Source organism: Cupressus sempervirens, chromosome 5 (genome assembly GCF_028749045.1).
Source record: "Cupressus sempervirens isolate cs-2001-9-10 chromosome 5, ASM2874904v1, whole genome shotgun sequence".
Taxonomy (NCBI): Eukaryota; Viridiplantae; Streptophyta; class Pinopsida; order Cupressales; family Cupressaceae; genus Cupressus; species Cupressus sempervirens.
In genome coordinates, this window is record NC_143122.1 from 267906877 (window position 1) to 267978965 (window position 72089).

At 36.3% G+C, this 72089-nt stretch overlaps 1 protein-coding gene and 1 pseudogene across 2 annotated transcripts; both read right to left on the reverse strand.

Moving 5' to 3' along the window:
* Positions 1-23716: 23716 nt before the first annotated feature.
* LOC149555586 (uncharacterized) lies at positions 23717-24784 on the reverse strand. The gene is made up of 2 exons (XM_089829700.1): positions 24269-24784; positions 23717-24166 (listed from the first exon to the last, which is right to left on the reverse strand). Exons 1-2 carry the CDS (start codon positions 24470-24472, stop codon positions 23768-23770), a joined length of 603 nt encoding a protein of 200 aa, XP_089685826.1. The 5' UTR covers positions 24473-24784; the 3' UTR covers positions 23717-23767.
* Positions 24785-35389: 10605 nt separating this feature from the next.
* Positions 35390-58263, reverse strand: LOC149555587 (disease resistance protein L6-like; annotated as a pseudogene). The gene is made up of 2 exons (XR_016364520.1): positions 57521-58263; positions 35390-38272 (listed from the first exon to the last, which is right to left on the reverse strand). The product of XR_016364520.1 is annotated as a disease resistance protein L6-like (transcript).
* Positions 58264-72089: the final 13826 nt, after the last annotated feature.

A 72089-nucleotide genomic window follows, 5' to 3' on the forward strand; every position in this document is an offset into this window, starting at 1 on the left:
TTTATTCTAGGTACAACTCCCTTTTATAGATATTTAATGAATTCCCTTTTCTAAACTAAACACTTACAAATGCTTTTGACCTGAAAGAAAATAAGGCTCAATACATTCACAAATCAATATGTGTTTTGAATAGTTTTATTTAATTAATTTAGATTAATAGTTAATTTAGATTAGCAGTATTCTATTTGTAGTTGAAACTTGTAGCTTTTAAATAGATAATGAATAAACTATGTAACCATATATATAAGACAAATATATTTCTATCAAGAAATGAATATTAAATAGATTAAGGATTGATGGCATACCTCTAAATTCCATCATCATCATCCTCGTCATCGTCATCATCATCATCATCATCATCATCCTCGTCATCATCCTCATCGTCATCATCATCATCATCCTCGCCATTGTTGTCGTCATCGTCATCGTCGTTGTCGTCATCATCATCGTCATCAACATCATCATCATCAACATCAACATCATCTTCATCTTCATCATCATCATCAGTAGCAACATCATCGTCATCATCTCCTTCTTCTTCTTCATGAAAATTTGTGTTAGGAACATCATCCAATAACTGTCGATCGTGATCACCATCTACATCATCTTCTACTTCTTCGGTATCTTCTTCTTCCATCCCATTATACTTAATTGGTCTTCCTCTCGGTTCATGTCTAACAACAAATGACCAACCCGATTTATGTGGAACCTCTGAGTAAAATACCTGCTCACATTGGCTTGGAAGAACATAAGGCTCATCCCCGACTAGCTCAAACGACCTTGTATTAACCATTGTAAATCCATTATCATGTTCAATAACAGTTCTATCAAGATCATTTGGATTAAGTCGTAGCCTGTACCATTTGACAACGAAGAGTACTAATTTGAAGGAACTAAAGTCACACTCAAGTATATCATCCAAAATGCCATAGTATCAATTTTTAGACTCTCGAGGATGTAAGTCATTTCTAGATGAAATATTAGTCACTTGAAAGACTGCAGTTATTCCTGAATCACAAATTTTCTTCGTGTCATCCAACACTTTGACGCGAAATTTCTAACCATTACAAAACATAGCCTTATGGTGTTTAACCTGCAATAATATGTGAAACATGTCAAAATTATTGTATCATGAGTTGATAAACATACAAGTGATTAATAAATTTGTACGTACCTAGAAATCTCCTAAACCACGTGCTAAATCTATTTCCCTTTGCATAACATTGGAATCTCCATTATGATGAGCTTCTTTAACCAATGAAGATACACCTTCCCATGTGGGCATATGCACCGAGTTGTGGTGCCAAAAAGATGACAAGGTTTTTTTTTTCTAATTTTCAATAGCACGTACATGCTATTTTGATATGAAAAAGGTTATATGATGGGCCGCAGACCCGCAGCCCATCATTTTCATTTTGCTTTTTGGCTCTCCAACAACGCATACGCGGGTTTGATAGCAAAAATTCACCACCATTTGCCAAAATGCCTCCTCACCGACGAAATCCAAGACAACGAGCACACCGACGACGACAAGGTAAGTGATATAAACTTAACTTTGCATTGTTTAATATGTTTTCCATATTGTTTTATTGGTTTTTGATATTCTTTTGTAGGGTTTTTACAAATTTCATTTAGATTTGTTTATTTAGTTGGATTTCAATTGATTTTTTATCAGGAAATGTCCATAATCAACCGAAAAATCCACAAAAGCCTCAAGAACCTCAAAATCAAAACCCTCCTCAAGAAGAACAACAAATTCCACAACCCGAACCAATTGCAAGACCTCCGTCAGGCACACAAGAAAATATAAGAAATGAAATACAGAGAGGCAAAACTGAATTAGAAAGACTCATTGCTCGGTTGAAAGAATTCGGACAAACCAATCCAATGAGGGCTCAATTGGCATCATCCCTCGAATCCATTAACACTCAGATAGCCTCAGTTAGTGGTCAGTTAGATATTTGGCGGGCTAAGAGGGATGAACAAAAAAGATTTTATGCAAATAAATTGTCATATGAAGATGTTAAAAAAAAAGAAATATCAAAAGGTAGTATATGTGCATTATTTAGAAAACCCAGTGAGCCAAATACTGTTAGAGAGGGTACTAAATGGTTCCCCATCCATTGGTGTATACACGATGCTATTAGAAATAATTTTTGGGATAGATGGTGGATGGTTTTTGATGCCCCTCCTTGCAACAATCACGAGGTCCCCATGTATTTTTTGAAGAAATTATATTGTGAGTTTGTCCTTGGGGAGATCCCCAATTATTTTGATATGTTAGACTCTCAGGGTAGAGGTGGGGGGTCATCATTTGAGAGGCTAGGAGCACATCATGACCCTAATGTAGTTAGGGCACCTGTGGTCCATCCACAACACGAGCATGTGATTATTCCTTCAGTTGTGAAGGAACATGTAGAGGCCAGCACTCTAGGGACCATTAATTCTTTGACGTAGACCCTCATCCATTCCACGAGCCCATTAGTTGAGGGGGAGCCTTCTATGCGTCGTGGTCACATGTGCACTTCATGCGGATCCCTATGCACATTTGGCACTCATGCCGAAGATGTTGTGAATGATGGGCTTGTCACCGATGAGTTCCTGAACGAGACATTTGGCATTGACACACAGGTAAATTACTAATTTTATCACATTTCATATGTATAGTGAATGATTAATTAATTAGCATTTATTGACATTGTTCAAAATTTAGGGTCAAACTGTTGTTGGGCCTAGCAGCGATCCTCCAAGCCCATTTTTTGTCCCTTCGACGAGTCCTAAGGTATGTATCAATTTAATCATTTTAATTAATACATATATTTATTATGTAATCATATTAAGGATTGACAAAAAAAATTATGCATGTGCATCAGTTCTCCACAGGACCCTCAACCTTTACCACAGACACAGAGCAGAGACATCATACGAGCTTCACACAGGTACAGTTGTTTCATGTTAATTTAATTCATTTGATTATATTTATTCCATGTTTCATGTTAGATATAACGTGTATTGTATGACATGCAACTCATGATGTCGGACACATCTCCTCATCTGCGACAGTCTGTTGATAGTGGAGTGGCCGCAGCTGTGGCTAGCTCACAGCCATTGACGGAGGTATGAAAGAATTTTATTCATTTTAGTTGTTGTTTATAATAGTTAATCTCAAAATTTCTAATTTTATTTATAAGTGATTATATTTATTGAATTGTTGTAGGGTCTTGTCACGCCTGATCGTCCACGAGCATTTGAGGTGGACTTACAGAGTGACTATTTGTTGGTGGTAAGAAAATAATTGATTCTGTGTGTACATATATTTGATTTCAATGTATAATAAATATTGATTCATATCTACTTTCTTTGTATCAGTTGGACTTGGAGAAGAGCCTCAACAAGAGGTCAAGTGAGCGTGTCAAGAGGGCCCCGTCATCTCCACTGTCTCCCTCCACACGATGGCAGAGGATGTCGAGAGACTTGTTTCCTTCCCCTTGTGAGAAGGAAAAGATGTAGTTGATATATTCGATACATACATACATATATATATATATATATATATATATATATAGAGAGAGAGAGAGAGAGAGAGAGAGAGAGAGAGACTTGTTTCCTTCCCCATGTATATATATAGGCATCAGAGAGACATATTTGACATACATTTGATGTACATATGGCATTCTATATTTGATGTATGACATTATTGGTTAATATATGATATGTTTGTTCATATACGACATTATTGGTTATCATAATATATTATGTGTTTGTTAATGTATATTACATTATTTTTTATCATTTTATATTATATGTTTGTTCATGTATGACATTAAATTAGATATGTTCGTGTATGGCATTAAATTAGATATGTGCATGTATGAAATTAAATTCAATTGGTAGAGAGTTGCCATTATGTCTACGAACTAGTAGATGTTATTTTTTGCTTTATTAGTATTTCTCAAAAATTGCAAAGAAGTTGTTTCTGGTGAATAGTTGTAAACAATTGTGATCATCGACTTCATGTACTCATGGCTTTGGTTGCGAACACTTGTAACTTTGGCTATAAGCATCCATGGCTTTGGCTATGTGCACTAGTGGCTTTGGCTGTGAGCATGTATGGCTTTGGTTGTAGGCACACAATAGCCTTGGTTGTAGGTTGTCTTTCTTGCTGCATGTCAAAGTTACCTTCAAGCATATCATTAGTCTAAGATCATTACAATTAAAATACTATGACATAATACCTTGGAAATAATAGTCTTTAACCCATTACTTTATTTGTTAAAACATCATGTAGTATCTACTATAGTGCTTCTACTCAAATATGTTTTCAAAAATACTTAGTATGGCAAAGAAATGTCTATGGAAAGCTTGTCAAATAGGATATTGAAGAACTAAATGTGGACAATCATTAGTACCCATCAATAAGAACACGGACATCTTTCTCAAGCAAGCCATATGACATTAGCTTAATTTATAAATTTCTTTTGCAAATAACTAGAAGATGCTATGAATCTTAATACAGAGTTAATCACGAACTCATTATTCCATCCAAGAAGCATATATCACCCTAAGCCAATTAACCGACAAGATAAAAATTAATTCAATTTCAACAAAATTTTGAGTATAACAAGCATCTTAGGGATTCTTACAAGAATTAACACGATGTTCACAAGAGCATTACAAGTTCTCATAATGCTATTTCACATATTGTAATCATATTCAATTTTGAATGGCCATTTGTGTTACAAGCATAAAATTTCTTTAAGGTCTTTTAATTCTAGACATGAATTTTATTCTGAAGCTTTTCTATGACAACCCACTCAATGCATATATTGTTGTTCCACATTATGCTGATTTGACTTTCATTGGTTGATTTGGGTCTAGACATGATGTTATTCACTACCTTTTTTATATATATATTTTTTGTAGTGAGGTTCTAGCCTGAATGAATGTATTAATCATCGAAGTTGTGAACCTTGGTCAAGATCCTTACAAATATATTTTCAAATTGGACCTCAAATAGTTTTCTCAATCACCCCCTATACACAGATACTGAAATTGTAGTTAATTACAAAATTAATACTGAATTAACACAAGTTTAATTGAGAAGTATTATGTACCTCAATAGGCTAGATTATTATTGACCGAGAAGCTTTATCTTAGAGCAGTTGGTTTCTTAAATCTTTAACACAATGACACTCTTATGGAATGTGGAATTAGGTATGCTAGCTAAGGAACGTTCTTTAAAAGGCAGAGGAAACTCAAGACTCACATGTTTCCAATCAATATAAATGTTTAAATCGCTTCTCTAATTTTTCGTATTTATGATCTTCTTAAAACTTAACTTTCTAAATGCATTGATAGGGAAATAAAGATCTTCTAGGAACTAAAGGCTAATCATGTTTAATACTTACAATTCTTTGTTTTTATCTAATAATTTAAAAAAGATTGTACAAGTGTTTTCAAAGAGAAACACTTGTCACTAACATCATAAGAAGGAATATCCAAGGAGAATTACCACTAATCCCCCACCACCAAATTCAAGAGAAAACAAAAATACACTACTAAAGAGATAGTAACAATGATCATCCCTAGTCTCTCCCTTATCAGAAAATGATTACCATCAAAATTTGCATTTCCAATTGTGTCATGTGCGTTGAAGCAATAGTAACATTTTCACTCTCTTACCTAATGTCTCCCATTTCTGAAACTCCTGGGGAAGGGCAAGGCCATCTTCTCAGTACCTCAAAATACAACGAGTTCTATTTTTTCCCATATTAATAATCGTTGACTTAAAGTATAGTCAAAGTATTGACGGCCCATAGGAACTCAACCTTTGAACATCCCATCTGTAAATGACCTCATAAAGAAAGTTCAATAAACCCGCATGAAATAGTGAAACAAAATTTGCATACTTGTGAAGATGATCAGACTGCAGGTGATCAATATGCCTCAAATCTATATTCAGTTCTTTTACTATGCATATAAATGGTTTGTTATATAAAAGACTTATATCCACCAGATAAATAATCATTTTCTTACTATGCTATCCTTATCCTTGGCTGATCTCTAGTCTCTGCAACACGGTCTTATAGGAACTGGAATCTCATCCATATCTCGCACGAGCTCCGAGATATGCCCTGTCAAAGATTGTAGCCCTATGGGATTTAGTGACCCTTAGGGACATTCTGGTTCAACGTGCCTGAGAATGTTCGAGCACTAAAGGGGACAAGACGAGGTTGGGGATAGGGTTTACCCGGCCACTTGGAGCTAATGGAGCAGACAGTTTGATCCCACGACGAAAGATGATAGAGATTTGGCAGTTGGCAACTTTGTACTAGCCAACACTGCAAGTTTCAACATCACCCGAGATGGCATTGTAGAATGAAAACGGAATGCGATCTTCAAAAAGCGAGAGAGGTTATTGAAGGTCTCTGCAACACGGTCCTGTAGGAACTGGAATGTCATCCATATCTCACATGAGCTCCAAGATATGCCCCGTCAAAGATTGCAGCCCTGTGGGATTTAGTGACCCTTAGGGACATTCCAGGTCAGCATGCCTGAGAATGTTCGAGCACTGAAGGGGACAAGATGAGGTTGGGGATAGGGTTTACTTGGCCACCCAGAGCTAATGGAGCAGACAGTTTGATCCCACGACGAAAGATGAGAGAGATTTGGCAGTTGGCAACTTTGTACTGGCCAACACTACAAGTTTCAACATCACCCGAGATGGCGTTGTAGAATGAAAACGAAATGCGATCTCCAAAAAGTGAGAGAGGTTATTGTAGGTCTCTACAACACGGTCCTATAGGAACTGGAATCTCATCTGTATCTCGCACGAGCTCCGAGATATGCCCCGTCAAAGATTGCAGCCCTGTGGGATTTAGTGACCCTTAGGGATATTCCGGTTCAGCGTGCCTGAGAACGTTTGAGCACTGAAGGGGACAAGATGAGGTTGGGGATAGGGTTTACCCGGCCACCTGGAGCTAATGGAGCAGACAGTCTGATCCCATGACGAAAGATGAGATAGATTTGGCAGTTGGCAACTTTGTACTGGCCAACACTGCAAGTTTCAACATCACCCGAGATGGCATTGTAGAATGAAAATGAAATGCGATCTTCAAAAAGCGAGAGAGGTTATTGTAGGTCTCTGTAACACGGTCCTGTAGGAATTGGAATCTCATCCATATCTCGCACGAGCTCCGAGATATGCCCCGTCAAAGATTGCAACCCTATGGCATTTAGTGACCCTTAGGGACATTCCGGTTCAATGTACCTGAGAACGTTTGAGCACTGAAGGGGACAAGACGAGGTTGGGGATAGGGTTTACCTAGCCACCCGGAGCTAATGGAGCAGACAGTTTGATCCCACGATGAAAGATGAGAGAGATTTGGCAGTTGGCAACTTTGTACTAGCCAACACTGCAAGTTTCAACATCACTCGAGATGGCGTTGTAGAATGAAAACGGAATGCGATCTCCAAAAAGCGAGAGAGGTTATTGTAGGTCTCTGCAACACGGTCCTGTAGGAACTGGAATCTCATCCATATCTCGCACGAGCTCCGAGATATGCCCCGTCAAAGATTGCAGGCCTGTGGGATTTAGTGACCCTTAGGGACATTCCGGTTTAGCGTGCCTGAGAACGTTCAAGCACTGAAGGGGACAAGACGAGGTTGGGGATAGGGTTTACCCGGCCACCTGGAGCTAATGGAGTAGACAGTTTGATCCCACGACGAAAGATGAGAGAGATTTGGCAGTTGGCAACTTTGTACTAGCCAACACTGCAAGTTTCAACATCACCCGAGATGGCATTGTAGAATGAAAACGAAATGTGATCTTCAAAAAGCGAGAGAGGTTATTGTAGGTCTCTACAACACGGTCCTGTAGGAATTGGAATCTCATCCACATCTTGCACGAGCTCCGAGATATGCCCCATCAAAGATTGCAGCCCTGTGGCATTTAGTGACCCTTAGGGACATTCTGGTTCAGTGTGCCCGAGAACGTTCGAGCACTGAAGGGGACAAGACGAGGTTGGGGATAGGGTTTACCAGGCCACCCGGAGCTAATGGAGCAGACAGTTTGATCCCACGACGAAAGATGAGAGAGATTTGGCAGTTGGCAACTTTGTACTGGCCAACACTGCAAGTTTCAACATCACCCGAGATGGCGTTGTAGAATGAAAACAGAATGCGATCTCCAAAAAGTGAGAGAGGTTATTGTAGGTCTCTGTAACACGATCGTGTAGGAACTGGAATCTCATCCATATCTTGTACAAGCTCCGAGATATGCCCCGCCAAAGATTTCATCCCTGTGGCATTTAGTGAACCTAGGGACATTCTGGTTCAGTGTGCCTGAGAACGTTCGAGCACTGAAGGGGACAAGACAAGGTTGGGGATAGAGTTTACCCGGCCACCCGGAGCTAATGGAGTAGATAGTTTGATCCCACGATGAAAGATGAGAGAGATTTGGCAGTTGGCAACTTTGTACTGGCCAACACTGCAAGTTTCAACATCACCTGAGATGGCGTTGTAGAATGAAAACGGAATGCGATCTCCAAAAAGTGAGAGAGGTTATTGTAGGTCTCTGTAACACAGTCCTATAAGAATTGGAATCTCATCTATATCTCGCACGAGCTCCGAGATATGCCCCGTCAAAGATTGCAGCCCTGTGGGATTTAGTGACCCTTAGGGACATTCTGGTTTAGCGTGCCTGAGAACGTTCGAGCACTGAAGGGGACAAGACAAGGTTGGGGATAGGGTTTACCCGGCCACCCAGAGCTAATGGAGCAGACAGTTTGATCCCACGACAAAAGATGAGAGAGATTAGGCAGTTGGCAACTTTGTACTAGCCAACACTGCAAGTTTCAACATCACCTGAGATGGCATTGTAGAATGAAAACGGAATGCGATCTCCAAAAAGCGAGAGGTTATTGTAGGTCTCTGCAATACGGTCCTGTAGGAACTGGAACCTCATCCATATCTTGCACGAGCTCCGAGATATGCTCCGCCAAAGATATTTGAATTCATAGTGTTTAATGAGAATATAGTTGAGGCTTGCTTTACTTTTCTATGTTAAGTTTGGCTTTCAATTTTGGTTTCCCTACTTATCTATGTGAAAGTTCCACTTTCATAAGTAACATGGATGCAATAATACTAAATTAAGTATAGGTCCATGGTTCTAGAAGCTTCACATAGCTTCTCTTCAACTATGGATCTTGTAAGCATTGTACCGTGACTATTGGTGTTGTGAGAATATACAAAGCATATATATTGTTTGACCAAATGTCTTCAATGAACATGAACTATATGGAAGAAGAGAAGACATGTTGCAAAGTCTTTGAAAATTTTCTTCAAGAAATGTAAGGAGCCATGGGTGATTCATCCAAATTATTTGGTAAAATAAGAGGAGGAATGAATCAACCTTGATGATAGAGGTAAATGTTGAATAATATTTATTTAATCACATTGTTTGAAAAAACTTTAATGACCTTTAAATACAATTGAAAGAAATGGAATTGATCTCCCTTACTCATGTAGATGAATAAAATTGGAATTTAAAAAAGAGAGAGACATCCACCATAAAACCATGCAATCATGCACTCCTTGATGGGAGTATCATAAGTTCATTGTTAGATGGATATGCCAAATGTGGAAGAATTAAAAGGAAAATATGTTGATTGATTGAATACAAGCATCAAACCAATGTGATAACAAAAAGTCAAAGTTGATTCCATAAGGTCTTTCAACCTAGCCAAGTCTCGCTTTCTCTCCTTATCTAAACCTCCCCTCAGTCCTTTTGTCCCTAGTGTGTCCCTTCCTTTCATCAGGGGCATTTCCCACAAAATCTCTAAGATTCTTCTAAAAAGAGGCATTCGTTGCTCTTTCAAGCTTGGTCAAATTTCGAGAAATCATTACCCCCCTCTCAAGGACCGGAGAGACATCTTTCTAGACTCGGGGGTCTATAAGATCACTTGCTCTTGCGGTGCCCCCTACATAGGGGAAACTGGTCACTCATTTATTACTAGAATCAAAGAGCACGGCGCTGACATTAACCATGAGCGAACCCTTAAATCTGCCCTCGCGGAGCACTCCCTCACAACTAAACATCATATTTGTCTTGAGAACACTCAGGTGCTCTCTAGAGAAGATGATTTTTTCAAAAGAAAGCTCAGGGAGGCAATAGAAATACACAATCACCCTTCCAACCTTAATCGTGATGACGGTTGGCGCATCAGTGCTTCTTGGCATCCTCTTCTTGCTAAACTTCAATAGGCTTCCCCCCCTTCTCCCGACCGTGGTGCCTCTTCCTTTTTGTGTTTTCCATTTTCCTCTTTGGCTTTGGGGTTTTTGCTCTTTCGCTTGTTTCCTTTTTCGCTTTTGTTTGGGTTTAGTGGCAAACCCTCCCCCTCCTTCTTTCCCTCTTTGTTTTATTTTCTTATCTACAACCTACGTCTCATTTACTGCCATTTCTTCGTTCCCCTCCCACACACTTGCACTTATCTTCTATTCCACTTCCCTCTTTTATTCTTTCGTTCTTTTGTTATTCCTCCCTTTTTTTTCTTTTTTCTTTTTTTCTTTTTTTTTTTCTTTTTCTTGTTTTTTGGCCTTTGTCTTTTCTGTTCCTCTTGATATATATATAATAATAATAACAATTTTTTATTTTTATTTTAAATTTATTTATTTATTTATTTATTTTATTTTTATTTTTTATTTTTTTTATAATTTTTTATTTTTTATTTAAGTCTTTTTGATATTGCCTTCCCTTTTATTATTTTTTCTCCTTTTTTCATTTCCTCTTTAGATTATTTATTTTAAACACATTACTTATACATTTAATATAGCAAAATTTTACATTAAAAATTGTTATGACCTTGTCTCTTTGTTCTCCGTGTCCATCTCCTCCTCCCACCTAGGCTCTCCCTCTTATATTCTACTGTGGTCTGCAACTCATCATTTTTTCTCCTCTAGCTATTCATATCCTGATGATGAATCACAGAGTGTGATTCGAAACGTTGATGCAAAAAAAATGGCACACAATCGAATCCAGAATGCGCATCTTCATACTTTATCTGATTGTGGAAATCTATTCTTGAATATCATATAATTCATTTATCAATAATTTGAAACATCATAAGCATATGTCTAATAATGTCATACATGAAATATATGTAAAAAATGACATACATAGAAAAAATTATACAAAACATATGCCCAATAATGCCATATAGGTGTAAAATGTACATCATTAGATATATACTCTTTCCAACTAGGGGAACAAAATAAATCCCTAATTGTCTTTAATTGCCAACAAGTGGGAGATGACCAGTGTATATAACGAGGTCTTCTTAACATGCTCACTAGTCCATTAGTCTAGAATCTTCTATAACTCGACATGTTACAATCAAAATTATATATGAATAAATAACTATTTTATATAAAAAAATAAAATATATTTACACATAAAACTTAATATTTTCTTACAGCTAGCTGATAATTCCTCTGTATATACACCTCAAGGATACACTGATGGTCATGAATAATAAGACCCTACAAAAACTATCAAAGTTACCACTCGATTGTGCCTATGAATTTTATATTGAATTTTAGTACTAATGAAATTTTAATGTAAACTCTTTCATACCTTAGTCATTGGCTTAGAACTAGTGAGTGCAATAAGGACTCGTTGATCAATACAGTGATGAAGATGTAAAGGTATCTCTAATTTCAATAGCTGAAAATGATAATACATGAGACTCAAATGCAGTTATGAAGAATACACATTTTCTTTTGTCTCCATATCAAATAAAATATTTTGGTACCTCTGTGAATGTAGTATGACATCCTTCATTTTATAGTGTTGGTCCCAAAGCTACAACACTTATTATTTATTACACATGTATGTAAATCTGTTAAGCATCAAATTCAACACCTTTCTCTACAAAATAATGTACTATATGTTAGAGTAATAAATTCATTTCCTTAGTAATTAAATTATATTGATATAATTACTAAGTTACTTATTATATTGATATAGTTTACTTATAATTCCTTTCAATTTACAACTAATTGAAATGATTTCCCCAATTTTCCATCTAGTCACTAGAAAATTGGATTTGTTGTCTCTTTCTCTTAAAGAACCGGATCTACTAGTTCCTTTGGTCTAGAAGCCTTCCATTGAGATTGGGGTTTTGAAAGGTTCAAGGGTTGAGGAACTTTTTATAGAATATCTTGAAGAAGGAGAGGTCATGTATAATGGTTTTGAGGAAGGCTAGAGTTCCATCCAGATGGTGTTGCAAAATGGCCAAGCGGAGGAGGAGGTAGAAGAATAAATAGAATAAATGCATGAGAAGGAGGGTCATGGGGGCAATGGATTCAAACCCACAACCAAGCTTTTATACCATTATACAAATTACAAATTATAAGACTATGCCTTTCATGATAGTTGCATTTTCATATTGGCAAATGAAGAATGACTTTTGGAACAAACATAATAAATACTTCCAAATAAAAATGAAGCCAATGTATTGTATTATAAGCTCGAATGGTAAAGACCAAGCCCAAACATTTATTAAGGTGTAGCATCTATAATTGTCAGGTTCATGTGAAGAAGTCATAGTTCATATTCTCATTGTTGTGTAATTTGATGATAAGAAGAATACAATGATATAGAGGTTGATAGTGACTTAAAATTTTACAAAATGCAATCAATGAGAATTTTACATTGAGGGGGGAGTAATAATCAATGTTTCATTCTCATTTTTTGACAAAATCTTATATAAAGAGGGAGTAGACAGATGATATGGTTTAGTCTTCTTCCGAGAATCTTAGTCATATTGGTTCAGAAGGATTCATGATACAACTACTATACTTAGCGTGACCAATTGATGCTAAAAACCTTAGTATTGATGCTACAAACCTTAGTATTGACATAATTTAACCTCTGCAATTCCAGGCATAAGATGATTATCATACAATGGTACTTGAACAAAGAACACTAATAAATATTGAGGATGTGAATTGATAATACCATTTCGCAGATGATTTTGGAATCTCACCCTTTATCACTTGTGCGTCAACTTTATTAGCCCTCTTCTCTGGTGACCTACAAATGAAGAATTAGCACAATAACAAATATAAGATAAGATTAAAAAAATGGGTCCTATTAAAGAATCTAATATAAATTCAAATAATGTATCTATATTCTAAACAAATCAAAACTAAATCTCATCACTTACACATCATAACAATACGGTCCACCTTAGTCATGTGATAGTCTTGGGGAAGAGGTTGTAACATTGTACTTGGATCCAATTGATCACTTTTTCTCTCTCTCCCAATTCAATCTAATGAGCCAACTAGATCTGCTCGACATTTTAATGTCTCAAATATTGCCTCATGGTCTGACTCGCGAACTTTCCAAAGAATCTTATTATGTGGTTTTCCACCATATTTTATCAAGTGGACATTTGATGTGACAACAAGGTTTGAATAATGAAGAATCTTCCTCTCTGTTTGCCAATCCTTGAATAACCACAAGTTAGGATTCTTCATAGGATATCGTCTAAGCCATGTGCTTGTTACAACCACCGCACCGACATGGTACTCTAAACCTTCACCATCTATAACTGAGTGATCTAATTTTTGTTTGGCTTCAACACAACAACACAAATAATAATATGTCCCTTCTTCATTGTCTTCAAGTGCAATAACAGCAAAAACATGGCCTGCAGTGACAAATGTACAAAATGCGGTCATTAATTCAAAAAATACTTGGGTAAAAGTTATAAAGTTACATATTGAAATTACAAAGATATATATATATATATATTACCAAACTGCACTAAATCTGACAAGCGGTCAAAGTCAATAGATGAATCCATCTCTACCATTTCCAGTGCTTGTGGGGGACGATAGGTGTCAATTGGGTCCAAAACCCGTATATCCCATTTGTCCACCCATTCAGTTGACTCACAGTCATCCCAATTTTTCTCTGCACATGATGGACAATAGCATGCCATTTTTCGTGTGTGGATACTCCATGAACCTGCTTCAGAGGTTCTAAAAGAGTGTAACTCACTAGATCCTGTTAGTGTGCAACAATCTTGATATGGTGCAATGTTAGTATTATCTATCAACCAAAAAGATCTGTGAACTGTAAACTCACCTTACTTACCTAGACCCATTGTAGCGTTACACCATTGGATGATGGATTTTGCATCTATCAACATTGCTCCATCTTTGTACTTTAGTTCTTCACGAGCCAAGGCTCTTTTAATGCATGCGCCTGCACCATTGTGCTCTCCCTTACCATGACCAGCCTCTGTGAAATTCCACATATATTAAATTCTACACAGCCTGTGCATCCTGCTCAACCAATAGAACATCTGTGCATTCTTGAATTGAGATGCACAATTGTCTGACCAAATAATGTGTTGACGATATGATATGCCCCTGTTAGCCAAATCTCCATAAAATAGTTGAAAACAACCATGTACAAACTCCATAGAATGTGATCGATCATCGCTGATGTAAAAATGGTACTCCCTCAAAATCTTCCTGTCATCCTTTGTACTTGTAGGTGAATGCATGAATGTTACGTGAACAAATATAGAAACTTGTTGAGATGTATAATACTTTGCTTGCACCTCATTTTGTGGTTGTAGTGTGTAGTTCTCTGCAAAATCTACAACCGAAACAATGGTATCCAATGGAAATGTATCCTTGCACAACTTGAATTGCAAATCCAACCATCGAGCTCTATGGGTATGCCTTGCATACTCGTACATAATCTTTTCACGAAAAATTTTCATGAACTCATACACTGGAATCTTTTCAATAACTAGATCACATCTTTTACCATGTTTCCCATTTTTTAGAGCATATGTCACTGTCTTGAATTTTCTGTAATCTACTATTTCATTTCCAATTGCATGTGTACTATCTATATGTTGACAAGTTGATAAAAGTTGCAAAGAACCACAAAATAAGCACGTACCATCCAAGCATGATGTCTTCTAAAATTTTTGGCCATCCCCTATTTCACATAAAATGTTGGATATGAATTCCCTTGAAGATCTTGGTGGCTCTTTTATGTCACAATCCTGCAAAACAAACTGAGAATGCAAAACTACGCATATGTGCCTAAAAACATCAAAATGGTTAGAAAATTCAATATGTATCCTACAACAACAAGTTGTGCATGTGTGATTTATTTTCACATAAAAAGGTTTACCCATCTCAAAAAATCTTTGACTTATACGAATTTGAGGATACATACCAATAAATTTTGCAAAAAATTGTGTCTAAGTTGAGTCCAAAAAATGTTTCGCATGTGGCTCACGATTTCAGCTACCAATCCTCCTTCTTACATCTCTTTGATTAGGAGCAACACGTGTGTTATTTTTCCAAAAATCTTTGATCAATGATTTCAAGGCTCCACTAATTTTTTATCCTTTCACGGTCGTGTACCGCTAAATGTCCAAAACTCATTTTTTGTTGGATCTTCTAATCTCTCATGCCTTAGCATGGCTCTCCTTAAGGTACCTCTACCAATTTTTAATGTTTTGCATGTCTTTCTCATGAATCGAGCTTTCTTCATTTGGCTACTTACTATTGTCGATGTGAGTACTCATCTTGTGATATTACTTTGGTGCGTGATTTAGAACCCACTTTGTCATAAGCACTCATTAGATTCTTTACAATATTTCTTTCATTTGAATCATCCATCGTTCTTAGCCCAAGAATCTTCATGATAGGCCTAAATTTCAAATTCTTCATCATTTCAACAAATAATTGGCATTGACCTGTAATATTTAATTCTTCAAAAAATAATCTCCACATATGATTAACTTTTCTTTGACAAGTACGCTTGCTAATCTTGTCAAGCATTAATTTCAAAATGTTAGTATCAATATCAATCAAATATTTTGGTTTTCTAAAACGAATTCTAGAAGGTGTTCTAATCTCTTCAATTCTCTCAACATTTTGAACATCAATATAAGGTTGAGTGTATTGCGTACCTTGAACTGAAGATGATGTGCCTTGGCAATAAGATGTAAAAGATGGAATATCACCTACTTGATGTGTTGATGTTGTGCTTTCAACATGACATGATGGAGTGTGTATATGGTCGGATCTATAAATCAATGTCTCTTCAACACGAGAGGATGATATGACTTCAACATTGGAAGATGATGTAGTGGATGATATGACTCCAACATTCGAAGATGGTGTAGCGGACGATATGACTCCAACATTGGAGGATGGTGTAGCTTCACAATTCAATTGTCTTCTTGAGCGTAACAATCTCATGCGTTCTCTTTGTCTTTCTAATTCTTTCTCCTTGTTTCTTTATACTGGTGGTTCTTGATCCTCTTCGAAAGTTAATTCTTCATCATTGCTTTGCAATTTTCTTTGTTCACGTAGTAATTTCATTTTATCTCTTTTAATTGTCAAATCTCTCTCCCTATCTGCATTTGTTTGAATCTATGGTTTCTTCCTTGGCATGATGATGATTTCTACATGTCAAATTATTCAAACATCCGAATTACTTAAAATGTGTAAATTACAAATTATTCAATTACATATAAAAATTATAATTATTTGAATGAATACACAATATATATCAAACGACTTGTCAAATTTCTAACCATTTCGAAATAACATTTCATTCAAATATACAATTTTTAATGAGTTCACTATATATTACATAACATATAAAATTATAATCAAATTTGTATCTATATATCAACAAACAATATTTAAAATGGATTGCACTAACCTTTTCTATTAAAAGAATATTCAAAAATTCTTCAAATCACGTATCCAATGATTGAATTTGGTGTTTGCTAGCTTCCAAAAGTGTTGAAATAGTGTTTGCTAGATGTTGAAACCCGTGTTTTCTATCGAAATAACAGAGAGTATAACAGACCAAAAGTTAAAAATGGATGAAATGGGCCCCAAGGTTGGTTTTTGACCATTTTTTGATGATTTGAGATAGTGCGTACGTACTATAGTGCGTACGCACTACAAAGCGCGTATGCACTATAGTGCGTACGCACTATCTCAAAACACATCACTCCCCATCCTCCCTACTCTCTATCCTCCCTACTCTCTCTCCCATCCCCTCCCTCTCTCTCTTCCTACTCTCTCCCATACTTTACTCTCTCTCACCCTCCCTCTCCCACCACCTACTCTCTCTACCTCTCTCACCCCCTCTCCTCTCCTATCCCCGACTCTTTAGATCTCTCACACACACTCTTATCCCCCCTATCTCTCTCCCTCTCCCTCTCCTACCACCTAATTTCTCTCCCCCATCCCCTACTCTCTCTCTTCTCTCCCATCCCCTACTTTGTCTCTCTTACACACGTTCCCATTCCCCCTCTCTCTCCCTCTCCCGTCGCCTACTTTCTCTCCCCCATCATCGTACTCTCTCTACCACCCCCTACTCTCTCTCACCCTCACACTACTACTACCTACTATCTCTCTCTTTCAAGTTCTCTCTCCCTCTCTACTCTCTCTCCCCCATCTTGTACAAGCTCTCTCTGCCTCTCCCACTCTCTCTCCCATCGCCTACTTTCTCTCCCCCATCCCCTGCTCTCTCTCTCGCGTCTCCCATCCCCTACTCTCTCACACTCTCACACTCTCCCCCATCCCCTGCTCTCTCTCTTCTCTCCCATCCCCTACTCTCTCTCACTCTCACTCTCTCCCATCCCCTACTCTATCTCTCTTACACACACACTCCCATCCCCCCCTCTCTCTTTCCCTCTCCCATCACCTACTTTCTCTCCCCCATCGTCATACTCTCTCTCTCTGCCACCCCCTACTCTCACACTCTCACACTCTATCCCATCCCTTGCTCTATCTCTCTTACACACACACTCCCATCCCCCCTCTCTCTTTTCCTCTCCCACCGCCTACTTTCTCTCCCCTGTCATCGTACTCTCTCTCTCTGCCACCCCCTACTTTCTCAAAACACATCACTCCCCATCCTCCCTACTCTCTCTCCCATCCCCTCCCTCTCTCTTCCTACTCTCTCCCATCCTTTACTCTCTCTCACTCTCCCTCTCCCACCACCTACTCTCTCTACCTCTCTCACCCCCTCTCCTCTCCCATCCCCGGCTCTTTAGATCTCTCACACACACTCTTATCCCCCCTATCTCTCTCCCTCTCCTACCACCTAATTTCTCTCCCCCATCCCCTACTCTCTCTCTCCTCTTCCATCCCCTAATTTGTCACTCTTACACACATTCCCATTCCCCCTCTCTCTCCCTCTCCCACTGCCTACTTTCTCTCCCCCATCATCGTACTCTCTCTACCACCCCCTACTCTCTCTCACACTCACACTACTACTACCTACTATCTCTCTCTCTCAAGTTCTCTCTCTCCCTCTCTACTCTCTCTCTCTCTCCCATCTTGTACAAGCTCTCTCTGCCTCTCCCACTCTCTCTCCCACCGCCTACTTTCTCTCCCACATCCCTTGCTCTCTCTCTCTCGTCTCCCATCCCCTACTCTCTCACACTCTCACACTCTCCCCCATCCCCTACTCTCTCTCTTCTCTCCCATCCCCTACTCTCTCACATTCTCACTCTCTCCCATCCCCTACTCTATCTCTCTTACACATACACCCCCATCCCCCCTCTCTCTTTCCCTCTCCCACCGCCTACTTTCTCTCCCCCATCGTCATACTCTCTCTCTCATCCACCCCCTACTCTCACACTCTCTCCCATCCCTTGCTCTATCTCTCTTACACACACACACTCCCATCCCCCCTCTCTCTTTTCCTCTCCCATCGCCTACTTTCTCTCCCCCATCATCGTACTCTCTCTCTGCAACCCCCTACTTTCACACTTTCACACTCTCTCCCATCCCCTACTCTCTACATCTGTCACACACACTCCCATCCCCCCTATTTCTCCCTCTCCCTCTCCCTCTCCCACTCCCTCTCCTACTGCCTACTGTCTATCTCTCTCAAGTTCTCTCTCTCTCTCTCTCTCTCTCTCTCTCTCTCTCTCTCTCTCTCTCTCTCTCTCTCCCATCCCTTACTCTCTCTCTCTCTCCCATCCCCTACTACTTTCTCTCAAACTCTTACACTCTCTCCCATCCTTTACTCTATCTCTCTTATAAATAAATACACATTCCCATTCCCCCCCCCCCCCTCTCTCTCTCTCTCTCGCAGTCCTTGTCCCACTGCCTACTCTCTCCCATCCCCTACTCTATCTCTCTTAAATGCTTCCATTCCACCTCTCTCTCCCTCCCACTCCCTCTCCCACCGCCTACTCTCTCTCTCTCTCTCTCTCTCGCTCTCTCTCTCTCTCTCCCATCCCTCTACCATTGCCTACTCTCTCTATCTCTCTCTCCCCTCTCTCATTCTTGACTCTCTCTCTTTGACACACACACACACCCATCCCCCTCTCTCCTCTTACATCCCCTACTTTTTCTCTCACTTGCTCTCCCTCTCCCACTCCCTCTCCCACTGCCTACTCTCTCTCTCACTCTCTCTTACTCTCTCCTTCTCCACTCTCTCTCTCTCTCTCTCTACTACCCTCTAGTCTCTCTTAAATTTTCACACTCTCTCCTATCTCCTCCTCTCTCTCTCTCTCTCTCTCTCTCTCTCTCTCTCTCTCTCTCACATTTCTATTCCCCCTGTCTCCCCCTCTCCCACTCCCTCTCTCATCGCCTACTCTCTCTTCCATCCCCTACTCTCTCTTGAGCTACTTTGTCTTCCCCCTCTCCCATTCCATGCTCTCTCTCTTTCACACACATGCACTCCCATCCTCCTCTCTCTCAAGTTCTTCCTCTCCCACTCTATCTTCCATCACCTACTCTCTCTCTCCTCCATCCCCTACTCTTAATCTCTCTCCCAACCTATACTCTCTCTCACACTTCCTCTCCCTCCCATCCCCTACTTTAAATCTCTTTCCCCCATCCCGCACTCTCTCTTTTCCACCCGTACTCTCTCTCACACTTCCTCTCTTTGCCACCCCTACTCTCTCTCTCTCTCTCTCATCCTATACTCTCTTTGCCACCCCTACTCTTTCTCACTTTCTCTCTCCCATCTTGTACTCTCTCCCCTCTCCTATCCCCTACTTTCTCTCTATCTCTTTCATGCACACACATAGCCATTCCCCTATCCCCCCCCACCTAGTTCTCTTTTGCAACTTACATCTTAATAGTGTGTGCACACTATAGTGCTTGCACCCTGTAGGGCACACACGCTATTTAAACCTTAATCAAACCCAAGCCTAAGGCTTGGTTTTTCCTTGGAGATCCAACCCAAAGGTTTGGATTTGATGAACAGGCCTGAGACGTGTTTTTCAGCAAACATACAAAAAATGATTGTTTTTTCTTCTGTGCTCCCCTTCAAGATTTCTCGTGGTTGGGTATCAATAAGATTAGGTTACATAGCAGTATAGGTCTCTGTGTTAGCTATCTAACCATATAATTTATTTTTAATTTGAACTATTTCAAGCCTTTCATCTATAATTTCTTTTGAATGTATGTTCATTTTTTGTCAAAAACCACCACGTACTAATTGGGCTATAGATTTTAGCTCGTTCATTGAATTTTGTAACAACTTAGTTTTTTAGAAACTAGACTCTATTCTACACACTTTGAAAAAAAAAGTTTTGATTTTAGATTAGTTTTCAATTATTTCTAGGGGGAGCACACAGATATTTCACGTTTTTGGGATGTGTCTAGTCAAAAAATTCGTTAAAAAAAATAGACATTATAAAGTTACTCGAAAAATCTGGGATACACTACATAGTGTTAAGTAACTTTTGACCAGAGCAATTAAAAATTTTCAAAAAAAAAAGTTAAAATTTTAGGGGGACCACACTTTGTACTGTGCTATGTTTTTTTGGAATAAACAGTACCACTTTTTGTGGCCCCCTTTTTTGAGGACCTAAAACTAAACCATTTTGGAAAAAAATTAGTAGTTTAGAAACTAGATTCAAAGGACTACGACTTTTTTTTTGTCATATCAGAAAATTTTGAGCATAACTATTTTAAAATTCTTGTTGAAATTCAAAATTTGCAGATTTCAGGAAAAAGGTGTCCACTTATACCCCCCTTTTGGCACCAAAACTTTGTGCACTTACCCATATTAATGTCCGACCAGAATGTTGACATCGTTCAATCCATACCGTCATTCAATCAAGATTGTTTGCAATATACAAATGTAGTGCATCCCACTCTCGAGCACCTGTACAAAAAAAAAATAGACAACTTACAACCGATTTACTTTGAAGATTATGAAATAATTTATTACAATAACATCTTATAATTTATTACCTCTCACTTTTCTCAATGTACCTTTCCCCATTAAGTACTCCCCTTCTAATTTTTTAAAAGGCTCGAGATCCCAAATGCGATCTACATGGATATTTGATGCAAACTTAGGAAGATATTCAGTAATGTACACCATAGTTTGGTATACCATAAACCCCTCTACCATAGAACCCTCAAGATGTGCTCTTTGTCAAACCAAAGCCTTCAAAGATTTCAAGTGCCTCTCAACCATCCACATTGACCTAGTGTGTACAGGTCCACACAATTCAATCTCCTCAACTAGGTGTATGAGGTAGTGTTCATGTGCATTGAAAAAAGTTGGAGGTAGACACTTTTGCATTTGACACAGTAAATGAGGAATTCTTCTCTTCCAATAGTTTATATCTTCTTTATGGATTTCTTTAGATGACAACCACCTACATTAAGAGATTCAAGTCACAAAAAATATATAGATACGAGACTTTACAAAATAATATACAATAGATTACATAGCAAGAAAAACAAATCACGAATATAATAAATATATACAACAAATTGAACAAATATTACTGCTTACCTCATGTATTTTCCAAGATCGTATATCACTTGTTTGATGTTACTGTTGAAGGGCTCTCGAAGAGATAGAGGAAGCACGTACTATAGTAATTATAAACCAATCATTTCATTGTTTTCTAACATAACATAACGAATAGTACACGTAGTTTATGAATATATTGTAAATACAAAAGAACATAACTTACCTTGATGAAAGTATGCCAATCATGCGTTTTGAGCCCTGGCCCAAATTCACTTTTTTTTGATATGAGATTGTTTATGTTCGTAGCAAATCCTGTGGGAAATCGAATTTTTCGTATGACTTTTTTTATGGCATCACTTTGCTGCTCCGTTAATAACCAAGGAAGGGCACTTATATTAATCTTATCTCTGTTGCTATTTGAGTGAATGAAATTCTTCAATGCATGATTGGATTCATGAATGTCATTACAAATTTTGACAATTTTTTCTTTGTCACACCTTCCATCCAATATTTTCCACAATGTCTCTATTATATTCTTTCCAATATGCATAGTATCAAACAAATGCACAATTTGTAAGTGCTCGTAGTAGGGCAACCTACTAAATTGTCTGGGATAGCTTTTTAGTCCCTTTGGAAGGTTGTCAGTACTGCCTTGACGACCTTCACGATCATCAATTACACAATTAGTAAACAAAAATCACAATAGAAATATATAAATTACAAACATAAACCATTAGGTGGAACAGCATTACCTCGACGATTAATTCTATTATATTCCAACTTCCATAGGCGAGGTGTCATTCTTCGTGGCTTTGATGTAGTCTCTTCTTTCCCATTGAAAAGATGTTTTTCCGTACTTCGATACTTATGATTCCTGTGGAGGAAGTGTCTACACTCATCAAACACCTTCTTTCCTAAACTTTTTGAATGACGAGATTTCATCTTTGGACCACAAACTGGACATGCAAATTTTCTCTTTGTTTGAAGACCTACAAGATAATGATATAATTGGATTATTAAATATGTTGATTTTTATAATTAGAATTATCGTGCGCAACTTGAATTCACTATAACATAACACAAAAATGTGTTAGCCCTGGGGCATCATGTATTGTCCATGCAAGTATTGCATGGAATTGAAATTGTCTTTGTCCTATTGGTCTAGACACGTTATACATAGTGACACCGTTCCATAACTCCACCAACTCGTCGATAAGAGTCTCAATATATACATTCATATCTTTTACTTGATATTTACCTACTTGAATGAACAGTAACATTACATAATTATTGTGACCGTTTTACTACAAGATTTGTAATTACATGTAAATTAATAACTATAAAATGATAAGATACCTAGAACAATCATTGCCAACATAATGTGCTCCCTCTTTATTGACATCCACGGGGGAATGTTAATGTTGATAACAAAAATAGGCCACACCGAGTAAATAGATCTCATCTCTCCAAATGGATTGACATCGTTCACTACCAATGAAAGCCTGAGATTACGAGGTTCTTCTTTGAAGTGTTGCCACTTTTCCTCTATGTGCATAAATGCCGAACCATCCGCAGGGATTCGAATAATGTCATCTCGACTTCTATTGCGTGCATGATAATCCATAAATTGAGCCAAGCTACTACACCTAAATAATTGTCGCATCTGTGGAATAACAGGGATGTAACGAAGAACCTTTTGAGGCACCTTTCTTGTTAGTCAATCTGTTCGATATCTACTTGTATGACATATAGGGCATTGTGTTTCAAATTCATGTTATTTATAATATATAATATGATCATTGGAACAAGCATGTATTGCTTCATACTCCATTCCAATATTTTTCATAACAGCACATAATTCTTGATATGAGCGAGGTAGAATATTTGATGGTAGTAACAAAAACTCGCCTATCAATCTACAGCAAAAAATATAAGTTGTTAATATAAACAATATTAGTGGTACATTATTCACTCTTCGTTAACTATAAAGACATATATGAGATACCTTAACATACGTGACATTGTTATGTTGGATAAACCATTCATAACCTTCAAGTTCAACAACAACAATACAACAGAGAGAAGAGTTGTTTGGGAGTCTTTGTATAGGGGCTCATATGCCTTCTTAAGTAGAGGTACATCGAGGCTATCATCATCATCATGATCAGATACGCTTGGACTAAATGTGTCATGGATCAATGTATTTATACCATCATCTTCAATTGTGTTTTTTGGCGCATGATCGTCATCTTCCATGGGATCATTATCTTCACTTTGGATATTCGCACCTCCATGTTCCTCCACTTCAAAAATCATATTCTTCAAATTGTTGTGGTTCATATCATGTACTTCCCTGGGGAGATCAACCTATATAAAATTGATTAACATAAATAAACCATGATAATCAACTCATCATCAAGTGATTTCATATGTATATAAATTGTTAAAATGATATAATGAACAACTTACCAGTGGATGATAGTCATGCCCCCCTTCAATGTGACCATTCTCCCTACAATGTCTTTTAACTGTTTTGATTAGCAGTCTTCTACGGTTTAAGCCCTTACAAATTTTGCAAGGACAATAACATTTTCCATCACCTTTTCTTTTCAAGTTAGACCACAATCTAGCGATTATCTCCCTATTTTGTTCTTCACTCATATTATCTAACATGATCGTTCTTTGCAGGAAGCAAAAATCGGGCTATGAAAACTTCAGTCTACAACTTTCACAAACTAAGCAAAACTATCAAAAGTACACAAATCTTCTTAGACCTAGCTAAACACTTTAATCTTTTAAAAATACTTTATTTGACTTTATTCCTAAGACATTTAACCCAATCACCTTTTATAACATTCAGTCAATTGCTCTAGGCAAATTTGTGAATAAGATTATTTGTAAAACTTTGACCAACCGCCTGAATGTCTTATTTCAAGAGACCTTACAACATTAAGCCACTAAAAGCAATTTCAAAACATATAAGCTAAAAGTCTACTTAAAATACACATTAGATTGAAAAATATACAATTTTCATACCCGAGCGCATGGCTATAACTCGTGCAACAGCCTTCTTGCTTAGCTGTAGAAGCTCTCCAGCAATCAAATTATACAAGCTACAAGGCCTAACAGCAATTTCAAAACATATAAGCTACAAGGCAAGAGATATTACATGACATGGCAAAAGGAACAAAATTTACAAGCTTTAGCAAGACATATTAAACGACATCATAGTGCTAGAGAGATCACAATTATATGAGTCAAACATAGTCATGAAAAAGCACATAAATTAGTTATTATCTGCATTGTCATTTGGCTTCAGAAACTGTGAAGCTGTTCATCAGGTTTATTGCAAAGCTGCAGTGTTTTTTATTGGCGGAACTAGGGATGCAGTGCAGGCTTTCTATGGCAGACTAGGGTTTCACAGTTGGAGATTAATGGCACAGAGCTAACCATACACACCAAATAGAGAAAATAGTACACAAAAAGATCGTTGGGACTATTAAAACTAGAGCCAAAAATTAATAAATAAACACTACAACCAATATACCCTGGGAATATCTATTTGGAGTTGAAGAAGGAGTTCACTCTTTATGTAGTCCTAAATATGTGAAGAAGATGAAAGAAAGGAAGCAAAGATTTATTAAAACAAAAATGCATTAGCACATGTAAGGTACAAGGTACAACTACCATTATATTAAAGTTTTTAGTTTTTTTTTTGGCATTTTTTTCAAGGGAGAGAAGATCTAAACATGAAATATGTAGGTATGGAAGGAAGGAAGATCGTGGTATAAGAGAACATCTGAACACGAGCTAAGGAAGAGCTAAAATATACATATGCATTGTTGATAAGGGATAGAAATGAATGAATATATAACAAGGAGAAAATAATCAGTAAAGGAAAGGAAGTGAAGATCTGATACTACAAATTTGATGTGATTAGTCATAGGTGATTTTTCTCTTAATAGGGTTTTCATGTTAAAAATTATTGTGTTAAAATGTGTGGATTATTGTGTTACATGTTATTTTATTCTTTTTTTTTTAATACTTCTTGTTGATGTAACTGAGTACATGAAGTATATAGTTAAAAGTTTATTACTCTAATACTTGGTGAAAGCTAACAATTTACTAGTGAAGGATGAATTAGATATTATTATGAAGTTTTAATATAGTTACCAAGTTGATATAGGAAAAGTTTAAGTTTGTAAGATGCTGAGAGTTTTTTAAGGCCCTATTCGGTAGCCGAGGAAAATTGAGCCCCCCTCCCTCCTTAGTTATTTAACAAAAACATGTCAAGGTGTCCAACAAAGGATCATGGGAAAGAATGGGATGCATTAATACCATAGGAACAATATGCCTATAATGAATGGACAAATAGGAGAAATGGTACTAGTCCTTTTAAGATAGTATATCAAAAAAGATAGAGGATATTTTAAATTGAGGGATATGAAGAGTATGGATAAGAGGAGTTCTCATGCTGAAGATATATTAGAAGCAATGAGAGAGGTTCATGAAAAGGTGAGAGCTAATTTATGAAAGTGTTTACAAGGTTGCTACCCCACACACTAGAAGAAAATTGTACAGGAATCCCTCACTGCACACGTTTGTCTTTGAAATGATGACAAGTAAAAGAGTTGTTAGGGTATACCTAAAAGGTGTGGGATAGGAAGAAATTTAGCAGTATAGATATGTTGATTGAAGAAATATGAAGCCAAATTGCATTTGGCAAGATCTTTTTCTTTAATTGCTTATGTTTGGCTTTGCAAGAGATTTAATGATGATAATGTATAATAAAAGGAAAGGTTGCATGGGTACGGGGGTACTTGGGAATAAGTACGGGTACAAGTATAGTTATCTTTCAAAATAGGGAAAGGGGGTATGTGGTTGCCTAAAAAAAATTTAAATATAGATTTTATATTTTATAGAAAATCTGAAAATATGATTCACGAGTCAAAATATATATGCTGAATGTTAAAACTTTTGATGCATAACAAAGAAGGCAAACTTTATATATGAACAAGAGGATCATAAATCATATAACGACATACTGCAAATGATAAGCTTCCAGTTCTAACTTGAACAGTGAAAATCAGAAAATGTTTAACAGTTTACTGATACTCAATATTGTATCAAAGATTCTAACTGATTACATATTGAATTAAGCTTGATAAACAGCAAGCTGATATGCAAATGTAAAATTGAAAACAATATCAGACATTTTAATCTACATGGCAGTTTTTAACGTTTTGCAAGGGGGGTGGAATTTGTGAGCTAATGTGGCATTTCTGGCTGCAGGGTACGTACCCAAGCAAGTACCCAATATGGGATAGGCCTACTAGTACCTGGTACACATACCAAGAGTCTGGATATGCATACATGTGCTATCTTGATAAAAGGGTGTGGGATAGGAAAACATTTAGCAGTATAGAGATAGTGATTAAAGAAATATGAAGCCAAATTGCATTACTTGGCAAGAGTTTTTTCTTTAATTTCTTATGTTTTTGTTTGCAATAGACGTATGTGATGACAATTAATAGCCTTCATAGGCAATATAGTCGAATCTATGAAAAGATTGGACAAGATAACACAGTCCCATTTTAATTAGTAATAGGAGTGATTAGAGTAAATATCTAAATAAACTATGCTTGGGGACCTGCTTATTCCTAAGATTGTTCAACAAATTCATGAAATACTAGGAAGGAAACTCAGCATTGGAAATCCGTAGCTATGATGCATTTAACATCTTCAAATTCTCTCCTTTATACAATATGACAATGAATTGTGTATAACAATGGAAGAAACTAATTCATTATTAATGCACTATTTCATGGAATCAATTGCTGCCTGAAACTTGTTTTGGACTATCAATAAAATTAAAGACTAACAATAACCACAATATCAGCAACCTTATGCATATCTTCAAAAGTGGACGAAGGAAAAAAATCCTAGGAAACAGATTCTCAAAGTTAAATTCTCCACCCAGAGCAGATACAAAATTGTTTCGGTAACCATCCTCACCACTAAGTGATAAAACAATAGATGGCAGTGACTCTTCTGCACCTTCTCCAGCAAAGATATGAACCACAATTTCACTGAGCTTCTGACAAGAGAATGAATATCCTCCAAGTTTTTTTAGATGATATCCCTCCTGTAAATAGAAAACCAAAGATTTAGAACTCAAATTTAAATAAGAAAAGTAAATATAAGCACAAATCATTCTTCGTGTTCTAAGTCCCTGCAATTACAACACATGAAACTATTTTCAAGTCTTTTATAATAATATTTTGACTGCACAGCATCCTACAGTTAACAAAATGTGTTGACCATATGACCAATTGCTTCCCAAAAACAAGACCCTTGCAAAAAGAAGAAAAAAGGTGATTCAAGTATCGGATGCTGCTCCATCTAAAGTAGTATCTCCCTTGTTGGATATTATGCAGTATCATTAGAGACAATACAGACAGACTTCACAACAAAATGCCAAGAATGGCCTAGAAAATCACCAAAATTGGAAGTATTTTGGTAAAGTTTCAATTTCAAAACTCAAAATGAAATATTATGCTAGCTTTCCAACTTCCCCAAATAATCTTTTACAACTTAAAATCAGTCTTATCAATCATCCATTAACAAACTTATAATTACTTTTCATTTGAAAGATACTAAATTACTTCCCTAAAAAATACTAAAGTTTCCATTAAAAAAAACCTAAATTTAAAAAGTAATAGGGTTTTTTCAGTAAAATCCTCAAAAATTGTCACCAAAATGATGCCCAAGAAGTTTTCATTTTCTTGCCATGCCCAACTCAGTAATTTGTGAGGTCATACAAAAAAATTTAATTTGCAAAAGTGATTAAAATTTGTCTTGTACCTCAATGCATTAACAAGGGCTTTAAAACATAAGCTAACTTCTAATATAGCTTATCAGTTCATTACTGGACCAAATGTGAAGCATTTCAATTAATTTCACTCTACTCTTAATGCATATTGATATGAGTTTATTGATTCCAATTGCAGAAGCATACGTTAGAATAAAATAACATCGAAACATTCATACTGTGTCAATATATCATTATCTCCTAAAAAACTAAATTCAAGATAATTATAGCACTTGGAAGAAACCCAAATTGGAAATCTTGTTGCTTTCCGACATTTGTCTTTAGCAGAAATGCTTTCTTCAATTCTATTAGCTTTTAGTCACATATTGATCTAGGAAAATATGTATCTTTGATCACCTCACACTCCAAATTAGATGCTTTCTTCACCATTATTTTTGCCATCATTTGAAGTACATGTAAAAATGGAAGAAAATTGTAGAACATTGATGATTATAGAACATTGATAAAGAAAATTGTAGAACATTATCAATGGTAGGATACAGGGGAAAATTAAAACAATTTAATCCATTAATTCATGACCACTGACCTTTTGCAAGACTATGAAACCATCAAAAATCCAAGACGATATAGACCAAGGTTCAAACAGGTTAGTACAGCCCATACAGATTGCATCCACCAAGCCATGATAATGGTTGATTCTTGAACAAATGTTGATGAAACAAGAAAGTTGCCTAGCAAGTTTGGACCAATATCAATAATCTTTGTCTGAGACAAGCCTACAAACAACAATATCAAAGAACTTGGAATGAAGAACTGTAATGCAACCTAGCAGATGAAATAATTATGTAGAAAGAGTTTTGCCTTGCTAAAGTCAAGATTGGGAACCTTGCTACCATGCAATCTCTGATACTAGATTAAAACGGCTTCATTTAGATACATCTGCAAATTGGACTGCACTAGTAATAGTTGCAAAACTCCAGTGAATAATAAACACCGAATCCTAAACTGTTCAAAAGATGCAGAAGACATGCCAATTTCTTGAGCGAATAGTAGGGCAAACCTACGTTCGCTTCTCTCTGTCCTCCGCCAATTCTTCGCACCCCACCCTTAGATACCCCATCGAACTAAGCTGTCTACACTCATACCGATGGTTGGTCTTCTTCTATACTCCTTTGCCCCAACTCCCGTGCGACCATCACAGACTTGCCCTCAAACTTGCCCTTGCCTCCATCCGTCGACATTGCCCTCAAACAAATGAGCAACGTCTTTCTTTCTTTTTTCTCTTATATCCCGTTACTGTCGCAATTGCGACGTTGTTGGGCTATAATTGAAAAGAAAGGCCAAAAACACATTACATTTGCCTGCCGTCGCAAATTGACGTAATGGAAAACAATATTTTTAAGCCAAAGTTTAAATAATATTGTAATGAGCAAACAAAGGGACCCAAATTGATACATGACGTTTGGCAATCAATGCAAACAAGGTTTCTTGCATAATCCTTACTTTGATCAATAAAAAAGAAGTCTAATTTCTGTGTCCTTTTCTGGCAATATTGGTACCCATCTGATGATCCATTTGTTGTAGATGATAGAGAGTCAAATCTACTTTATTTTGGTTTGTGAAGCACTCAATTTCATTATGTGGATGAAAAGATATTCAACTTTTTGTGTAAGCTGTCCAAACCCTTACTAGGGTAATCTGTAGATAAGATAAGATAAGATAAAATTATTAATGTCCATGAAAAACGAAAACGGTTTATGGGACTGAGCATACAAACAGAAGAGCAAGCCAAGCAAAGGCACCAAATGGTAACTGAAAAGGAACAAGCAACAAGAAGAAAGAAAGACAAGGTAAGGACTAAGGGTCCTTAATTGTCACAAAGAAATATGTAATAGAGAGGTGCATCCGTGGACAATTCATAGTCTTCGGATGTCGTGAAGAACCCCTATAACACTGATGTTGCCTGTAGAGACTAGTACAATGTCTGACAGATCTAGAATGTGAAGTAGTGGAAGGCCTTTTCAAACCCCACGGAGGAGACAAGGGAGAGAAAAAGGTGGTAACTTTGTACAAATAAATCTGTAATATAAAATGTGGACCAAGACCCCAAATTCAAATAGATGGTGGGGAAAAAGGTGTATTATATTCCCTCTTCTTTACAAGAACCCATGGACAAGAATCCATGTGTATTTGATCAAACAAAACCATGAAAAGTTGTCTCAGATTGCATAAAACAGAGATATAATAAATCAGTTATGATTTTGCTCACATAGGGAATTTATTGAAAAAAATTGCCAAATACACATTACAACTATGGATGATTGTTGGGGTCTCTTTTTTGCTGGTGACATTTTGGCTATGGGAGCCAAGTTTAATCCCATTTTGAAGGGTTGGGGATCCTTTTAAAAAAACTGTGTTCTTTTGGAGATCCTCTAAAAATCCCATTATGGTTGTGGGATCCAAAATAAATCCCATGGAGGTTTGGGAGTCTTCTTAAACCCTAGAGTTTCAAATCACTTTCTAATGATCATTTCTATGAGGTATGTGATTTTTAAGACTTGGGAATCCTATCAAAATAATTGTGCAATCCAATTCAAAATTTGGGAGCATTCCAACACCCCAAAGTTTTAGTTGGATTTTTGATGATTGATCTTCTAAGGTTGTGGGTGATGATGTTTTTGAGAGCCATGTTAAAACCCATAGTAGTGGCTATGGGAGCCAAGTCAAAACCCAATGATGAGGTTCAGGGAGCCTTTCTAAACCCCATGGGTCTCCTTGATAGATAGAATCATTATGTTATGTGTGGCTTTAACCTTGTGCTAACTTTTGGGCAAGTGGCTCTTTGTTTAACTTTATTTTAGTTGTCAATTGTTTTCTTGTTTTTGGGTTGTTGTCTTGTAATACTTTTTCTATTGTAGCTATTTATTTTAGTGGGGTACCACGTCCCCTTAAACATTTTATTGTAAAGGGTTTTGGATCCCCTTCAAAGACTAGTTTTTCCCTAATAAAAAATATTCCTTAATGTTCCAACTCATCCACTTGAGTTATCCTACATTTGAGATTCAAACATAATCAACTAATTACCATGGAGACTTGGTTCTAATGACTACATATCCATCATGTATTGATTTGCATCTATAGAATAACTTTCAAAGTGTGGAAATCCTTATTTTTGTAAGGATCAATAATTACTTTAGTGTAGATTAGGCTTTTATTTGTGAAGAGTAGATTCAGTCCATGATTATTATTTATGTAGAAAATAATTATTCTTAAATATTTTCTATCCTCTATTAGTAAAATCAATATCATTGTTATAGATAGCTTGATTAAAATAATGTAAAGGTTTGGGAAATGTAAATTTATTATTAAAACTCATGCTCTCTTTTTATTTTATTTTTTGGTTGGTAATGGTATATATTTATATTAAACATTAAAAAAGAAGTACAAAATTGGGATACCAAGATAGTCCCATCATCTGATAAGTAAGATCCCCACAGTGACAACCACCTATCCTTGAAGATTCTACCCTTTACATGTCGTAAGGAAAAAAGATCACCGGGTGATCAAAATAGGACAACCATGGCATAGAAAAGATAAAGAAAGAGACAAGAGCCCCAAACATCATTACATGAACTAATGCTTTATCTCCTCCTTGGTGAAGTTGATGATGACATGGTCATCAATGAGGAATTTCCCAAGATGGAATGAGAGAGATGTACATATCCACACTAGAAAATGGGTTGGTTAGTGGACCCCCACTCACACTATCAAAAGCCCTACCAGAATGAATCAAACCATGCTCCACACCCTACTAAAAACTGACCATCACAACATAACCACTCGCAATAGCTTCCATTACCACCTTTCTCTACTTACTATCTCAAGATAGGATTTGGCAATGAATCAAGAGGTGATCATCAACATCCACCAGAGTATTAGACTTCATTGTTGTCCTTTTTTGTTGTTGAACCGCTTGACTTTCAAGAAAATCCCTATCCAGGCTTAAAGTTTGCAAGAAGAGGAGCTCTGGTATTATGATGAAGACTTGGTCTGTGTGAAATGAGATTCCAAGACACGGGATTTAAATCCTTTAGAAGGATTGAGAAGGCCACATAATTGCAAGACCCACGTCAATCAATTAAGTATGGCATGGGCACCAATAATTAACACATTTTCAATCACCCAACCTCTATTTTTCTAAAAGTAGTATGAATCTAGAATTACAATATGGGATGAGAAGATAACATACACTTTAATGATTTCTCTCATGCCTCAAATGCTGCAAGAATATTTGCAGCAGCGCAACCCTCGCTCCAACAAACTTTGTAGGCTACAACTCTCGCATGAGGAGCTCCTCCCTTTTGCAACCCCTTCAACATATCCATACAAACTCGCATATTTCAAAAAATTCCCAGATGACGTGGACAAACTGTGAGATTTGTGCCCTTCTAAGTCTCGTGGTGTAGCAAGATTTCCATTTTCGAAACGCCCATCTCTAGCCTCATGTCCCACGTAAAAGTATCTGGCACCAATTAATTTCCTAGTCCACAATAATATTTACCAAAACACATGTGCCGCAAAAAGAGAAGCAACAATGCCAAAACATTTATGTGCAAGGGCATTTTTTAAACGTAGATAAGCAAAAATTTCAAGCACATTAATGGTGAATTTCTAAAATGTCGATGTTGATGCAAATACCTGTTGCAGTCAGTTGCGGTGAAGTTCATGCCACTTTGACAGAAACCCTTCCATACAGATAATACCCCGGCCTTGGGAGATCTGGTTCACAATTTTTCTTCGGCTACTCTTAAACATTATACATATAAGCTTAAACATTGTGACCAACGCACCCTTCTTCTTTTTTTTCTTATAACTCAAAAACGTCGCAATTGCAACATTATAAAAAATTAACATCGCAATTACGATGTTGTCGGGTTATAATTGAAAAAAAATGCCAAATACACATTACATCTGCCTGCCGTCGCAAATTGGCATCACAAATCCACCCCTAATGTATTAGTGTGTGTATCTAATGGTCAAAGGATATACTAAATAAATATATGGATGCTTTGTATAGATGGGCCAAGGACTTTCATTTGTTCTGCAACTTAGTGTTAGGAGGAAGTCATTTTGAAAAGGTTGGTGCCAAAAATTGTGATGCTCAAATACAAAATGGGCTACAATGTTCTTAGGGCATAATTGATGATGTCTTTTCACATGTATATTTTTGGAGTTTCAAGGGGTGTGCATATTGTTTATGCACATATCCTCTTTCAAGCTTGGATAATCATGGGGTGATTGCATGAGAGGAAGGAGAATATTGTACCTTGAGGCATGGAAATATTGTATCTTCAAGCATAAAAAACACTAATAGTGACTACTTCAATGGAGAGTGAATGGATAGCTTCTATCGAAGATTTGATTAATATATCCCCAACATATGTATTTGGAGAAGCCCTAAAGCCCTAAAATTGAAGTTGTTCAACATTACTATTTGGAATAGGCCCAAATTTGAAGCCAACACTTTTATAGTTTTAAATAATGATCAGAGGAGTTGTCCAATTGCTAAGGGTATGGAAAGAATTACATGTAACATCTATGAAAGGTTAAAGCTTCAATGTGGAGAGAAATATATAATTAGAAGATTTAAGAGGTGGAAGAAATGCTCATAAGGCTACAAAGAAATGAAAGAAAATATTTTTGGCTAAAATTGACTTGTTCTTTATTTGACATGTAGAAAAATTAGTGATCTATTTGGATGACTATTGTCAAATATGAAAATTTGTTGTTTAAATATATCTTTAGATCACTTACATATTTATCTTATGTGATTGTGGATCCATTCTAGTATTTAAGATTTTGACTTTATAAAAAATTTAATAGTAATCCTGACATATGTTTTGAATCTAGTTTGTTGTTTGAATATATCTATAGATCACTTACATATTTATCTTATGTGATTGTGGATCCATTCTAGTTTTTAAGATTTTGACTTAATAAAAAATTTAATGGTTATCCTAACATATGTTTTGAATCTAAATTAGATAGTGTGGTTGGAAGTTTGTCAATAAGGGGAATATACCTTCATTTAAATTTAGTAGAATCTAACTTCTAGGATTTTACCTCCAAAAAGATCTATGGTTTTCTTAGTGTTGTATATTTTTTGAATTTAAGTCAACATTGTGTAGTTGGAAGTTTGTTAATAATTGAGAATGTGTCTTCATTTGATTATTCTTACAAAATCATATCGATATTTAAATATGATAAAAAATAATAAATAAATATGAAGCATTCTAGCTATTATAATAGTCTTTGACTATTATGATTTGAGTGTTGATAATAGAATACATTAATATTAACATCATTAAAAAAAAATATAACTTCCAAATCTCTTAAAGTATAAAAATTTAAAAAATCTTCCATCAAATAACACAAATTAAAACACAAACTCTTTTAAAAAATTTAATTTATTATTTTTACTAGTACATAAAAAACAGAGCTTGTGACAATTAGAGTATGACGAGACTTGATCGCCCTTTCCATATCTTAAAACTTTTTCAAAAATCCCAGAAATCCATCATCCTCATTATTCTGTGAAGTGCAAGACAAAGAGATCAGTTTTTTGGTATAGAACAAATTGTTTTGCAATTTCATGTAAAGATAGAATCCACATGCCATTAGATCAATAAATAAGCATCTTATGAAGCAAATTTATTAATATGGCGTTAAGGTGTAGATTGATCAATAAGAATCGGATGTGCAAGTAATTTAAGCATCTTCAAGCTATTCTAGCAATTCTATTTAATTAATGCTTGCTCTCCGAGCTCATCTGTCTAAGTAAATTATTCTATTTAATGCCTCTCATATCTCAATTACGGTTGTTAAGAATACTTAAATAATATTTAGTTCCTACGTGTAAAAGGAACGCAGAAGGACTAAAAGTGTTCCGATAAGAATCGCTTAATGGGTGAGGATCTAGGAAGTCTCTGAAAGACAAAGCACTAGAGATGTGACAAGTTAACAGTGATGCCATTTATATCAGCCAATACATCAATTCTAAGTTTCTATGCTACTGCTGTTCAAGTGCTAAGAGTCATGACAGTTTGACAACCGTTTCAGGAGGATGCTTATGCTTTCACGCTATCTGCTATCCAAAAGTTGCGTTGTGCTGGCCTTAACCTCTCCCAACTCCAAATTCGGCAACTTTCCAATTTATCATTGAGGCTGTTTAAGCTGTATCAGCTAAATAACTCTAAATTATGCAGTTGGTGTAAGTTGCCAATGTTACGAGAGAGGTTGCTTAAGAGTAGTCCAAAACTTGTAGCTGAGACAGGGTGCCAATGCTATTAGGGAGGTTGCTTAAGCTCCCACACCCTCTCAAGTGTAAGCTTTGCAGCTGTGACAGGTTGCCAATGTTGTTAGGGAGGTTGCTTAAGCTCCCACACCCTCTCAAGTCTAAGCTTTGCAGCTGTGACAGGTTGCCAATGCTGTTAGGGAGGTTGCTTAAGCTCCCACACCCTCCCAAGTCTAACCTTTGCAGCTGTGACAGGTTGCCGATGCTGTTAGGGAGGTTGCTTAAACTCCCACACCCTCCCAAGTCTAAGCTTGGCAGCTGTGACAGGTTGCCAATGCTGTTAGGGAGGTTCCTTAAGCTCCCACACCCTCCCAAGTCTAACCTTTGCAGCTGTGACAGGTTGCCGATGCTGTCAGGGAGGTTGCTTAAGCTCCCACACCATCCCAAGTCTAATCTTTGCAGCTGTGACAGGTTGCCAATGTTGTCAGGGAGGTTGCTTAAGCTCTCACACCCTCCCAAGTATAATCTTTGCAGCTGTGACAAGTTGCCAATGCTGTGCTTAAGCTCCCGCACCCTCCCAAGTCTAAGCTTTGCAACTGTGACAGGTTGCCAATGCTGTTAGGGAGGTTGCTTAAGCTCCCACACCATCCCAAGTCTAAGCTTTGCAGCTGTGACAGGTTGCCAATGCTGTTAGGGAGGTTGCTTAAGCTTCCACACCCTCTCAAGTCTAAGCTATGCAACTGTGACAGGTTGCCAATGCTGTTAGGGAGGTTGCTTAAGCTCCCACACCCTCCCAAGTCTAATCTTTGCAGCTGTGACAGGTTGCCAATGCTGTTAGGGAGGTTGCTTAAGCTCCCACACCATCCCAAGTCTAAGCTTTGCAGCTGTGACAGGTTGCCAATGCTATCAAGGAGGAGCATAGGAAGTGGAATCGAAATGGGTGGAGATAGAGAAAGGCTAAGTGAAATCGGGGGAGAGACACAAGAGCTATCAAACTTAAAGCAACCATTTAGTTGAAGAATCTTACATTGCCAAATGTTATCCACAATTCTAGAGTGACGTGGTTTCCTGACTGTTAAATTCTTCACAACTTCAAACTTGCAATTTTCCAACCTTAACCATTTCAAACTTAGGGGAAGCAGCATAAATAGCGCGTCCGTTGACATGCATTCAATGGTCAGATTTTCCAAATGGAGATAGTGAAGCCCGTCTGTATAAACCATTTCAAGATTTTGTGGATTCCCTTCGATGATCTGAAGTCGGGATAAATTGTTGGACACGGTGCTCAAATGGGTAGGCTTCCACTTTGGGGTTCCCTGTTTCTCTTTCTGAGCGATAGTTTGCCCCATATCTCGCAAATGGTCATGCATCTGGAAGAATCCATCATCATCAATCTTTATCAATAGTTTCATGGACAGATTAGACACAGCAGTGTGGTGCCTTCTTGAACAAGGATTCCCAAAAAACAATGGGTAGTGTTTTGTCTTCTTCAATAAAGAAGCAAGCAATGTCTACAAATATCTCCTTTTCTTCATCACTGAGGGCACCGTAGCTGATATAAAGTATATCATAAATTTCAGAATTGTGAGTTATGTCGTGAAGAGCTTCCTTCCAGCAATCTTTGTTATCCTTCTTGTCGTACAATAAGGATCCAATCACTTCCAATGAGAGAGGATGCCCCTTACAAGCTTCCACTATTCTTCTTGACAGATCTTCGTGGCCGAGACTTGGAGATGCTCTGAGAAATGCATGCCAACTAAATAACTGGAGATTTTCTTCCATCTCCAATCCACTCATCTCGTGGATGCATTGGGCTGGAATCCCACCAACATTGAAGATATGTTTGTCTCTAGAAGTTATTAAAACTCTGCTAGCACGGGCCAACCAATCCCCAACCAGAACATCCAATTGTTTAACAGCATCAACATCATCTAGAACAAGCAGCACACGTCTTTCTCCCAAACGGTCTCTGAGCAAAGCAATGCCCTCGTCAACACTGTCCACTTCTGCATTATAGTTCACTAAATCTCTGAGAATCTTTTTCTGCAATTTGGTAAGGCCTGAGGCCTCTGCAGCAGTGGTGCGGACATTAGAAACAAAGGAAGCGGCTTCAAAATCTGCATAGAGTTGATTGTACACGGCCTTGGCAACTGTGGTCTTACCAATACCCCCAATACCCCATATTCCTATTTTAGTTACATCATCCACTGAATTGAGATTTAATTTATGAATGAGAACATTCTTAACGTTCTCCAATCCAACTGGATGCTTGGCGACTTGTAATGGCACTCTGTCTAAAGTCTTAATGAGGTCATTCACCACCCTCTTTATTATCAGAGCTTCGAAGCTGCAATGGTCATAATAGGTCAGTGCAGATTGCAAATGTCTTAATTACCTATAATTATACTGCTTTGTAGGCGGCCCAAAATAAAGTCCCTATTCTTTCAAATTATTTCATCTAAAAATTATTTGAGTAAAATATACATTCAAAATTTTGTGAGAGAATCAAATGAAAAAATTTAATAACATGATAATGCAAAACCAAAAAAGTTTAAGATTTTAAAATTATATGATGCTTAGACAAATAAAAATAAACTACAGAAGTAAAATTTATTTCATATTTCTTTGGATTTGATGATATAAATTGATAAGAAAGAGTTGATTAAATATATAAATTTACTAAGTAAACTGAGAGGCTTTTTATTTTTACAATGACATCAACTTAAAACTTTTTTGGAAAAAGTAGTGCAACGAGTTCTTTTAATTAGTTGAAGAAATCTGTTTAATAAAAAGTCAGTCAGTTACAAATGCATTGAATTGAAAGACAAATGAACAACAAAATTGGGTGAGGAATAGACAGTTTATTGCGAGAGAATTGTATGGAGTCAAAAACTTCTAGCAATGTTATCTCAATTTTCTTTTCTTCACACAGAAAGTGAAGTTGTTTTGGTAGGATGAGGCGCCTTCTAGATTTATCATACTCGGAACTCAAGTTCAGTGAATGCTTATATTCTTTTTTGGCATCAATAAATTTACAGTACTTGATAGACATGGAAGGCGGTTCTAGTTGGTACTCAGCATGCCCAACACTAGAGAAAATATATGAAGATTTCTAAGTGTGGACCATAATCAAAGATCTCACGCAAGATTTTGAGGAGTTAGGCGGGCAATGTGACCCAAAAGCATGGCTTCGTTGCAGATGTGTGAATGTTAGATATGGTTCACTACATTTGCCCATTCTACTCTACATGAATAGTGTATAGATTTTCATAAATGGGTAATGGTCTACAGATTATTTTGAGTGTTTGTATGACGAAAACTTTGAAATTCATAGGAGTCCCTTTGCTTGGGCATACTCTACCCAAGTCCCCAGTCAAAACTAGTTGTTGCCCCACTTTTCACCGTATACAAATTTTGCAAAGTGGAGAGTGAACTAATGTCATGTTTTGTCAAAGTCTGGTCAATAGGTCTTTCTTCTTTAGGTGCTGAGTTTCTCCATCGGGTTTTCATCTTTTCCCTTCTCCCGTGTCACATATAGCCCTAGTGGGTTTTTCTTGATTGTCATGATCCTTAAAGGGTAGTTTAGAACCATACTCGATGGAAATTCTCGAATTGTGCTACATCAATTGATTTTCTTGCAGTTCATTTAATCTAGAGTTAGAGAAAATTGAATTGGCAGAAAATCAAGTTCCGGCTTCTCCTCAACGGGTTTCCGCACCCCAAAGGTGAATTTCCACAAAGACTGGCAAATGTTATTTCTAAGCTTCATTAAGTAAAGTGAATCATGTTATGAAAAGATCGTTCAAGTGATGTCATGATCTCACAACGAGAATCATTTTAAAGTCTGGGGAATGATCAAAATAGTGATCGGCGTAAAACCAGAAAAGAGCTTCTCCGTAGCGAATTTCAAAGTCAGAAATCAGTTTTCCGAGGAGGTGTATTTAAAGGAATTGAGAACGCCAATGGGCCCCACCTCTCACTTGCGAAGTCGGTTTTGTGTTTTTCGAGAGCTCAAAATAAAGTGAATAGGGCAAAAGAAGTAAAACAATGGGCATCTGCAGAAAATCAAGTTTCTTCTTCTCCATAGCGGGTTTTCGCACCCGGAAGGTGAAACTCCGCAGGAATCCATAGATGCATTCTGTAGGTTGAAACAAGGATAGGTAAGCCGCATTATGGTTAAATCATTCAAATAGCATCATGTTTTCATAGTAGAAATTACTCAAAACTCATTAAGCTGACCGGAATAGTGATCAGCGAAAAATCCGAAAAGAGCTTCTCCGTGGCGGATTCCGAAGTCAGAAGTCAGTTTTCCGCAAAGGATTTATAAAAGGGTAAAGTGACGTAGTGGGTCCCACTCTTCATCGGTGAAGCTACTTTTATGTTTTCCGAAGGCTTTATATAAAAATGGTTAAGGGAGAGAAAATAAAAGAACGACAGAAGCGGAAAATCGGAAACTGACTTCTCCACTGCAGGTCTTCTACCCTCGAAGGTCGTTTTTCGTATTTGAGGAAAAATCATTCTGCGAGCATGGTAAGTACATGAATTGATTGCAAATTGTTTTGGGCAAAGAAATAGAAGCAAATCAGTGAATTGATGGGGTGTTTGCAAGCAAAATTGAGGTAAGTGGATTTTGCCCTAGGAAGTACTCTGTTCTTGTTTTTCCGAAAGATGGATGAAACAGAAAGTAAACCAGTAATTAATGAAAGTTACCGTTGAAGCCAACGGGAACAGTGAAAAGACAAAGATAAATCTGTTATAACTTTTGCACCCACCAATCCAATGGATTAACCCTTAATTCCGCTCGTGTGGCACGATTTATGAAATTTAACAGGCAAAACTAAGGTTATTCTATAAAGAGGGAAGTGACAGATTTTCAAACTACCGTTTACTGTTATACTGTTGTATCGGATAGTGCTTTTAAGTAATTTTCAAAGTTAAAGAGGTTGCTTCTTGTGTCAGTTGCAACTGTTAGAGTTTTTACTATCATACATCAAATAAAATGGCAACAAGATTTGCGGGTTTCGATGGATTGGGTGGAATTAAGTCGGAGTGGTCGACTTTCACAGATACTTCACTCCGTTTCTATGATATGCAAGATTTTCAAAGGAGATTAAGAGCAGAGCCAATTCATCCCATAACAGAAAAACTTCGGGGAAGCGGATTAGTGGAAGCAGTTGGGTTCCCTGTAGCAGTACAAGCCCCGGAGTTGATTTTGGAATGCATCAATCATTACAACCCGGATACAAAGCAAATTCTATTGCCTGATCAAACAGTGTTGATTTCAATTGATTGTCAAGCAGTAGTGAATTGCTTGCAGATTCCAAAACGAGAGGAGTTCTCTAATTTAACCATGAGCGGAGCCATGTCTGAGTGCTCTTTGAAGAAGATGGTTTGGAGGAGGGAGATCATGCAGTCTTGGTTTCAAAAGCCAAGCGGAGCTAAGAGTAAAGTCCCTAGAACTCTTTTTGGCACAGACCTCAAACCAAAAATTGTTGAAATTTTGGTTCTGTTGCATCGACTCAAAGGCGAGGTAGAAGCTTTTAATTTTGTAGAGTAGTACTTCTTTTTGGTGCAAGTTATTTGCTCAGACACACAGTATATTGACTGGGCATATGAGGTCAGTGAGCATCTTTCTAGGGCTCTTAGTGCAGCCAAGTTTTATAATTCATTTTATATGTCCTATTTCTTGATATACATGTTGGCTTCTCTTCAATTGTGGCCGGGACTCCCTAGAATTGAGAATTTTCCTGACAATGTAAAAAGTTATGAGTTTTATCCATGCTTACAATTACAAAATAGTTATGCAGAATACATCCGGGTAAATGATGCATTCACCATGAGGATTTGCAAGGAGCTCCAAGGGTGTCCGGAGCAGAGATTCAGTCCAAAAGCGATGGCGACCATCAGTCAATTTGGCAATTATTTCATTCAGTTCTCATCATTTTCTTATTTGCGTCTTGCATCGTTTGATGGATTTCCACTGAAGCTGCCCACGTATCCAGATGATATGATCGTGCTCATAGAGATAGTAAGGCAAGCAATCCAAGTGAACGTGTTGAGCACCAGCCTGAGGAAGAAAGGGTATGAATTCCCTATAAAAGTTGGGGCATACAGTTGCGAAACCAGATCAAATGCAAAGAATATACTCAAAGCATTTGAGAGTAAATACAAATTAGAAGAGTATGAAGCAGTAAGCCCCTGTTTGATCCTAATGGATATGCCAGTGATGTGCTCCAAATTGGAAGCGTAATCAAACATGAGACAACCATGGAGGATTATTGGGCAGATTGTAAGAATGAACTGGAGAGTCGAGATCGTGCCTTTGCCAGATTTACAATTGATCAAGTAAAGACATATGGTATAAATTTAGATGTGGAGGGATTGGAAGATGATGGTCAAAATATGTACAATAATACATATTTGACTAAGTTGAGGAATACACCCATTAGTTCCGAACCATATGTTGACATAGAAGAAGACTTCGATGTCATGATGGAAAAAATTATCAAAAGGACTGGGAAGTGGGTTGAGTGGACAACTAAGAGAGGCCGGAGCAAGAGCAAAACTACTCAAGCTTCTCCAGCTACAGATAGTCCTGCTTCATCTCAAAGTGCCACACCCAGTGCTACTACTGCACCTCCTCAAGGCCTAGCTCAATCTGCAGGCGAAGGTGATCAACCCCCGAAGAAGAATGTTCCAATAGACCCAACCTGTCAAGTTGGATCACTACCAGTCATTGGAGCTCAAGCTGAGGCTGAAAAAGAAACGGAAGAACAGAAAGATGGATCTCCTGGTCCAGTCTCACCTCCACATGCCACTCTACCCTCATCTCCTCAAGCTTCTCCAACTCCATCTCCTCATGTCGCCCCTATCTTATCCCCTCATCATAGCCCTACACCATCTATAAGTGCTCCTTTTCTAAAGCCCACTGGTTCTCCTATTCAAATAGTAGAGATTGGAGATGATAAAAGTAGTAGTAGCGAATCCACTGAGTCTGATGAAGTTGCAAAGAAAACTAAAGTAGAAGAGAAAGCTCCAAGTTCATCTCGACTTCTCTCTCGAGATCCGAAGAACCTCTTTTCCGCAACTACAATGGCAACGGCTCCAGCAAAGAAGAAAATGTTCAGCATTGAATCACTTGGAACAGCCTCCAAAGTGATTAGTACAAAATCTTGGCTCGAGGATACTTTGGAAAAGAAGAGGAAAAGGAAAGATGAAAGTGTTCCTTCAAAAGATGTTGTATCTCAAGCGGTTCGCTTAGGATCTGCCATAGTGAAAGCTAAAAAGCAGAAGACCTTGTCAATTCTAGGACAAGATCCAAAAACAGGGCACTTAACTCTGGAGGTAGCGAAACCAAACAAGGCAGGGAGAATTGAAGATATGACGCCAAAGGACGCCAGAGGACTTCACTCTACATTCAATTGATCTCGAGGAAGCTAGGCATGATACAAAAGTGGGCCTATGGAGATCAAGTAACAAGGTGATAGAAGAACAATTGGAGAACCTCAAACTGTCAAAAATCAGAATGAAAGCAAAGATTGAAGAATTGAAAAGATTCATCAGGCAACTAGTTGTTCCATTGGCAACTATTACTGGTGTGCCTGCTACTGAGAACCCTACTGTAGAAGAAGTGCAAGCCTTCATCTCACAGCTCCAAAAGGATAGACATTTTGGCCAGATCGGAAAAGAATGTATTGAGAAGCTCAGTACAGATGGAGTTGTTATGATTGATCAAATTGGAAATATTATCCTTCGGTTAGAAATTGAGAAGGATAATATCACTTCTAATCACAACACTTTGGCCGCAGAAAAGGCAAGGTGTCATGAATGTGTTTCTCTCCTAAATATGGTCATATGGTCATCCAAATGAAGGCAAAAGAGGCAATCGAAGCGAATATTTTGAAGAAGGGGACTGAGCCTCTATTCGAATGGCTTCAGAACATGCAATTCAAGCAAGAAATGATTCAAGAGGCAGAGGAAGGACTCAAAGAAACAAAGGAAAAGGTGAAGAAGATCCAAGGCAGAGCATTTGAGCTCATTCAAGGGTTACACACAGATCCACAAAGCAATGGGCAAGGAAAGACTCTCATTGGGATAGAAGTAATGAAGAATAACTTCTCCAAAAACTTGAATAATCTATCTGGGATGACTTCAAGCAATCAAAACAGAGTGGTAGAGTTGCAGACACTGGGTGGATGCGTACATGTGGCAACTGGAGAGTTGACAAGTCAGCTGGGTTCAGTAAAGGAATTGGCTCGGGAGCATTCAAAGTGGCTCTTAAGATTCACCAATGTACATGTGCCTAGTCATGAGGAGATGATCCCAATTATAGTGGCTGCCAGAACATATAGGACGAAAACTGAAAAGGGGAAGAAGTCCAAGTGATTCAGATTACCCCCTTTTCCTTTTTTGTTGTAAATTTTGAAATCTTTGTTAATAGTTTGATAATGATAAATTGGCATCTTGCCATTTGTCATCTAGAGAAGATTCCTATTGTAACGGTCATCTCTCAAATCCTATATGTATGAAATTTAATGGTTAATCAAAGGTCGGCAAATTTTGGTGTGAAGTACTATTTGTTGCAGAGACAATCAAATGGTATTTTGTTTCAATCATTTTTCGTTCCAGTTAGTATTGTGATTAGTTAGTATTTCCTTTCTGTATGACAAAGAACTAAGGAAGAACAGAGTTTCATTTACCCTGTTTTCCAGAATATGAATGAATGTAATAAGCACTATTATAATTCATTCAACGAAAGGATTCTGTTAGTTTTTCTTGATTCGTTAGTTATAATTCAGATTTAAGTTTGATTTAGTTTAGCATCAGTAATTTCCGTGAATGGATTTATGAATTCATAAGATGTGTGGGTACATGAATCTGTTTCATATCAAGAAGTTTTCCATGCCTGAATTAAGTTCTAGTTAGGCTTGATTTGGTTTGCCTCTTCTACTCTCGGGTTAAGAGCATACCCCGCAATAGGTTTAGGCTCAAAACATAATTCTTTGAATATCATTTACATAGGGAGTTGTACCTTAATTCAGAGGGAAACTAGTTATTCTCATAAACAGTTTCCCAACTGTTGTGTAAAGTTGTTCTTTATTACAAATTGGGCAAATTAAAAGGAGAAACATAAGAAGAACAATCTGTTTACCAACAGATGTTTGGCGACTCTGCTGGGGAGACGAACCATCGCTTGATCAAAAAGCCTATGTCATGAGGGAAAATGGTACTACCTCATGAAAACATAATCCCAATGATCCAACCTAACCTTGGTTTTCAAGACGACCAAGAGGACATAATTTCATCTCTTAACACATTTGTTTGGAGGCACAGAACGAACACTGAACATTATCGAAATGCTAGTCAAATATTAGAGGAAGAATAAAGAAGAGCTAAAGCTTTTGAAAGAGCTATTCAAAGGAGAGACATCCGAAGAGCAGAAAGACAATTAAGACAGTAAGCTTAGAGTTAAACTGCACCTAGCATCCTAAAACAATTTAGATTCCTCAGAAGTACCAAGGAACAGGGTGGGCAAGATTCCACTTTTGATAAACTAACAGAGCTCGATTTTCCTATTCTAGAAGTTCCAAAGCGAAAAAGTGAAGGTAAAAGTCGGAGTAGACCACCTTCCCCTATTAGAGATCAAAACGCCAGCACTTTGCGTTCCACTTGTCAGGTGGAAGCGCTTCACGGAGTTACTACACCTCCAGTTGTTAACTTTCCACCATATACTGCTAGAACAATCATGGCTGCTCCATGGGCTACAACAACAGGGCCATTAGCATTAAATGCCTATCATCCACTCCCAGCTGGTTCAAGGAAGAATTTCCCTAAATTCTCAGGGGATGGGAAGGTTACTACAGATGAACACATTAAAGCCTTCTTTGTGGCTACCCATATATTAGGAGTGGGACATGAAGATATCGTTGTAAGATTGTTCTTAGATACTCTTACTGATAGTGCAGCAAATTGGTTTTATCATCTACCTGGCAGCTCAATAACTGATTGGGACACAATGAGAACTGAATTCGAGGCCAGATTCAAAACGGCAGAAGATGAACATGCCTTGCTAACACAGTTGACTTCAGTTAAGAAGCAACCAACTATGAGCATGAGAGATTTCGTTGCCAATTTCAATAAGATTAATAGTAGAATTCCTACTGCTGATAGACCCACACCTGGCAATCTAAAAACATTCTTTATTAGTGCTATGCCTCCAGATATTAATTATGATCTGAGAAGAGCACACCCTATTGATCTAGCTGACGCGTAGAAGAAAGCTATTGAATGTGAAGATGACTTAATTTCCGCGGGAAAATGGAAAAGAGAACTTCAAACTAAAGGGAGTTCTAGTAATACCACATCATCAGAAGAGATGATTCAGAAGTTGTCTAATGAGCTAGTAGCGATGAAAAAGCAATTACCCGGATTCAATATCTCTTATCAACGAAATTACCAAAACTCACCAGGAAGAAGCAATGAAAGTAGATTCCCGCAACTTACAGGTTCACAACCTAGGTTGCAAATCGAAGCAGCACCGAAAAAATGAAACATGTGCATCTTTCATTTGACCACAGATCATGACAGTGAGAATTGTCCGAAGACTGTTCGTATGATGCAGTTGTTATCTACTAATGAATTAAATATTGCAGCTCCATGTTTAGAACCTGATTCTTGTTTAAATGGTGACTCTGGAAATTTATTTTTAGAATACGAATCGGATTCTGAATCAAAAGGTGAGTGTTATGCAACTATTGATGGAACTTCATACACAGTGCTTACCCGCGGACAAAGGTTAAAGAATCAAGCCTCTAGTCATACTCACAGAGACGACTCCAGTCCTTCTACGAGTAAGGTGCATACTAACCAAGAAGCATCTACTTCAGAAACAGGTAGGGGCAAGACATCCTTTGATTTCATTCAGTTTTGTGAGGAGTCGAAAATTCAAATTTCCACTATTGATTATTTAAAATCACACCCTTCCGAGTTAAAAAGATTGGTAGACCGATGTAAAGGAAGCCCATTGGATGCTGATTGTAACATGATGGTTGAAAAAGAAGATGAAACCTTGACATCTAGTTTGTTTAATCAAGAAGATTCTACTGTTCTAGCAACTTTCCCTAGACAAAAGCCTGAACCTTTTTATATTTCATTGTACATCAATGGATGTAAACTTAGTAATTGCATAATAGATTTAGGTGCATCAGATAATGTTATGCCACATTCTGTAGCCAAAGCCTTGGGACTAAACCTTACTAAGGTGCATGGGAGATGTTATTCTATAGATGCCAAACAAGTCCCTTTACTTGGACAGATCAAAGATGCTCAAGTGGCCTTAGTTTCACATCCGGAAAAGAAACTCCTATTGACTATCCTGGTAGCTGATATTCCAACAAGTTATGGACTTCTATTAAGTAGAAGTTTCTGTTGAGACTTGGGAGGTGAAATAAAACTAGATTGGTCTCAAGCAATGATACCTATTGGGAATAAGAAGGTCAAATTAGAACCTGAGGAAAAAGCAAAGTTCACAGTTTTAAAGTCAGATGATCCTAAAGCTCAAATTCTATACCAAGAACTAGAATTCAGCAACTATATGTTGTTTACTGAGGAAGATATGAATGAACAAATAGATGAAAACCAAGGTGATAAAACTCCCAATGAAAACAAAGATGCACCAGGCATATGGACACTTGAATTTGACAGAAGTTGTGCCTCTTCAGGATTTGGAGCAGTTGTAGTATTGATATCCCCAGAAGGAGAACCTGAACCTCTGGCTTTCAAATTGGAATTTCGGAATACTAATAATACTGCAGAATATGAGGCCTTATTACTGGGAATAATGTCAGCAAAGGAAAGAGGGATAAAAGTCTTAAAGGCACAAGGTGATGCAGAGCTTATTGTGAGACAAGTCAAAGGACAGTACTCAGTAAAGAATCATAAACTGAAGAATTACAAGAACAGGGTGTGGAATGAGATAGAAGGTTTAGATGCCTTCTCCATTAGAGCTATGCCAAGAGAAATGAATACAAAGGCTGACTCACTTGCAGTCTCTACTTCCTTGTTACTCCCACATCCAAATTTTAAGGATAAAAAATATCAAATTGAAATTATATATCGATCTGCTGTCCGAGCTAATATAGAATCCTGGCAAGTCTTTAATAATGATAAGAGTTTGCACCTGTTTCTTGAAAATGACAGAGCCATTTTTGAATCTAAGTCTCGCAAGGACGATGAACATAACAAAAGTGGTGAGGTTCAACTGAAAAGCAATATTATTCCCCCTTATTTTGTAGCTCTGGAAAAGTTATTTAACAGACATGATGCTTATGTTAAGCAGAAAAGAACAGAAAAAGGACCTACCACAGGTGAATATGAAGGAGTAAACATTGGAGATGTCCATGGTCCCAAAATGATTAATGTTGGAAAATGTTATACTCGCGAAGAGAGGAAAACTGCAAAGAAATTATTTGAAGAATATAGAGATGTCTTTGCTTGGAGCTATGAAGACCTGAAGAGCTAAAAAGGAGGAGAGGTGAAACATCAGATTCCTCTCAAACCAGATGCAGTGCCTTTCCGGCAAAAGAAAAGAAACTATAATCCAAAAGTCGCAGATGCCATTTTCCAAGAAGTTGATAAAATGTTAAAAGCCAGGATCATTTATCCTATCCATCACTCTACCTGGATAGCCAACATAGTACCTGTCAGGAAGAAGAGTGGAGAAATAAGGATTTGTGTAGATTTCCGTAATTTGAATCAGGCATCTCTCAAAGACAATTTTTCTCTCCCGAACATGGACCATTTGTTACAAACAGTTGCTGGATCTGAGATGATGTCTATGCTCGATGGCTTTTCAAGTTATAACCAGGTCGAAGTAGAAAAGAAAGATCAACATAAAACAGCGTTCACAACTCCTTGGGGTACATTTGCATATCATAGGATGCTTTTCGGACTGATCAACGCTGGGGCTACGTTCCAAAGATGTATGAGTGAGACCTTTGTTGATATGAAAGATCGAATAATAGTCATATACTTGGATGATCTCACTGTGTTCTCAGAAAAAAGGAAAGACCATATGGAGGATCTGAGAAGAGTGTTACAAAGATGCAGAGAGCATGGGATTTCTCTCAACCTGAAAAAGTCAGTTTTTTGTGTAACTGAAGGAAAACTACTTGGACATATAGTGTCTCAAGAAGGCATCAAAATTGATCCTGATAGAGTAGAGGCCATCCAGAGACTAAGCCTGCCTATAAACAAAACAAGAGTTAAATCTTTCTTTGGCCAGGTGAATTTCCTTAGAAAGTTTGTTCCCGATTTTGCAAAAACTACTAAGCATATAGTAGATATGATGAAGGGAAATTCAAGTTTCAAATGGAGTGAGGAAGGAAAGCGAGCTTTTCAAGATATAAAAACTGTTGTTGCTAATGCCCATGTGCTATGCCATCCAAATTACAAGCAAGACTTTATTATTTATTATTATGCTTCAGAACATACATTATCAGCTATTCTTGTGCAGGAGAATGATGAAGGAATACAAGCTCCCATTGCTTTTATGAGCATACCTTTGAAAAATCACGAACTGAAATATTCACGAACCGAAAAGCATGCTTATGCAATAGTCAGAGCACTTAAGAATTTCTGTTTCTATATCTTACATTCACACTCTATTGTCAGCTTTGTCCCAGACACAACAGTAAAAAGTGTACTAATGCAACAAGAAGCAGGTTGCTATGTCAGAGGAGCGTGGGTGGCAAAGATACAGGAATATGATATTGAGATTAAACCTACCAAGTTGATAAGAGGAAATGCTCTATGCAGAGCAATTGCAGAAAACAAAACCACTGGAGAATTAGAAGAATCGGATGAGAAGCAACTGGTGCTAGCAGTAGGTCTCTATGATTCATGGTTCGAAAACATTTCTTACCTTTTAACATATGGTGAATGTCCAGAAGGTTTGAATACAAAACAAAGAAGAGACCTTAAATTGAAAGCGGCCAAGTATGTGATTTGGGATGGCAAGCTTTTCAAAAAGGCTATTGATGGTACATTCCTAAGGTGCGTAGATAAACCACAGCAGGAAAAGTTGTTGAAAGCATTTCATGATGAGGCCTGTGGAGGACACTTTTCTTCTTCAGTTACAGCTTTTAAAATACTAAGGCAATGCTATTATTGGCCTGGGATGTTCAAAGATGCATATGCATGGGTAGCAAAATGTGAAAAGTGTAAAATGTTCTCTGGACGCCCTCAATTAGCTGCACTGCCACTAAGACCTGTTATCATTGAAGGACCTTTTCAACAATGGGGCCTTGATTTCATTGGGCTGATTACACCTACGTCCACTGCCGGACATCAATACATCATAACTGCAACTAACTACTTCACCAAGTGGGTAGAAGCTAAAGCCACGAAGAAGACTACTACAGAAGTAGTGTGTGAATTTATAAAGGAAAACATTCTGGTTAGGTTTGGTGTTCCTATCAAATTAGTGATGGATAATGCATCTTATTTTTCATCAATTGAAATCACTAATTTTTGTTTTGAGTATGGGATTATTGTTAGTCATTCATCTTATTATTTCCCTAAAGAGAATGGTCAAGTGGAGTCTAGCAACAAAAACTTGATTAATATTGTTAAGAAGCTGGTCTCAGATAATCAGAAAAATTGGCACAAAAAGATTCATGAGGCACTCTGGGCAGACAGAGTGACACCCAAGAGGGCAATCGGAATATCTCCTTTTGAGCTGGTTTATGGAACTGAAGCTAATCTACCTTTACCATTGGAATTGGCCACAAGCAAACTCAAAACAGTAATTGAAGATGATGTCTATAGGGATGGTCTAGAAAAAAGAATCATGTATCTGAGTAAACTAGAAGAAGAAAGGATGGAAATTGTTGATCATATCACATAGCACCAAATGCGAGTAAAAGAACTTTTTGACAAGAAAACAAGACCTCGAAAATTTATGGTGGGAGATATGGTGCTACTCTGGGACAAAAGAAAGGCTCCAAAAGGAATGCATAAGAAGTTTGATACTCTGTGGAAAGGACCTTTCAGAATTCAACAGGCATTTGAAAATAATTCTTTCAAATTGGCGTATGAAAATGGTGAAGTACTACCACTGACTTATAATGGTCAGGATCTCAAGCTCTACCAAGTTACAAATTGAAAACAGGTAACCCCTGTAATGTACCATAGTTAGACTTAGTGTTGTGTGTGTCTTAGTTAGCTTTCCCTTTCCAGTGTCTTTTCCTTTCTTTCTTGTTTTGTTTTGTTTTTGTTGTGTTGCCACCTTTTATTTTCTTCTGTGAAACCAGAGATTCTAAGTCCCTTTGTTTGGGCATACTCTACCCAATCCCCAGTCAGAGCCAAGTGTTGCCCCACTTTTCACCATATACAAATTTTGCAAAGTGGAGACTGAACTAATGTCATGTTTTGTCAGAGTCTGGTCAATAGGTCTTTCTTCTTTAGGTGTTGAGTTTCTCCATCAGGTTTTCATCTTTTCCCTTCTCCCGTGTCACATATAGCCCAAGTGGGTTTTTCTTGATTGTCATGATCCTTAAAGGGTAGTTTAGAACCATACTCGATGGAGATTCTCGAATTGTGCTACATCAATTAATTTTCTTGCAACTCATTTAATCTGGAGTTAGAGAAAATTGAATTGGCAGAAAATCAAGTTTCGGCTTCTCCTCGGCGAGTTTTTGCACCCCGAAGGCGAATTTCCGCAAAGACTGGCAAATGTTATTTGTAAGCTTCATTCAAGTAAAGTGAATCATGTTATGAAAAGATTGTTCAAGTGATGTCATGATCTCACAGCGACAATCATTTTAAAGTTTGGCAAATGATCAGAATAGTGATCGGCGGAAAACCAGAAAAGAGCTTCTCCGTGGCGGATTTCAAAGTCAAAAATCAGTTTTTCGAAGAGGTGTATTTAAAGGAATTGAGAACACCAATGGGCCCCACCTCTCACTTGCAAAGTCGGTTTTGTGTTTTTCGGGAGCTCAAAATAAAGTGAATAGGGTAGAAGATGTAAAACAATGGCCATTTGCAGAAAATCAAGTTTCTTCTTCTCCATAGCGAGTTTTCGCACTCGGAAGGTGAAACTCCGCAGAATCCATAGATGCATTCTTTAGGCTGAAACAAGGATAGGTAAGCCGCATTATGGTTAAATCATTCAAATAGCATGATGTTTTCATAGTAAAAATTACTCAGAACTCATTAAGCTGACCGGAATAGTGATCAGCAAAAAATCCGAAAAGAGCTTCTCCGTGGCAGATTCCGAAGTTAGAAGTCAGTTTTCCACAAAGGATTTATAAAAGGGTAAAGTGACGTAGTGGGTCCCACTCTTCATCGGCGAAGCTACTTTTATGTTTTCCGAAGGCTTTATATAAAAAGGGTTAAAGGAGAGAAAATAAAAGAAAGACATTGGAAACTGACTTCTCCACTGCAGGTTTTCTACCCTCGAAGGTTGTTTTCCGCATTTGAGGAAAAATCATTCCTGCGAGCATGGTAAGTACGTGAATTGATTGCAGATTGTTTTGGGCAAAGAAATAGAAGCAGATCAGTGAATTGATGGGGTGTTTGCAAGCAGAATTGAGGTAAGTGGATTTTGCCCTAGGAAGTACTTCGTTCTTGTTTTTTCGAAAGATGGCTGAAACGGAAAGTAAACCAGTAATTAATGAAAGTTACCGTTGAAGCCAACGGGAACAGTGAAAAGACAAAGATAAATCCGCTATAACCTTTGCACCCACCAATCCAATGGATTAACCTTTAATTCCGCTCGTGTGGCGTGATTTATGAAATTCAACAGGCAAATCTAAGGTCATTCTATAAAGAGGGAAGTGACAGATTTTCAAACTACCGTTTACTGTTATACTGTTGTATCAAATAGTGCTTTTAAGTAATTTTCAAAGTTATAGAGGTTGCTTCTTGTGTCAGTTGCGACTATTTGAGTTTTTACTATCATACATCAAATAAAATGGCAACAAGATTCGCAAGTTTTGATGGATTGGGTGGAATTAAGTCAGTGGTCGACTTTCACAGATACTTCACTCTGTTTCTATGATATGCAAGATTTTCAAAGGAAATTAAAAGCAGAGCCAATTCATCCCATAACGGAAAAACTTTGGGGAAGCGGATTAGTGGAAGCAGCTGGGTTCCCTATAGTAGTACAAGCCCCGAAGTTGATTTTGGAATGCATCAATCATTACAACCCAGATACAAAGAAAATTCTATTGCCTGATCAAACGGTGTTGATTTCAATTGATCGTCAACCAGTAGTGAATTGCTTGCGGATTCCAAAACGAGAGGAGTTCTCTGATTTAACGATGAGTGGAGCCATGTCTGAGTTCTCTTTGAAGAAGATGGTTTGGAGGAGGGAGATCATGCAGCCTTGGTTTCAAAAGCCAAGGGGAGCTAAGAGTAAAGTCTCAAACTCTTTTCGGCACAGACCTCAAACCAGAAATTGTTGACATTTTGGTTCTGTTGCATCGACTCAAAGGTGAGGTAGAAGCTTTTAATTTTGTAGAGTAGTACTTCTTTTTGGTGCAAGTTATTTGCTCAGACACACAGTATATTGACTGGGCGTATGAGGTCAGTGAGCATCTTTCTAGGGCTCTCAATGCAGCCAAGTTTTATAATTCATTTTATATGTCCTCTTTCTTGATATACATGTTGGCTTCTCTTCAATTGTGGCCGGGACTCCCTAGAATTGAGAATTTTCCTGACAATATAAAAAGTTATGAGTTTTATCCATGCTTGCAATTATAGAATAGTTATGCAGAATACATCCGGGTAAATGATGCATTCACCATGAGCATTTGCAGGGAGCTCCAAGGGTGTTCGGAGCGGAGATTCAGTCCGGAAGCGATGGCGACCATCGGTCAATTTGGCAATTATTTCATTCAGTTCTCATCATTTTCTTATTTGCATCTTGCAGCGTTTGATGGATTTCCACTGAAGCTGCCCAAGTATCCAGATGATATGAGTGTGCTCGTAGAGATAGTAAGGCAAGCAATCCAAGTGAACATGTTGAGCGCCAGCTTGAGGAAGAAAGGGTATGAATTCCCAATAAAAGTTGGGGCATACAGTTGCAAAACCAGATCAGATGCAAAGAATATACTCAAAGCATTTAAGAGTAAATACAAATTAGAAGAGTATGAAGCAAGAAGGCCCCTGTTTGATCCTAATGGATATGCCAGAGATGTGCTACAAATTGGAAGCGTAATCAAACATGAGACAACCATGGAGGATTATTGGGCAAATTGTAAGAATGAACTGGAGAGTCAAGATCATGCCTTTGCCAGATTTACAATTGATCAGGTAAAGACATATGGTATAAATTTAGATGTGGAGGGATTGGAAGATGATGGTCAAAATATGTACAATAATACATATTTGACTAAGTTGAGGAATACACCCATTAGTTCTGAACCATATGTTGACATAGACGAAGACTTCGATGTCATGATGGCAAAAATTATCAAAAGGACTAGGAAGTGGGTTGAGTGGACAGCTAAGAGAGGCCGGAGCAAGAGAAAAACTACTCAAGCTTCTCCAGCTACAGATACTCCTGCTTCATCTCAAAGTGCCACACCCAGTTGTACTACTGCACTTGCTCAAGGCCCAGCTCAATCTGCAGGCAGAGGTGATCAACCCCCGGAGAAGAATGTTCCAATAGCCCCAACTTGTCAAGGTGGATCACTACCAGTCATTGGAGCTCAAGCTGAGGCTGAAAAAGAAACGGAAGAACAAAAAGATCCGACTTCTCTCTCGAGATCCGAAGAACCTCTTTTCCGCAACTACAATGGCAACAACTCCAGCAAAGAAGAAAATGTTCAGCATTGAATCACTTGGAACAGCCTCCAAAGTGATTAGTACAAAATCTTGGCTCGAGGATACTTTGGAAAAGAAGAGGAAAAGGAAAGATGAAAGTGTTCCTTCAAAAGATGTTGTATCTCAAGCGGTTCGCTTAGGATCTGCCATAGTGAAAGCTAAAAAGCAGAAGACCTTGTCAATTCTGGGACAAGATCCAGAAACAGGGCACTTAACTCTGGAGGTAGCGAAACCAAACAAGGCAGGGAGAATTGAAGATATGACGCCAGAGGACGCCAGAGGACTTCACTCTACATTCAATTGATCTCGGGGAAGCTAGGCATGATACAAAAGTGGGCCTATGGAGATCAAGTAACGAGGTGATAGAAGAACAATTGGAGGACCTCAAACTGTCAAAAATCAGAATGAACGCAAAGATTGAAGAATTGAAAAGATTCATCAGGCAACTAGTTGTTCCATTGGCAACCATTACTGGTGTGCCTGCTACTGAGAACCCTACTATAGAAGAAGTGCAAGCCTTCATCTCACAGCTCCAAAAGGATAGACATTTTGGCCAGATCGGAAAAGAATGTATTGAGAAGCTCAGTACAGATAGAGCTGTTATGATTGATCAAATTGGAAATATTATCCTTCGGTTAGAAATTGAGAAGGATAATATCACTTCTAATCACAACACTTTGGCCGCAGAAAAGGCAAGGTGTCATGAATGTGTTTCTCTCCTAAATATGGTCATCCAAATGAAGGCAAAATAGGCAATCGAAGCGAATATTTTGAAGAAGGGGACTGAGCCTCTGTTCAAATGGCTTTAGAACATGCAATTCAAGCAGGAGATGATTCAAGAGGCAAAGGAAAGACTCAAAGAAACAAAGGAAAAGGTGAAAAAGATCCAAGACAGAGCATTTGAGGTCATGCAAGGGTTACACACAGATCCACAAAGCAGTGGGCAAGGAAAGACTCTCATTGGGATAGAAGTAATGAAGAATAACTTCTCCACATTCTTGAATTCTCTATCTGGGATGACTTCAAGCAGTCAAAACAGAGTGGTAGAGTTGCAGACACTGGGTGGATGCGTACATGTGGCAGCTAGAGAGTTGACAAGTCAGCTGGGTGCAGTAAAGGAACTGGCTCGGGAGCATTCAAAGTGGCTCTTAAGATTCACCAATATACATGTGCCTAGTCACGAGGAGATGATCCCAATTATAGTGGCTGCCAAAACATATAGGACGAAAACTAAAAAGGGGAAGAAGTCCAAGTGATTCAAATTACCCCCTTTTTCTTTTCTATTGTAAATTTTGAAATCTTTGTTAATAGTTTGATAATGATAAATTGGCATCTTGCCATTTGTCATATAGAGAAGATGCACCGATTGATATTCCTATTGTAACGGTCATCTCTCAAATCCTATATGTATGAAATTTAATGGTTAATCAAAGGTCGGCAAATTTTGGTGTGAAGTACTATTTGTTGCAGAGACAATCGAATGGTATTTTGTTTCAATCATTTTCCGTTCCAATTAGTATTGTGATTAGTTAGTATTTCCTTTCTGTATGACAAAGAACTAAGGAAGAACAGAGTTTCACTTCCCCTGTTTTCCAGAATATGAATGAATGTAATAAGCACTGTTATAATTCATTCAACGAAAGGATTCTATTAGTTTTTCTTGATTCGTTAGTTATAATTCAGATTTAAGTTTGATTTAGTTTAGCATCAGTAATTTCCGTGAATGGATTTATGAATTCATAAGATGTGTGGGTACACGAATCTATTTAATATCAAGAAGTCTTCCATGCCTTAATTAAGTTCTAGTTAGGCTTGATTTGGTTTGCCTCTTTTGCTCTCGAGTTAAGAGCATACCCCGCATTAGGTTTAGGATCAAAACATAATTCTTTGAATATCATTTACATAGGGAGTTGTACCTTAATTCAGAGGGAAACTAGTTATTCTCAGAAACAGTTTCCCAACTGTTGTGTAAAGTTGTTCTTCATTACAAATTGGGCAAATTAAAAGTAGAAACATAAGAAGAACAGTCTATTTACCAACAGAGTAGTGTTGGGGATGGGTGACCTCCCTCCCGGTGCTTCTGTGAGCATCACGTAAATCCAATGAGTGCTTAGTGTTCCATTTATTCTCATAAGAGATGGATTCATGTGGAATCACTAGTCATGAAACATGGGTCAATGAGTTTGACTCAAAATCACACAGTTAAATTCTGATAGCAATATCACAACTCGATAAAACCTCTTTAAATTCCATCCCCACCCCATTTTCACCCCCTTAAACTAAGAAGGCTAAAAACTTGGGGCTCCTATTTTATAAGAAAATATTAAATAAACTTTTTGCCCTCCTTAAAATGTTATCATGGGGTCACCCGCTCCACAAAAATAGAGCTCAAGCCCCTCCCATAGAACTCCTGCCTAAGAACAAATAAAAGTAGAATTAAAAAGAGAAAACACTCTTTCCTCTCCCTTAAACCTCCTAATACATTTTAAAATATATATATCCCGCTATTCCTTTTATAAATGAAATGTTAGTACACTAACAATAGAATTAAAAAGACACAACCTTGGAACAAAAAACAAAAGTGAAAAAAAACTACCCCTCGGCCCCACCTAAGTCCTGGTAGAAATTATTCAACATTGAGTCATTATTTTCATTAACTACGGTCCGAGACCCTTCCCTAATATCCTTGCTCTTAAAATATACATCCAGCAGCAGCCGCAAAATAAAATAGAAACGGAAGCAAAAAGTAAGGAGGTTCAGTACATACCCGTCTGCTATGTCCATGGACCAACCTGAGCGGTCACAGATCTTGAAAAGAGCAGCAATCCATTGGTCAATGTCTTTGCTCCTGTGGCCGACTGAATGGCCATACAATTGTAGGCATGGGTAGATCTTACCAAGGGCATGCTTCCACCACTCAATCTCTTCTCCTGACTGTCTGCGATGCTTTTGGAATGATTGGCAATACGGACTATTCTCCTTTTCTGGATATCTAACTTGAGTTGGATCCACGTAATAAAACAGAGGAATGATGAGGCCATTGGCCCTCACCATTTCAGCAGCTTCCCTCAGACACCAAGTTGATTCTGCATACCCTTTGGAAAATATGGGAATAAATATGGCACTGCCATTTATTGCTTCTTTCAAGCTCGGCCAAATCTCTTCTCCCTTTTCCAAATTTTCATCGTCTTTATAGACGTTCAGCCCTGCAACGGAGAGGGCTTCGAATAGATGGTCAACAAGAGTCTTCCTCACATCTTGTCCCCTGAAACTCAGAAACACATGGTACCTCTTGTCACTTTGGAAGGCAAGTTTAGTAGAGTGGGGTTCGTATCTGAGAAAGGATTCTCCAGAAGTAGATGCAGATGAGTGTGTGATAGTTGTAGATGTGGATGCCATGGGAATGGATCAAACTGAACACAGAATTGACACAAGATGAGAGCAATGGAAGAGGGTTTCTCGATGACAAAGGGAGAGCAATAAACTAGTAATGCAAAAACCCTTTCTGTTGAGACGGGGAAGGTAAAGTGCAATGTATATTATAGGCCTCGAGCAGAGAGATACGGACAAAGACGATGTGACTGGACGCGTAAATGGAGTGGATGACAGCCCTTGTGTTGAACTTCAATGTCATTTTCACACGGTGGAGCAGTTAGGCACCGGCTACGTTGCAACTTATTTGCAACGTCCGGATGCAAGTCCTTCATTTTGATATCAAGTACTGTCAGACTTTCTTGACAGCGTAGTAATCTGTAATCTTGGCCCCAAATCTAACTTTATTTAGAGTATTAAGATGGTTGTAAATAATTTTATTTTAAACAAGTAAGAGTGGTAGTTGAGTTTTCGGTAGAGGCTCTTTCAAGTATGCCCACTCTCTTATTCATGTTTACCTATTCAAGCAGCCGAGTTTTACAATGGCAGTCAATTGTAAAGACTTAAATTTTATTGGCAGAGGGGGTTTCAAGTCCAAAGTTGCATGTGCCAAAGAGATTAATTTGAATGATCCTAATACTTTATTATTTAAAAATAGTTTATTTGTATAAGTAATATATTTTAATACTATACAACAATACAAGCACAAAATATTTATATTATATACTATGATAGCATATTGTGTTTGTATAGTTCTATAAGATTAAAATATTTTATTTTTTCCCTTAATTTTAGTTATCTAAAAAAAATTATAGATGAACTTTTATAATTATATATTTATATTTTTGTAAAATAATTTTTATTGTTGTTTTAATTTTAAATTTCATAAATAAAATATTTTAAAGAGAAATTTAATATATTAGTTGTAATAGAGGATGGCATTAAATTTAACAAAGCAATTTTATACATTATAATAAAAAGAAATAATTTAAGACATTACTAAATAAATTAATACTATAGCACACTATATTTTAACATTTTTAAAAATCTTTAATGCATTATATATATATATATATATATATATATATATATAAGAAGGTTTTCAAAAATTTGTCTTATTTTATGATCTGAAATTTTATTTCTTACACTTGATTCTGTTTCATACTAGTGATAGTATAAAAATTTTCACATAATATTTCTTAAATATAATTTTTAATTATATATTTAAATTTTATATTTAAAATTAAAAATATCTTCAAGGCTAAATTTATTTATTTATTAACAATTTTTGTAATGTTTTATCATCTAAACTTTTGGTGCCGGGCTCTAACTTTATTTAGATTATTATATTTATACTAGATTATTAAGATTGTTGTAAATTATTTTATTTTAGATAAGTAAAAAGTTCATAAAAGAAATTTGATGTGAGAAAGAGATGATCAAGGTAATTCTTAATTACTTAAATGTATTTTAATATTTTAATTAATATGAGGTATTTAAATAAAAAACGTAAATCAAATTATGAATGATTTTCGAATATATTTAGAGATTTGATAATTACTTTTTGTGGATATTCATTCATACTTAATAAGAAAGACTTCATAATTTATTTCAAGATTTTAGTAGTATGGATTTATTCTTACATTTATATTCACACTATTTTTTTCTAATAAAATAATTTTAATTAATATGTCAAAAGATCTAACAAAATACCAATTTTAAAAATTAAAATATAATAATTATCAAAAGAAATCTTTAATAATGTTATCACAAACAAATCAAATCTTATTCTAATTCAACAAAATAAAATATAAATTTTAGATGATAAAACATTACAAAAATTGTTAATAAATAAATAAATTTAGCCTTGAAGATATTTTTTATCTTAAATATATAATTAAAAAATATATTTAAGAAATATTATGTGAAAAAATTTACACTATCACTATAACGAAACAAAATCAAATGTAATAAATAAAATTCAGATCATAAAATAATACAAATTTCTTAAAACCTTCTTATATATATATATATATATATATATATATATATATATAACTTTATAAAATGCATTAAAGATTTTCTTAAATGTTAAAATATAATATACTTATTAATTTATTTAGCAATGTGTCAAATTATTTCTAATAATGTATAAAATTGCTTTGTTAGATTTAATGTCATCCTCTATTATAACTAATATATTTAAATTTTCTTTAAAATATTTTACTTATAAAATTTAAAATTAAAACAACAATACAAATTATTTCACAGTAATTATAAAAGTTCATCTATAAATTTTACATAACTAAAATTAAAGACAAAAAATATTATTTTAATATTATACAACGATACAAACACAATATCCTATAAAATATAGTATATAATATAAATATTTTGTGCTTGTATTGTTGTATAGTATTAAAATATATTACTTAGACAAAATAAGCTATTTTAAAAAAATAAAGAATTACAATCATTTAAATTAATCTCTTTCTCGCATGTATAAACATTTTATTTGTCTAAAATAAAATTATTTACAACCACCTTAATACTCTAAATAAAGTTAGATTTGGGGCCAGGATTACGGATTACTACGCTGTTGGGAAAGTCTGACAATACTTGATGTTAGAATGAAGGACTCGCATTCAGACGGTGCAAATAGGTTGCACCGTAGCCGGTGCCGAGCAGTTATGCTTAGCAATTTCCTATCATGACATGACCCATCATTGCCAATAATTTCTCTGGATTGTGGAGGGAAGGTGCGATTAAGCGCACATGTAAAGGTGTTGGATTCTAAGAAGATGAACTCAAATGGATAGGAAACTTCCTGTACATGTGGAGTGCCGACCCAACATCCCATAATCTATACACTTATCAAAAGTGTGTTTTGGTTGAGTTAGAGTTCCTTCTGTCTTCTTATGTAATTAGGGAAAACAAGTCACTTCTTGTTTATGTACACAATGTTGTCATGTTATTCGTTATATTTCTTCTTAATTACCATTCAAAAAAAAATTCAGTTCTTACACACAAACATGCTAAAACAAGTTACCATGAACACCAGTGGTCATTCACTTTTTTTCATTTTTTAGTTTTCTTGATTGTCGATTGGTCTATTTGTCCAAAAATACTATAACAACTATTGGGAGGTCTTAGTGGCGAGTATTTGGCGAACATTTTAAAATAACACTTTTAGACCACCTCACACTCTACAAGTTCTACAAAGAGCTCCATTAATATGAGAAAGCTGAAAGTTTAGCTTCAAGCTCTTTACTCACCTACAAAAGTTCACCGAAAAAATCAGCAAATTTCAACATACAGATTAAGAATTGTAGGTGCACGAAGTTGGCCTAGGCGACTACTAGGTTGTTTCCCTTAGTTCATTAGGGGAGAGATCTAGTAGTTGTCCAAGTTAACTTTGCACACCTAAAACTCTTAATTTGTATGTTGAAATTGGTTGATTTTTTAAATGAACCTTTGTAGGTGAGTGAAGAGCTTAAAGCTAATATTTCAACTTTTTTGTCTTTGTAGAACTAGTAGCGAGCAAGGTAGTTTAAAAGTGTCATTTTAAAAAGTTTGTTCGAATTTCATTATGTTCACCCCCCAATAGTCTTTCACCAAAAAAATAGTACTTTTTGTACAAATGGACGATTGGCAATTAGTACATGTCTTTTTTTTTTGGAGGTTTTACAATATACGATCATTAGGGCATGGGCAGCTAATGGGTCATCTCCCCCATTTTTTTCAATATTTGAAAGGTGGAAAGCAACACAGCAATGCAAAAGTCAAATTAATTGGGAACATGTTGCTAAGATTTTTTAAAAATTAAAATTCGGTTATAAGTATATTTTTCAAAAACAATATGAACTTTTGAGTTCAAGATTCTTAAATTTTTATTTAATGATTAAATGATTAAATTGTTTTAAAAAATTATGAATTTTAATATTTTTTTATCATATATTTAAACTAAATATTTTTAAAATTTTGTATTAATTACTTAATTAATAATTATTTTAGAATTTATATAAAAACTTCCACTAATATTTTCAGATGAATATATTATTTTAGTCAAGTTTATTTGTGTAAACATTTATTTAAAAATGTGTTAAATAATCAAAAAGACGTAAAACAATTATTACATAAGATAAATTACCATAAATTAAGTCAATAAAACTAATACATATTATAAATATAGTATTTATTTTATATTAATTATTTTTTCAATGAATAATTTATTGTATTTTTTATAAAGAAACATATAATACTATTTTCATGTTCTATCTCTTTAATAGTTGGAAAATACAATTATAATACCTAAATCAATCAATGCATCTTTGTAATTCATCACATGTACTCTTTCTATTTAGAAGAATTCTACTTTAATAAAACCCTGAAATAGAGGTCATTGTTTCAAGTAATAACCATAAAAACTTCAAAGAAGTTTGAACTTGTCCATTCAAATATAAATGATTGTATAAACACTTAAATAATAAATAATTTCCACTTCAATCCTTAAAAAATTCTGTACAAATGTAACAAACCAAGCAAAAAAAAAAATCAAATATCAAATAGGTCAATTCAATTTATTTTATTTTATTCCTACTGTATTCGAAGCCCTATTGTGTGGATGGTCATAAGGCGTAACCAGCTTTGAGATTGCATCTCCCTCATCCTACAAGCACACACAATCATATCCACATTTAAATCCTCTACTTGTTCAAAAACCCTGCTGTAAGAACCATGTCCTACTAAGAAATTGCCACATCATCAAATCGCTAGAATTGTGAAAAATAAACAAGAGAAACCCTTGGTTTGAATAGTCAACATTCAATTCATTAATCATAATCAAGGATTAACAAATAGTTTACCATTACAGAATGTAATTACATCACATTATCCAAGATGTTGACCTATACATCATCCATCCATCAAAATACATGATTAATAAATACATTCAAGATCATTACAGATACATTATCTATGGTATATAATTACATCCAAATGATCATCATAAGATGATTGATTACATTACACCATGAGAATGTTTAAAATAGGGTGCCTTGAACATGTGTCCATTTGCAAGTTCTGGTCTCCACAGTCATCAGACGTCGTCCATCCACTATCTCAGATGAGAATGTGGCCCATGCACTTTTACCATGCCAACCACGAAGTGTTTAGCTCCCCTAGGGTCCTTCTTGACATGAAGAACACCCTGATCCTGGCACGAGAAGCCTACCAACTCAGAAAAAGAGGATTGCATGGATCTAATGCAGCCACGAAGCGTACCACTTTCCACATATGTCTAAGTAGCCTAACACAAAATGTGATAGGGAAACATAATACAACAACATATCTACACGTATATCTAGTGAAATGAATAACAACATATATACTCATATGCAATAAAATAAAATGGCTTTGACCAAAATACTTTAAGAGCCGAATTTAGCTAATAGAAGAAACAAAACATAATGTATTCATTCTAAACAAAACTAGCATATAGAAAGAAATAAAACATATTGTATCCATTTCTATCCCTCCAGATAAGCCACATTATACCCATCCCATGGAGTCTAAAAGAAATACTCATGACAACAATCATGAAATAATAGCATGTCTCAATAATGTACTTATCTATATTCAACATAATAATTCAAGAATGTGTTCAATTGCATTCATCATAACAATATATTTCACAAATATAGTAATCTCCAGTTTTAACAAATTTTAATGCACTAATTGCACATTGGCATAAACTAAGACATGCTTGCATAAGTAAATAAATATCAATGCATGCATTTAATCGATATCATCCAGTTTAGAGTTGGTTTTCTGAATAGCAGTTTCTTGCCTAATCAATAGGAGTGAGAACTCTTTAATTTTAGATTAAAAGAATTCATCTACGAAGGGTTTGAATATACACAATATCCATTTGTTTAGAAGATAAAGAATTCATAACAGACCTTTGAGTAATGGATCAATACAACTTTGAATTTCACTAAAGACTATGCGTTTGTTATGTGAAATACAGACAAATCCATTTAGCATTATACGTAATGTCATTGAATGTTGCTTAACCCAAGAAATATCGTTAAATCGTGGCTTCTCAAAATTGGTAAAATAATGAGTCCTATCACTTACTAGTAATTACGCCCTTATAGTCTACACTTAGTTTATAGGTTATTGTACTAGTGGAATCATGAATAGCAATAAACCCAACCTATACAAAAAGATATAGGGAAACATCTATTCCATTACAAGGTAGCACATCTAATATTCATCAGCTCAGCTTCAAGATAAATTGGGGTGTTTTTAGCAACAAGAGTATTATCATTGTCATATTTAGTCTATTCTCTATTTGCAACAAATTATAAAACACCTACAACAATTATTATAGAAGCAACATCAATGTGCTTAATTTGCGCATGGTTTTAATTCAACCATACAGAATTGTATCCTTGAAGATTAAATGGGGATTGGTTGTGCCCAAATTCCCTCTAAATAGAACAACCTTCTAGGGTCACCTCGCCCATGGAACAACCACAGGTGTGGTTTTTCAAGTATTAAGTTTGTTTTTTGTAGCATTATGAATTTTTGTTACATCATTTGGTGCCACATGATGGTCCAGATTTATGTCCTATCATATTCATGTTCAGTTACCACGATAGGAGATCTAACATAAGAATATGGAAGATCATAAAATTCTTTTACTAAACTATAAAATTTCCCAATTCTGATAACTGTTTAAGGTGTTTTGGGGACAATTGATGGTCTTGAATTTTATCAAGATATTACCTTTAAAGAAACAATTTTTAGAGCAAGAAATGTGGTTTGAATAGGGTTTGTTTACAATTACCCAAGAATGAGAGGCAATATGTACACAAGCCTCACTTATATATACATTACACCATCTAGAAATGGTTTTAAGGAGGTACATGATACCAAGTTTCAAACCTAATTATTGAAACAACAATTCATTATCCACATGATGGTCAACATTATTCCTTATACTATAGTTGCCATCAATTCAAGGTTGGCAATTGTTCATCTACTAGTTTTGTATAGATAGAATTAGAGATCAACACAAGAATGTATTGGAATACTTTAGAATAACTAAGAGGGGCGTGAATTAGTTATCCAAGGTCCAAATGTCTAGACAAAAAATTTCAGCACTTAACAAATTCATATCCATATATCCTTATCATGTATCATGCATGCATTCAATAATTCCATAACTTAGTAGGTCAGAATAACCTTGCAGAAATGTAAACATTAAACACCACAAAATCAATCACACATTTTGACACAAAGATTTTATGTGGAAACCCAATTTGGGAAAAGACACCAGTAACATGCTACCAATTTTCACTCTTCTAAAGTGGTGCCTTGTAAAAGGCCAACCATGTTAAAGGTTACAATACACATTGTTAAATGTGACCTGGTTAAAGGATTTTAATCACCCTATTAGGAGTGAGCCTTGTTATAGGACTTTAGAATATTCCATTAAAATGTCACCTAGTTAAAGGATTTACATATGACCATTAGGTCAACCTTAATCCAAATGATTTATCCAAACTGGTACAATTGTTAGAAAGTAATAATAGGACTTGATCTGATAACAAATCACAACTCACTTGTAGATTACAGATCTCTGGTTCAATCCTCCATTATGCTTGGCATTCATACTCTTCATCTCTGAAAACTTGTTCACCCTTCAAGAATTCATTCCCTTAAGCCTTCTTGCTTTGTATGCCAATTGCAGATTCTTGTACTCGGCCACCATATGAAGTAACACCCTAGATTCCTTGTCTTCCTTAGGTTCTTGCATATGATAACAGTTGCTTCTAGCCTTGTATCCTTTAGGTCTTTTGTCATTTAACCACAATCATCCATTTTAGGGTTAGGTTAAATTCATTGAATCCTCCCTCTTTCTATTTTTCCCTCTAGAAACTTCTTCTATAATTCTCTTTGAATTTGTCTCAAAATGGTTTATCTTGAATTTTGTGCCACCAACTCATCATGCTTATCTTCCACACACTTCACATAATTCAAGAAATCAACTTTGTCGGCTTAGATTTAGTGAATCTTTGATCAAACTCTTATTGTTGTCACTCGACAATAACTTGCTTCTAATGCTTGGCATACACTGGGTTGCTTGGCATCCACTACACTTCACTTGGCACGCACCGTCCTTTTACTATCACTTGGCACATACTAAATTTACTCGACATACACTATTTCTTCACTTTTCTTGACATTAACTAATTTTTTTCTCGGCTTGAACTAACATTGCTCAACTCCTAATAATCACTTAGTCAAGCTTAGCAGACACATTTTGCTTTGCTTCTTCTTCTAGACTTAGCTAGTGTATCCATCAATTTTAGCCTTAAGTAGATAAACAATATATCATATTATCCATGTCTTACTTGGTCTTAGTGCTCCTTTTATACACAATATAACTAACTTTTCTCTAGGTACTCTTGTTATCTTATCTTTTCAAGCGCTCTTCATCAATCAAACAAATGATAACATTTAGACCAAAAAGCAATTGTCTTACCAATAAGTAGCAGTTTTGACATCATTAACAAAATAATGATTATTCCATGATAGATTCCATACATCAAGCAATCTCTTTTCAACAATCTCCCTCTTTGGCATTGATGGCAAACCAATACCAACAACACTACCAAAAAGAAAATTCATACCTTGTATTGAAATCTCTCCCTCTATTAGTATGTGTCCTTCCTCTGTATAGGGTAATGTGAGATTTGTCAATCTCCTTCAATGTATCTCCCTTATATCTCCCTTATCAAGATCTCTTATATCTCCCTCTTTCTGACTTCATTTTATATCTCCCTCATAGTGTTTATCTCTCCTCTTTTGCTTAAGATTTTCCATGCGGATTTCTCTTTCTATCTCCCTCTTTCACAACAATGTCAAAGACTTGTCATCTCAACATGTCGATATTATCAATTCAAGTTCTCCCTCTGTCACCTTGCTTGTGACTAATCTTCAATTCCAGCTCCTTGATTGCATTAGGTAGCTCCTAAAGTAAAATCCATTGCATCAAATTTTAAAATATGACATTCAACTCAGTTTACCTCTTAGATACTCATGAGCATCCTTAGGTAAAGAATTTGTGAATATATTAGCTATCTGTTATTTTGTATTCACATATTCCATTTGCAATTCTTTGTCTTGAACCAACTCTCTCAAGTAATGATACTTGATTGCAATGTGCTTTGTCTTTGTATGCATCACAAGGTTCGTAGATATGTTTATAACACTTGTATTGTCACAGTAGAGTATCACAGGTTTAATAATTTCCTCATTCATTCCTTTGAGTAACTATTTTCATATCCATACCACATTTGTACAATTCATTGCAATAGCTACATATTCATCTTCAGTAGTAGATTGTGATATACAGTTTTGCTTCTTACTGGTTCATGAGACTAATCTTTTTCCTAAGAAAAATGCTCCACCACTGGTATTTTTTTTGTCATCAATATTTCTAGACCAATCAGGATCTATATAGGCTCTCAATTCAAACTTATCATTTTTCTTGTCGTATAGACCATATTCTTATGTCCCTTTAAGATATCTCACAATCCTTTTGATAGCCACCAAATGATTCTCCTTAGGATTTGCAAAAAATCTTGCAGCAATCCCAAGAACTAGTGCAATGTCAGGTCTTCTATGCACTACATATTGCAATTTGCCAATCATAGACATGTACAATGTTTGATTTACTTCAACAAAATCATCAGTCTTAGATAGTTTGTGTCCTATGACCATAGGATTACTAATAGGTTTTGAATCCTCCATACCAAAAAAATTCAATATTTCCTTCACATACTTGGACTGAGTGATGTAAATAGCATATTTCATCTGGTATACTTACAATCCAACAATGAATTTAATCTCTCCAAACATAGACATCTCAAATTCTTTCATCATCTCATCAGCAAATGTCTTGCACAATGCATTTTGTCCACCAAATATGATATCATCAAAAAATATTTCAGCTAGTAAAATACCTTTACCTCCTTTTGTCTTCAAGTATAGATTATTGTTATCATCAGTCTTCTTTAAACCAATCTTCACAAGTTAATTGTGAAGCCTCTCATACCATGCTCTTGGAGCTTGCTTCAAACCATATAAAGCTTTGTGTAATCTACATACCATGTTCTTGTTGTTTGGATCAATAAATACTTCTCTTCCAATATACCATTCAGAAAAGTTGATTTAACATCCATTTTATAAACTTTGAAACCTTTGTATGTAGAATAAGCAAGAAAAGTTCTTACTCCTTCCAATCTTGCAACAGGGGCAAATGTTTCTCCATAGTCAATTCCTTATTCTTGAGCATATACCCCTTGAAAACTAATATTTCCTTATTCCTTGTGACTTCACCATTCTCATCCAATTTATTTCTTTACACCCACTTGGTTCCAATCGCATTCTTGTTCTCTGGTCTAGGTACAAGTGACTAGGTTTTGTTCTTCTCAATCTGACCAATCTCTTATTTCATGGCTTTACTCCAATCATCATTTTCTAATGCATCCTTTATTGACTTAGGCTCATGCATTCTTAAAAAACATGTATCACTTCTCAACTTGTTCCTTGTCATTGGACTGGCTTCTTTGTCTCCAATAATTTGTTCAACAAGGTGATGTCTTCTAACATACTTTGATAATCTTAGTTCTACTCTACTTTCTACAATGGATCTATCAACTTTAGAATCACTGTGCATTTCTCTATCAAGTAACTTGACATTCCTTTCATGTACATTGATCTCAGTATCAGAATGTACCTTAGCTTCTGACAGCAACTCAGCTCTTGAATGCAACTCGACATTCATTGTATATGACTCGACAGTCACTGATAATTTTTGTTGTTGATTTACAACTTGGTTCTCAGCTTCATCATCATTCATGTCTTCATAGAAGTACACAAAATTTTTGTATTCTTCAGGTTCCTTGTTAGGTTCATCTTCATTTACCTCTGTATATTCATCAAACTTCACATTTGCACTTTCCACAACTTTGTCAGTGTTAGTATTTAAACACTTATAAGCTTTACTTCTTGTGGAATAACCTAGGAATATACCTTCTTCACTTTTAGCATCAAATTTGGCATTCTTGTTATCCTTAAGAATGTAACACTTGCTTTCAAATACCTTAAAATATTTTACATTGGGTGACTATCCATACCATAGTTTAAAAGATGTGGAATTTGTACCTTTCTTAACTTGTACTCGATTCAAGGTATATAGAGTTGTACTGATAGCTTCTCTCTAGTATTTCAAAGAAACATTCTTCTCCATCATTAATGTTCTAGGACAATCCATTACAGATCAATTCCTCCTTTCAACAATCCCATTTTGTGGAGGGGTCCTAGGTGCAGAAGTTTATCTCTTGATTCCTCTATCATTACAGAATATCTCAAACTCATTTGATTTAAATTCTCCACCTCTATCAGATCTTAGACATTTCAAGCTCTTTCCAGTTTCCTTTTCAACTCTTGCCAGATATCACTTAAATATCTAAAAAGCATTAGATTTTTGTTTCAAAAACATAACTTTCATCATCCTAGAATAATCATCAACAAAGAAGATATTGTACTTGTCACCCTTGTAGCTTTGCACATTAATTGGTCTACATAAATCAATATGAACTAATTGCGGAATTTCTTTTAAGGAGTTTGTCTTACTTTTAAAACTAGATTTTGTCATCTTGCCTAATTGACATTATTTACAGCCTCCATGTTAGCATTGAGAACTTGTCATGGCTATCATAGAGCTCAATTTAATTAGTAACAAATACATGAACTAATATTTTACTCCTATGTAAAATGATCATAAATGTATCATTAGAAGCCCTCAACACCATGGGCAAGGAAGCATCTTGAATAAAAACACTACAGATATGAAAAATTGCCAATGATGTCACAAGTTATTTAAGTATGTACATCCATTCAAGTTTCAATGTTGTAGCTGTGACAAATTCACAATGGTTTCACAAGGCTACTTAAATTTTAAGAGTTACTGATGCTATGTGGGAGCTGAGAAATTGAAATGAGTGGAGAGACTAAAAGCTCTAAACCACGACAACCTTTTACTCGCATGGGGAAAGAAAACAAAAGAAATGCATACCTCTACCTAATTTAGAAAATGAACTATCTGATATTTTAAAAGATCCCTTGTTAATGAGATAATTTCTCTATCTCATGTTCATCTAATTATGGGAGAAATTCATCCCATGTAGCTAGTAGAAATGCACGAAGAAGGTTATTCCCTTCAAGCCCCCAAAACTAATGTCTTATTTGTAGTTTGTAAGTGGAAGGAATTATTTGTAGGGACTTTAGATCTACCACCTATATTTGCTAAGTCAAAAAAAATTGCCACCAATATGTAGGGTATACCAAGTAAATATTAGAATTCTCATTGATGTTGAAAATTTTCTAGGAAGGAAAATATGCACCCAATATTGAGGAATATGTAGTAAAGAAAACCTTAAGTAAAGTTAATTTTTTTTTTTTATTAGATCTTCAACTTTCAAGGATTTTTATGAAGACTCAACCAATGTCAAATTGAAGGAGACTAGTGAAGGATCCACCCAATCAAAGAGCCTTGAAGAATTGAAGGGTGTATTGACTAAAAGAGGAAGATTAAGGAAGAAAATATTTATGGTCAATTTTTGCCAGTTGTAAAGATAACTATTTGAGATGTTTTGGGTTTAATAACAATATGAGCAACTTAATGGTGACATAAATGAAGTATTATATGCAGCAACTCCAAGGCTTTTAGAAACAAGGACACATGTGTTTTCATTGTAGGTTGAGGAGAAGTTTGTATGGGCTCAAGAAAGCTTCAAGACAATAGTTTCTTAAGGTGGATAGCTTTAAAATTATGTATCATTTTATATTATGCAAATTTGATACATATGTTTCTTATAAATTGTTAGGAATGGTGAATTCATTTTATTGTTGTTCTATGTTGATGATATGTTAGTTACTAGTAATAGTATGAGAGTTGTTCATATTTTAAAAATGAAAATAGTAAAAAAGATTGTGATTTAGGACTTAAGGGAAGTGAAGAGGATACATGGGATGACTATAATTTGAGAAATAGAAGAATAAAGTTTCACAAGAGAAACATATTAAAAATATCTTAAATATATTTAGTAAGAGGGATGATAAGGGTGTCAATACTCCTTTAGCTGATCGCTTTTGTTTATCTTTCACCATATGTCTTAAAACACAAGAAGAAATGAAAGAAAATATGTATTGATCCGTAGTTGGGAGTCCAATGTATGTAATGGTATGCACTTGTCCAAACATTGCTCATGTAATGAGAGCAGTGAGAAAGTTTATGAGTAATCCAAGTAAATCATTATTGGTGGGTTGTCAAATGGATACTAAGGTATTTGAAAAGTACTTATGATTATGTTTTGTGCTTTGATGGAAAAGGTACTTGGTTGGAAGTTCTTCTTAACTCTAATGTGTCCAATTATTAAGACAAACAAGGGATGCTTTTACTTTTTCTAGGGTGAACCTCCCATTTGAACAATAGTTATGTCCCTCCACTATCAAGGCTGAATACATTGTTCACATAGAAGCAGAAAACAAGATGATATGGTTATAATGGTTGTTGGGTGAATTAGGTTGCAAATAGCATGCCTTTAACGTGTTTTGTGATAACAACAACATTATTATATGGCTAATAATGTTGCATTTCACAATTGCAATAATTATATTGAGCTAAGATATCATTTCATGAGTGTACTTAAGGATAGTAGTTTGCAAGCTAAAAAGATTGATATTAAGGTGAATTTGGTAGATTCATTGAAAAGATAGCTAAAAGGGAGAAGTTTCATTTTTGTTGGGCTTTTTTCAATATTGTCAAACTCTCATAATACATCTGAAGTGGGAAGACATCTTTGAAGGCTTGCACCAGTAGTTGG

Coding starts and splice junctions, on each gene's coding strand:
- LOC149555586 (XM_089829700.1), bottom strand. CDS start 24,472: ATGTTAGATAATATGAGTGAAGAACAAAATAGGGAGATAATCGCTAGA. Junction 24,167..24,268: donor GGCATGACTATCATCCACTG/GTAAGTTGTTCA, acceptor AATTTTATATAG/GTTGATCTCCCCAGGGAAGT.